Below are 72,089 nucleotides of genomic sequence, written 5' to 3'. Positions count from 1 at the left end.
GGGGGAGTTGGTGGGTGAGGTTGGAGGGGGGAGTTGGTGGGCGAGGTTGGAGGGGGAGTTGGTGGGTGAGGTTGGAGGGGGAGTTGGTGGGTGAGGTTGTAGGGGGGGAGTTGGTGGGCGAGGTTGGAGGGGGGAGTTGGTGGGCGAGGTTGGGTTTGTCTCGGCCAGCGGCACCCACGTAGCAAGAGCTCCTGAGTGCACGAGTCGATAATGACATCGTTAGTGGTGAAATGTCAGCCTCAAACGGTCATCTCAACGTGTGACCTCAATTGCACCGAGAATCACTTGTGGCCAATGAAAACGGAACGCCCGATTGCACCCGATATGAGGCGATGTCTACGAATACGGTGCTTAATGGCAAAGACGCTTATCTATAATGCACGTGGATGTGTAAAGTAATGCTTAATACATTTTATTGACCACATATGCCGTTGCCAAAGTACGCATGTGTTTAACACCAGGCTCAATTCCAAGCTCAAGTTTTTGCTTATTTTTGCTTCACGATGAACTGCCTCTCTATTGTGTATGTAAATATTAGCCCAATTTTTTTTTATTTGTCCTTCATTTACAGCACTTGTTATACATACAAATGGTGGTTTTTGTTTCGCGTTGCGCTCTTATTTTCACAGTGCGTTAAGTGTGCAGGTGAGCTCGGCCTGTGGTCACGCGTGGCTAGGTCACAACGCCGCCTACGACGACGACGATGATGATGGTGGTGGCGGCGGTGTCGTTTGTCCCTCTTTAATGCTGGGCTGTTATCAAACACCTGGAGATGCATTGCGCAATTGTCTCTCACTCGGCGAGTGGCAGTGGTTTCATTGTGGGACGACTTCCGTTGCTCAGGTTGACCGTGCACTCAGCAAACACAGCCAGGCTTGCAATGGCACTCGAGAAAATAGGGAGAGAAAAAAAAAACCCACCGGCCATTGAAAACTGCAGTTCTCCGAGATATATTGAGGGTTCGTTAGGGCCCTATTAATGCACTGAACCGGAAAGGTAGAGACTTCTTCGGGGTTCGATTCGGGCTTTCAGCCAACTGTGATTGAACCAACACCAGCTGGCACGCCAGTCCATCGAAATATCTACATCAATGTATCGTTATAATAGAATTCGACAATCCTAGGCTATATATCGCTACATCTGGAGGACTGCAGATTTCAGGATACTCTGCCCACGACGTAATCACGAGGCTATCACTGTCAATTGTCCAGTGGCGGATGGTGACTCGAATTTTTCACAGGGCAGAGCCTCAGCGGGGACGTGGGGGTCATTCGCAAGAGTAGACCAAATTGGCAAAATTAAAAAAAAAACTACCCACAAATTACTCAACTTGTTGCCTAACGAATCCACGACAATGTCGCGCTCATTGCACACACAGAGTGCTCGCCACACTTGAACGACAGTACCTTGCTGAACTTGTCAATGAGCATGAACCATCACGCCGACTCCGATCATCCTCGCAGCAGCAAATGCGCTTCTGTGGCCGTCTGGAACGTTCTTCCTTCGGATATTCGTACGCGCTTTTCACATCCAGTTTGAAAACGAATTTCTTTAGAACTGCCCTTTTGCGTGTAGTTTGTTGTCCTTCCGATGAGCACGTTTGGCTACGTACGGTGCAAAAAAAGTAAAAAAAAGACATAATACAACTACGATTAAACACAAAGCATCGCCCCCCTACTGTGAAACTGCAGCGGGCTATGTCGTAATACAGCAGCGTATGCCTGAGAGCCTTGCGTTGTAAGAATGACATGCACACCAAATGTGCCATACGAATATTACTATTGTTATTGTCAACCGTTAAATACAACACAACACGACAGATCTGTCTGCATGGTGGAGATATTCTGTAGAACACATCTGTAATGCTTGCCTTTCGTATACACTTGTATGATGCAACATACCTTCGTGGCACATGTATAACACAGACTGCACGCACAGCTGACCAGATCAGCCTGAGTCCTCATAACGTTTCCGAAGCTAAGCAGGTCTGAGCTTTTTTTTCAAATTGTATTGCTGTGGATTTCACACATGATAATGATTGCTTGTGTTGCAGTCGAAACGTCGTGAGAATTGTATTTTTTATATTTTTCTTTTTTATTATTTTATAATAATAATTATTTTATTTTTTTATTTCCCTTCTACGTGACTTTACCGAAAGAACCACGAATATGAATCCCTGCAGTCACGAAATCTTTAAATCAAAATTTAGGTCTGAGCTTGTTTAGCACTTGGATTGGAGACTGCATTGGAGTTTTCCCGCTCAATATCAGTGGCGAATATCGGAACTGGTTCTGGGCCTCCCCTAGATCGACTGGGCCTGAGATGAGTAGCTGGTGTGGTGTGTAAACATCAGCACGGCTCGCTGTGGCCGGGAATTGTTGCGGTTGGTAGCGCAGTGCAGCTGATCACTACATTACCGGTACACACACATAAACACACAAAGGTAAAGATCCCCCGTATAGTATTAACAGACGTTTGGGGCAAGTGTTGTTAGCGAACACCTTATGAAGGTCAACACAAGATAGGATGGGTGGCCAGTACCACGTCCGCCCTCCTCTGTCTCCTGGTGCTAATTTTAGGCTGAGTCGACGTAGGGGAGGCCCAGTACAGATATTCGCCACATCTTGTCGCACGTGAACACAAACACGCGCAGGCACATCCAAGCATTAACACATGAACACACACACACAGGCACATCCAAGCATTAACACATGAACACACACACACAGGCACATCCAAGCATTAACACATGAACACACACACACAGGCACATCCAAGCATTAACACATGAACACACACACAGGCACATCCAAGCATTAACACATGAACACACACACAGGCACATCCAAGCATTAACACATGAACACACATACACACACAGGCACATCCAAGCATTAATACATGAACACACACACACAGGCACATCCAAGCATTAACACATGAACACACACACAGGCACATCCAAGCATTAACACATGAACACACATACACACACAGGCACATCCAAGCATTAACACATGAACACACACACACAGGCACATCCAAGCATTAACACATGAACACACACATACACGCACAGGCACATCCAAGCATTAACACATGAACACACACACAGGCACATCCAAGCATTAACACATGAACACAAACACAGGCACATCCAAGCATTAACACATGAACACACACGCACAGGCACATCCAAGCATTAACACATGAACACACACACAGGCACATCCAAGCATTAACACATGAACGCACATGCACATCCAAGCATAAACACATGAACACACACATACACGCACAGGCACATCCAAGCATAAACACATGAACACACACACAGGCACATCCAAGCATTAACACATGAACGCACATGCACATCCAAGCATAAACACATGAACACACACATACACGCACAGGCACATCCAAGCATAAACACATGAACGCAAATACGCACAGGCACATTCAAGCATAAGCACATGAACACACATACACACACAGGCACATCCAAGCATAAACACATGAACACACATACACACACAGGCACATCCAAGCATAAACACATGAACACACATACACACACAGGCACATCCAAGCATAAACACATGAACACACATACACACACAGGCACATCCAAGCATTAACACGCGCATATAAACACAGGGATATACAACACAGGCACACTCCCGGAGGTGCACGCAAAAGACAAATGTTCCCCACCCAGCTGACGCAGATTGTTGGGGCAAGTGCTGTTAGCGACCTCCAATAAAGACCGGCACGGCAACACGAGGGGAGTCACGTGGCCTGCACCAGCTGAACGTCCGACCGCCTTTGTCTCACCCCAAGTGCCGTTGTTTACTCACCGCAGCAGGTGCACGGGCACACAGAGACAAAGATACCCCCCTCCCCCTATAACCTTATCACACGTGTGGGGCAAGCGCTGTTAGCGAGCACACACACACGCACACACGCAGTTGCAGGCGCATCACGCACAGACACGCAAGCTTGTAACGCAAGCGCTTCTAGGAGGAAGAGATCTAAAAAAAAAACGCCAATCGCTTGCGGCGAGCAAATTTTTGCTTTTCTCTTCCCACAAGTAGGCGGGCTCTGAGCTTCGGTGAAACTGGTGTCTAAGCTGCTGCCCCCAGCCTACAGGTGAGTTGACGAGATCCCCCGTAGCGACGAGCGGTCATCACGATTGCCACCTGCGTGAGCGTGCGTGCGCGTGCGTGCGTGCGCGTGCGAGCACCGTGTCTGGGATTCATCTCGTGAAACTCGGAGGAGAAGGAGGAGGAGGGAGAGGCAATGTCTCTCGCGGCATCGTCGTTTTACGAGCTGCAGGTAAAACTGTCGGCGTGTAGAGATGCGCATGTTGCACGGGTCCGTGTTGCTGCAACGAAAAACTCGCGACACGGGGCCGTGTCACGAATGGGATGTTTCGCGTTTAGAGTATTTCAAGGCTGCATAGGGTTTATCTGCCGCGTACTCGTCTAATTTTTCGAGTTTATTTCCCCCCCGTATCCCCAGCGTTTGGCATTGTTGCTGCAGTGGCATTGTTGCTGCATTGGCATTGTTGATGCATTGGCATTGTTGCTGCATTGGCATTGTTGCTGCATTGGCATTGTTGCTGCATTGGCAGCATACATTACTACATTACATTATACACTACTACGTTATAGACTACTATACTATACACTACACTATACACTACTACACTATACACTACTACATTATATACTGCTACACGACACACTACTACACTACACTATACACTACACTCCACACTACAGACTACACACTACTACATTATTTAACATTACTACGTTACACTATACACTACTACGCTATACACTCTACATTATATACTACACTATACACTACTACATTGTATACTACACTATACACTACTACATTACATACTACACTATATACTACTACACTATACACTACACTATACACTACTACACAGACTCGAGCTTTGCGCCACGGTGGCGAGATGTTAACTACCTCGCCTGGTGTACAGAAGATCGTGGGTTCGATCCCGACCCTGACGCCTGCTGTATATTTGGAGTTTGCGTGTCTCTCTCTCTCTCCCCGGTGGTCGCGTGGATTTTTCTCCAGGTCCTCCGGTTTTTTCCTCCACATTCACAATCAACGTCACGTGTTTAGATGATTTGGCTGCTAGAAACGTCCACGTGATACGGCCACTTCGTTGAGCTATCATTTGTGGCTGAGGTCCCCTTCTGTAAAAGAGTAGTTTAGTTTTTGAATATGCGGAAAGTTTAAGCTGGTATTTTCATTCACCATTCTATTTTCACGAATCTGGGGCCTCTTTAGCTACACGGGGACCTGTGCATTAACTTTTTTTCCCGTCTTGGCGGCATAAATTTTGCCCATGCCGATGGCACCACCTCCAAAGCGAGCGGTGGTTGTGTCCGGGGAGCAGCTGGCTGCGTGTGGGGGGCAAGGGAGAATGCTGTGCCATCGCTCGACAAATATTGAGGAGCCAAGCGGAAATTAACTTGCTGCGGTATCATTGTTTCGACCTCATTCTCTCCCATGCGCCTTTCATTGCATTATGTTTATGGTCGGGTGATGCTAAAGTGTTTGTTTAAACAACTCTCTGCCGAGTCTGAAACAAGCCGTGCAAAGCCAGATGCTTTGTTTTCTCATTTGGTACGAGGGTGCCGCGGTGGTGAAATGTTAACTACCTCGCCTGGTATACAGGATGGTCGCGGGTTCGATCCTGACGCCTATATTTTTCTCCGGGTCCTCCGATTTTTCCTTCCACGTTTAGAATCAACGAGCGCTTGGGGTGGTTTTGGCTGCTGTACATTTCCACATTGATAAGACAACTTCGTTGATAGCCAGGTCGTTTCTCAGGAACAATAAGTATAACCCGTAAAAACAAAGTTTTTCACTTTAAATCCTTTATATGCGTGGCGGCTAGAGTCCTCTCGTCCTCTGGCTTGAGATGGCTGCCACCTATGGGTCAGATGATTGCCTGCCACCATTAAGCAATTGGTAATTAAATATAATATTTTTGTCCTAAAAAGTGTAAAATTTTTGATTTTTTTTTCACGAACATTAATTGTCACGCACAACGAGTCTGTGTGGAAAATGTCAGCTCGATTGGATCACGGGAAGTGGGTTAAAAAACGACCGAAAGATGTGCACGGTCCTAAGCAAGCAAGCGAACTTAATATAAAGTATTTAAAAATAGCTTCATGGGCTTCACCTTGTTAAATAAAAAAAAATAAAAAAATACAAAATCTTGACTTAAAGCTTTTGTGACTGCAGGAATTCATATTCTTCGGGTCTTTCGGTAAAGTCACGTAGATAGGTTCAAAGAAAATAACAAAAAATAACAAAAAAAACTACGACGTTTCGATCGCAACACAAGCAATCGTCATCAGAAAAAAAGAGTGGATGACGATCGCTTGTGTCGCGATCGAAACGTCGTAGTTTTTTGTTATGTTTTGTTATTTTCTTTGAACCTATCGATGTGACTTTACCGAAAGACCCAAGAACATAAGTAACAACATCATTTAGTTTTAAAGTTTATGGAAGTTCCAGACGCGCGTGCCAATTCCTTTGGGGCGTTCCTGAAAACACAACGACGCACACGTGGAGTCCTGGCAAATTCCCCGATCCCCCTTCACCTTTCCTGCCTTTCCACTTCAACCCTCTCGACCAATCACCCCCCCTTCCTTACTCAAGTGACCCCCCACCCCCCCCCCCCCAATATTTTATGAGGTTGCGGTGATGTAATCTGTGAGTTTCGATTTAAAGCTTTCGTGACTGCAGGGATTCATCTTCTTGGTTCTTTCGGTAAAGTCATCACGTAGAAGGGAAATAATAAAATAATAAAATAAAACATTATAAAATAATTCTCACGACGTTTCGGCCACAACGCAAGCAGCCGTCTTCAGGTGGAGAACAGGTCTGTCGAGAAGGCAGATATTATGTTTTATTTTTTATTATTTTATTATTTTCCTTCTACGTGACTTTACCGAAAGAACCAAGAAGATGAATCTGTGAGTTGTGAACATGGTCCGCGGGGTTCGTTTATTTATCCCCCACCCAGTGGTGTGCGTTGCCAGCTGCCACACTGGCGCGCGTCCCCGGCTACACTAATGATGGTAATTGATGTAATCGGCACGTGTACCTAGCAATCAACCCATTTACGCGAAGGAGAGATTCAAGCAATTAACCATGCAATTTAACACGTAGGCTTTCGCGACCAATATCGTTCATGATAGAGGGTTTTAGGTTAGATCGCGTAAAAATATAAATGCGTCGTTAAAACCCGCCACCATTCGACACAGCCGACTAGTAAGGGTTGTCACGTGAACAGAACGTGGCCAATTCGTCACTAGTGGTGGCGGGTTTTAACACAACAATTATATATTCACGCAATCTAACCCCCCCAAAAAAATCTCTATTAGGGATAACCATTAAATGTCCATTTGTATGATGAGCGGTGAATGACGTAGATGTAATTCGGGAAAGTATTTCGGAATATGCCTACACGAGGAGCTCTGATGTCCGATTATAATTACACTCACATTTTTTTTTTGTTCCTGGGTAGTAAGTGTTATTTCCTAATTGATTATGCTTACAAAGTATAAAAAATGGCTATTCCCCACAAATTTTTCTTTCGTGACCAGGACAGTGATGTTTTGCAATGTACCTATTTTCGATGAGAAAACAGGTGAATGTGTGTCTTTTTGTTCACATAAAGTCAGAAGAAAAAAACAACATATGAATCAAAATTAACATGTATTTATACTAAAGCAATACAAACATGACTAACAAATATTTAGAAGTGAGTAGTTTCTCGATATTTACAATTATACTGTGAATCCCTTTCACGAATCATCCCCCAAATTTAGTCTCCCATCATGTTCTCGTTATACTGTCCTTGGTAGCGACGTTCAAATTCCAGTATATCCTGGTGGAAGCGCTCGCCTTGCTCCTCCGAGTACGCTCCCATGTTCTCCTTCAATTTATCAAGATGAGCATCAAAGATCTGGACTTTGAGGGAGATCCTACATCCCATTGTGCCATAGTTCTTCACCAGAGTCTCAACCACGTAGTTTTCGACCTTGTGATTGCCTAGGAAGCCACGAACCACTGCGACAAAGCTGTTCCAAGCCACTTTCTCCTTACTAGTGAGCTTCTTGGGGAATTCATTGCATTCCAGGATCCTCTTTATCTGTGGTCCGACGTTTTTTACCTTTGCCTCAGACAGCTTAGGGAAGAAGACGCAAGCACTTCAGTTGTGTGAATGGGGGAGATTAGGGAGAGAGGGATTAGATAGGGAGATTAGCATGAATGAGCTTCCTTTGCCGCATAAGAGTATCAATGCCCGTATATGCGCACAACAGCAGTGTTCATGAGAGTTTAGCACCATGAGAGTGCAATCCAAAGGACATGTTAATTTTTAACAATATGTTGTTTTTTTCTGACTTTATGTGAACAAAAAGACAAAATTAACCCGTAAAAACAAAGGTTTTCACTATAAATCCTTTATATGCGTGGCGGCGAGAGTCCTCTCGTCCTCTGGCTTGAGATGGCTGCCACCTATGGGTCAGATGATTGCCTGCCACCGCTATCCTGGTCACAAAAGCAAAGTTTGTGGGGAATAGCCATTTTCTATACTTTGCAGACATAAGCAATTACGAAATAACACTTACTGTACTCTTAGGTTTTTTCGGTAAAGTCACGTAGGTAAAAATAAATAATACAAGTACAAATAAAAGTAATAATTATATAAATACAATTAGTTATATTATTATTACGATTATTTTTACTTTAATTATTTATTTTTCCCTACGTGACTTTACCGAAAAAATCTAAGAGTATGAATCCGTGCAGTCACGAAAGCTTCAAATCTAGAAATAACACTTACTACCCAGTAACAAAAAATGTGTTACATAGCGCGCCAAATATCGGATCGAAAATTGATTGAGGCGACCGATCGTCCGAGTTATATTTTGTACAAGTCCGATCACTGAATGAATCAACATGAGGCTTTCCGAGTTTGGCCGAGTTTTGAGCGTGCATTCTCTGAAACTGTTGAACAATCTCTTTAAATTCACCACGTCGATCACTTGAACGTGCAAGTGGAGTGTTTCCTGTGCGCTTTTAACAAACGCGCCGGCAAACCTCACGCTAATGCCTTGGACCCGTTGCTTGCAATAACAACTATTTTTTTTATCAGTAGCTAATTAACTTAGTGCTGTAATTCGCCATTATAGTATGCGGACCTAGATGCTATCGGGTTTAGGCGTCCATTAGTGCGCATCTGTGAGAGCTCTCGCACTCGCCCTAAGTGAACGGTAATGCCATCCCAGAGGTCTCTGTCGGCATGCAGATTCACCTGGTGTGGACTTCCTCTAAACGCACTCAGCATTGAACAATAACACGATGTAACACAATTTTTGTTCCTTGTAGTAAGTGTTATTTCGTAATTGCGTGTACCTAAAAAGTATAGAAAATTACTATTAATACCCACAAACTGTGCTTTTGTGACCAGAAACGTGATATTTACACATTTACCTATTTTCGATGAGAAAACGGGCGAATTTTTGTCTTTTCGTTCACATGAAGTCAGAAAAAACAACATATGAATCAAACTTAACATGTATTTATACTGAAGTAACACAAATATTACTATAACAGATTTGGAAGTGAGTAGTTTTTTGAGATTTACGATTATACTGTAAATCACTTTCACGAATCAGCCCCCAAATGAAGTCTCCCATCATGTTCTCGTTATACTGTCGTTGGTAGCGGCGTTCAAAGTCCAGTATATCCTGGTGGAAGCGCTCGCCTTGCTCCTCCGAGTACGTTCCCATGTTCCCCTTTAATAGATCAAGATGAGCATCAAGGATATGGACTTTGAGGGACATCCTACAGGCCATTGTGCCATAGTTTTTTTACCAGAGTCTCAACCAGCTCCACATAGTTTTCGACCTTGTGATTGCCCAGGAAGTCACGATCCACTGCGACAAAGCTGTCCCAAGCCGCTTTCTCCTTACTCGTGAGCTTCTTGGGGAATTCATTGCACTCCAAGATCTTCTTTATCTGTGGTCTGACGAAGACACCGGCTTTGACCTTTGCCTCAAACAGCTTAAAGAAGAAGTCTCGAAGGTACTTGAAGGCTGCCGACTCCTTATTTACAACTCTGACAAATTGTTTCATAAGGCCCAATTTGATGTGCAGTGGTGGCATCAGCACCTTCCGGGGGTCCACCAGTGGCTCCCACTTGACGTTGTTTCTCCCCACAGAGAACTCGGTCCGCTGTGGCCTGTCCCGCCTGTGGTAGTGCGCCTTGGTGTCTAAATTTTTTGTAGCATAAAGACACGTTAGTTTTGATTCATGTTGCTTTTTTCTAACTTTATGTGAACGAAAAAACACAAATTCGCCAGTTTTCTCATTGAAAATAGGTACATTTGAAAATATCACTGTCCTGGTCACAAAAGCAAAGTTTGTGGGGAATGATAGACATTTTCTGTACTTTTGAGGTATAAGCAATCAGTAAATAACACTTACTACCCAAGAAAAAAATAAAAATGTGTTACACTGTAATATTCCATTTGGTGCGAGGCGTGTGAAAGGCAGGCAACAACAGCCGCATGCGGTGCTGGTAGCTGCACCTGTAACAATCTTTACCAGGGTCACGAATCGATTTAAGCGTCGCGTTTCGCACTTCTGTATATTCGGTTTAAAAAAAAGTTTTGCTGGCTGGCTGGCTGCCTGGCAGGGCCGGACGGACACATCCAGAGGACGTGAGGGCCGCTAGTTATTTCTAACAACAAAAACTGATCACGTTCGTCAATATCAATGTAGCTTCGAAATTGAATATATATAATAGGTGACATGTCGTTCAATGGCCTTTCTTCATAGCACGCAAATAATGTATTGAGGAATGTTTCGAGTGTTTTTTTTCGTGAATCGTGATTGCGCACTTCTGCCAGCGCAGCAACATCACCAAATACTCACGGTGAGAGTTTAAATACGATTGGTTTTGTTGATGATTTTCGTATTTTATAGCTGACAAAGAGTGGAATAATTCTACAGCCCAAAGAATGAATCGAGAAAATATAATTGTAATGTGTCCAACTGAAAACACATCGTAGAAAGAAACCGTCACACACGACACAATTTGGATTCACAGAGAATCTAAAAACTGCCGCCTTTCAGGGCGCTGTATAAACATGTCCCGTATACGAGACGGCAGGGGAATTATTATACATATGACATTTTATTATATATATTCCTGGCAGCGATTTCAGCCGCATCACCTCTACATTACAAAAGGCTCTGTCCCATTTACACGCACCTTTACATCATCCGCACCTAGTTCACACAACAAAGGCTCATTCCTAACAGCGTGCTTCAGCCGCACCGAACCTCACAAAAATAATATTCAGGGTCTACCTTGGCTCCTCCCACCCTCAACCAATATATATACAAGGACTGTTTTCTTGGAATTTCTCTCACTTGATACAGCTATCGTGCTGTGACGGTTCCACCTGAAGACGGAAGCTTGTGTTGCCTCCGAAACGTCGTGATTTTTATTTTATTTTGATTTTACTTTTATTAATTTTAATTTTTCACCTACGTGACTTTACCGGAAAAAACCTAAGAATATGAATTCTTGCAGTCACGAAAGCTTCAAATCTAGAAAAATGACACGGACATAGGCAGAACACAAGAAGGTTTTGAGCCCGGACTCGAATGTGTCCAGAAGGGCTGGCAACATGGTCGGCTGCGTGGACGGGATTCCAGCTTTCAGGAGGCAGGAGCAGTGTTTGGAGCGAACCCTCCACTGTGCAGAGGCTGGGGGGCGGGGGGGGCTGTCTTTCTGGAGCGGAGAGCATGGGAAGGGCGGAGTGGATGCATTAGAGAGAGAGAGAGAGAGCTACATCAAGAGAAGTAATCTCTCTGTGTGCCGTTTGTTTCTTCGTTTCATTGCAAACGTCAGCCCCTGAACAGCCGGATGACGAAACACCCTCCGCGCGACGAGGAACAGAAGTCGGCCGCATGCCTGGAGTGTGACTACCACCCTGGTGCGACCGACGAGACCGCGAACCCGGCCATGCAGCGGTGAGACGACGCATCATCACGCCTCTTGCCTTACAAAGACAAAGGTCCCCCGTATAGCCTCAGCAGACTGTTGGGGCAAGTGGCGTTCCCGAGTAGCGCCTATGAAGGCCGGCACGGCACACCAAGAGGGTGGGTGGCCAGCACCAAGCCCGGCTTGCCTTCGTCACCCGAGTGGCGGTGTTTAGATGCCCAAGGGAGGCCCAGGACGCGTTCACATAATCGTCCCTGGCATTGGCAGTGAGCGGGACTCAAGCTCGGTCATACAAATCCACGCTTACACAAATAGCAGCCACACAGTCTGGCGGGGGATGTCCCCTAAACGAGCACTAATTACAGCCGGCACGGCGCACAGCAGGGCGGTGTAGTCAATACAATGCCCATCTGCGGATATGCATTTAAGGCCGAGGTGACCTATGAGAGACCCAGGACAAAATTGTTCGTACATCGCTTGCTACTGACGGTGTGCATTGCTGGGAATTGCATCCTAGGTCACGGGTGTTGGTGCTCAGCGGGGTAAAGTCTGTTACCCACGATCGCATGCGTACACACCGACTTAATCATACGCAAGGCTCGCAGTAGGTAAACGTGTTTGGGGTAATACGCTGCCAATATGTGCGCGACGCATAACACGCACATACACTCATAATCAGCTTTCCAATTCGCAGCACAAAGCTCGTGGCAACTAATTTGTTAACCTGGCACGGACCTCCCCTAGGTTGGCTCCGCCTGGAATTAGTGCGTATTCCTCAGTTTCTAGATACTGGTGTGGAGTTTGATAGTTCCCCTGGGATTTCTGGATCAGATTTTAAAATCAATTGGCAATTGAGTTGTATTTACCACTGGCTTTCAACGGGTTCCCGTTCCTACGTGAACCCAACGCATGACGACCATCGCCCTCGCTGTAGCTGAAACATGTCACGTGCTCGACGAGAAGAGGGACATCGTCCCCCCCCCCCACCACTTCGTCGTCACGAGAAACATAAATGCGCGCGACTCAAAAGAACAACGGCCCATTCGTAATCATAACTTCGTGGTCATGGTCAGTCCACTGCTTGGACGAAAGCCTGACCGAACCGTCGCCACGATTCTGCAATGTACTTAATCCACCCAGCACCTGCACACGAACTGATTTCACCGCTCCATCTCTCCCTTTGTCGACGTCCTCCCAGATGCGTTTACAGTCGTGGACGACGCGAATTGACATCGTCGTCATTCTCACAATTAAATATAACAAAGGCTCAGTCATTTGTTATGCAGTCTAGTCTTAGTCTTAAGCCTCACCTTACCATATTAATAAAAAGTGTGCCGTTCCTGGCCCTTCCCCCCTCAACCATTATATATACGGGGTGGTATTTCTTGTGATCTCTCATTTACTTGATACAGCTGTCGTGGCTGTGACGGTTCCACCTGAAGACGGAGGCTTGTGTTGCTTCCGAAACGTCGTGATTTTTTATTTTGTTTTATTTTACTTTTATTAATTACATTTTTTTACCTACGTGACTTTATCGAAAAAACCTAAGAATATAAATAAAGACAGCCCCCACCCCCCGCCTGCAGCGAGTGCTGTGCACACAGTAACACGACTAACGTTTTCTGCGCACATATCCGATGCCTTGGCTTAAGGCTTTCGTGGATGTTGCCCGCTGCCAAAGAGCACACATAACCAATGACAATCACTTAATAACAAAGGCAAAATATGTATTGTGGGCGGGGGGGCGGAAAGATTATTGGAAGCCGCAGGCTGGCCTTGATATATTTGCCCATTCCCTTTAACGAGCGTTAAATCCCACTAGTGTCACGCGTTTAACACCACGGCACGGACCGATTCGAGCGCTCCACGTTCTTCACCGCCACCGCGACCCCCTCTTTGACCCGCGTCGCTCCGTCACTCGCAGCTGGGAGCGCGCGTCCAAGAGAGCGCTGCGCGCTTCGAAGGGAACCGGCGACTTTGGCGGCTCGCAGTCTCCCGGCCAGGACAGCCCTCGCATGCTGCTCAAGCTGTGGTCGCGCCTGGGCAGGGGCAACTCGGACTCGGTGGACGAGGAGAGCGCCATCGACGGCCCCGTCTGCTACATGTCCCAGAGTCCAGCCAAGCTCTTCAAGGTGCTGATTGCGTGATCAGTGCGATGTACGCGGCCCTCATTCATCTCCCCCCCCCCCCCCGGCCGACGCTCCTTCGCGTGTGTCGCTCGGATAGATATAAAACTACTCAACTTGTTGTGTATGTTGGACTTGTATGGCAACGTACGTAGGCAAAGCGTGCTCGTCGGAGGTGACATTATTAATGCCACCCGATCTCACCCACAAGCTGAAAAAATGATCGTATTGTCATACTTAGGAAAGCCTGAGCATGAAATTGTTGCATCTCCAGCACGAATGAAACACAAGGAGACGGTTTCCTTGCGAGATGTTAACTACCTCGCCTGGTATGCAGGAGGTCGTTGGTTCGATCTCGACCCCGACGCCTGTATATTTGGACTTTGCGTGTTCTCCCCGTGGTCGCATGGATTATTATTTTTCCCGGAGACCGACGTTTTTTTCCCCCTTCCACGTTCATAAACGCGCGTTTAGAGTATTTGGCCGCTAACTATTTCCACACCGTGAGCCACTTATCGTTGAGCTATCGTTTCTGATAAAGAGCTCGATAGCTCAGTGGGCCTTACCGGGTTAAATCAAATAAAAGTTGAAACAAAAGCAGCACCCTGATTATCACTCACAAGAGTGGGTTAATTTAACACATACTGCAATTCCTTACAACAGGTGAGTCACATGCTAAGTGGCTGATTACTGATCTATTACAGAATTGCATAGACCCCACCTACAGCTCCGCCTCTGATGGGGTTCAACAATGATGACGTCATCCTGCACTATTTAAGACCGAAACGTCGTACTACTCAAATTGTAATGTTGTGGATTCACTCTTCAACACACCGGTGGGCTAAAGTAGTGAACTATTTGTCTTTTGTCAACGTGACACATTTTTTAACTGATTGGCCGTGTCGGGTGGTGGAGGGTTGCGACACATTTATAAATAACGCGATCGAACCCAAAAAAATACTTGTATTATGAAGAGTGGGTTAGCGTGCGTTGTGTTCCTATTAAGACAACAGGAAATGTTCTCCCCCATTAGCCGGAGGTCGCTATTGACTGTCCATCCACACCCCCCTATCCGTGGCTTGGATGTTTGCACGCACTGTGTTTGGCTTTTAGATATCTGTGGAGAGAGACCACCTGTCAAAGTAACACGACCCTTCGATGCATTTGAAAATAATGAAATCGGCTCTAAAAAGGACACATTGCTATATAATGCCGTCACACACAGACACTTTTGCATTTAATCCACCGTTTTGAAAACTTGTCACACGGCCGACGGACAGCATTTGGTGATAATAAAAAAAACTAATCCGGACGACCGCAGCATGCCGTTGAGATTTCGCTGCATCACGAAACACAGCGCCGTTTCGCCAGACAAGGTGAGTTTATTTATGGAGAAGACATTTGTTCGCAAGTGAGACTATCTTGTGCACCACAAAATAGATGTGTTATCTCTGCCGTGGTTTAATGCGCTTGCTTTGCAATGCTTATTCACGAATGCAGAGATTTCATTTGAGCTTTTTATCACCTGTTTTTCGTTTTGATATCTAGATTGATGTCTTGGAGGAAAAGGGTGTGTTGCTCTTTCTGTTTAAAGTTATGCGCGAATTCACTCACGGCAATTAAAACACCTTTGATTAAAAACAGGATATCATTGTAAAAAAATAAAAATAGATTAAATATTGTTCGGTCGAATTATTGTGAATCTTAGCTCATTGATCATCATACCATTCCTATCGCATGCTGATCAATGCATCAACTGTTACCATGATGATGGCAGTGGCCGTGACGGTGAAGATATTTCGGTAGCAAAGCTTCTCTTTATTTGCTGAAGAAAATGCTGATTGGCTACTTCAGATGGTGCCGATGCTGATGCTACTGCCTCTTCCTGATGCTGATGATGGTTCTACTGTTGCTGTAGATAATGGTAATTCTGTTTAATTCAAGCTCTGCTATCAGCGCCATACATAGGCGTTTGTCGGTCTTATATGCAGGGTTTAAAAGTGATTTGAAAACGGGTTTTGTGTTTTCACGGGAAAATATGCAACACACAACGTCATTCTCGTCCGTTTTAAATGTGCCATCTGTAATTCGTACCATCTGTAAGTTAAACCATCTGTAATATGTACCATATGCAAGTCATACCATGTATCAGTGATACTATCTCGTTTTTCTTTGCCGAAACGCCTTGCCCATACATCCCCCACCACACCCACACGATAATTACTGCATTCGCCTATGGGAGCATGCATGCATGTACTTACGTGTGCATGTGCGTGGACATGCATGTGTACGTGTTTGTGTGTGACCTTCCACACGTGTGTGTGACAGTATGCGTATGTGCTCAAGTGTGCATGTACATGCGTGCGCAGGTGGGTGTGACCAAGAGTGCATACGTGCATATGAATGAACACATGCACCTGTGTGCAAGCAGGCATGTACATGGTGTACACATACGTGCATTGTGCGTGTGGGGGAGCGGTGGCATGATGGTTAGCGCGCTGCGCTACAAACCCGGCCATCCGAGTTCGCTTCCACCACCAGTGGCGATTTTTTTAACCCGTCCTGGGCCTCCCCTTAGTCGACTCAGCCTCAAATGAGTACCTGGTGCGGTGTGTAAACATCGCCACTGGGGAGACAAAGGTGGTGGGGCGTGGTTCTGGCTACCTGCCCACCCCCTCGTGTGCCGTTTTGGCTTGCATAGGTGCTGCTCGCTAACAGCACTTGCCCCAACAGTCTCATAAGTATATATGGGCGATCTTTGTCTTTTGCAATTGTGAAAGCGGTTGTGCAGTGTTTGGCGCGTTGAGCGACATACCTGGACGACCCGGGTTCGATCCCCGCTCACGGCCACCGCCAGTGACGATTATTCGAACCGGTCTTGGGCCTCCCCTAGGTCGACTCGGCCTCAAACGAGTGACTGGTGCGGTGTGTAAACCTCGCCACTTGACAAAGGCAGTCGGACGTGGTGCTGGCCACCCACCACCTCGTGTGGTGCCGCGCCAGGCCTTCATGCGGTGCTACTCCCTAACAGACACTCGCCCCAACACCGAGGGGCGGGCTGGCTGGCTGGCTGGGTGTGGAGTGGTCTGTGTCTGTGGCTTTTGCAGTTGGTGGAGCACAACGACGTCAAGGGGCTGCAGGAGTTGCTGAGCGCCCAGCCGGACGTGATGAGCCGCCGCGATCACAAAGGACGCACGGCTCTGCACCGGGCAGCCGCGCACGGCTACGGAGACGTGATCGAGTTCATCGTCAAGCGAGAGGGCATCGAAGGCATTTGCGCCGCTGCGCCAAAAACACTCGCGAAAAATCGTACAAATAACACTGGTCAACACACTTTTTCTGGCATAAGGTATTCCAACGGGTTTAAGGTAATTTTTGAGGGTGCTGATTCCAAATCTAGCATCAGTTTTTGTCTATCACATCAGGTTTTTGAGATATCAAATATTGCATTTTCAATAAAAACTGCAGAAGAAAAATATTAAATAAATGTGGATATCTACATAAAATGATATTATAAACACACTATCCTAAAAATACAGCACCATATTTTAACACTAAAGCAGTCACTGACTCGCAACAACTTGCAATCATAAGTGACAGAGTTAATTTCGGGTAAAATCAATGAAAATGGGGTATGCCGATAGCATAAAAATGAGATGTGATAGATCAAATCTGAGATCAGATTTGGAATCAGCACCCTGAAATTAGTCTAAAACAGCTGCAAAAGTCCAGGCCATAAAAAAATGTTTTTTTTTTGTTGACCAGTGTAATTCGTCATTGATGATGATTTCGATTCGTATAACACGCGCCAGAGGACGCGCCAGGATCCGCTCGATCTTGTCGAGCGGTGTTCTTCGTTGCAAGGCCCGCGGGTCACTAGCGGCCCTTGGTAGCTCCCCGAAAAATAACACAAATCGGAAAACGCCCCCCATTGTGCTGTCAAACCCACCCCCCCCCCTTCTTAAATCGAGTGAAGAACAGAACACTGTCGTAGAGAGAGAAATTAAGGATGACTCACAGGTGCGAGGAGGAAGGACAAACAAGCAGGCAGCCAGCGGCGGCGATGAGCCGGCGCTACCAAACAGTTGTCCACGCTCTGCAGTCCTCTATGTACAAAGATGGAATCGGAAAATTATTGAGTGTTTACGTGTAGGAGGAACCCGGAGCGAGGGGGAAACACTGCATCCAATACTGACGAAACATGTTTGCTGTGCCGCCTTCATCTGGCAAACTAGGGAATGACTCTTGATTAAAAACTTTCGTGACTGCAAGAAATCATATTCTTTCGATTTAAAGCTTTCGTGACTGCGGGGATTCATCTTCTTGGTTTTTTCGGTAAAGTCACGTAGAAGGGAGATAATAAAATAATAAAAAAATAAAACATAATAAAATAATACAATTCTCACGACGTTTCGGCCACAACGCAAGCAGCCGTCCTCAGGTGAAGAACAGGTCTGTCGGAAAGACATATTCTTTGTTTCTTTCGGTAACGTCACATAGATAGAAAAATAATTAAATTAAATACAAATAAACTCACGACGTTTCGATCGCAACACAAGCGGTCGTCGTTTTTGGTTTTAATTATTATTATTAAAAAAAGAAATAATTATTTTTTTTATTTTTTTTCTACGTGATTTTACCGAAAGAACCAAAGAATAGGGAATGAATCCTCGACACTGACGGGAAGGGAGTTCTCGCAACATTCATGCGACTATCCACCACCCCTCACCTCTGCAGTGCTTGATTACAGCCCACGTGCTTAATCACCACTGCCCAACACAGGTCCACATTACTCACACCCCAATCTCCTCCCCCAAAGCCCTAAGGTGACTAAGATTCCAAGAACACAGGATGAGATGTTACTATCCTTTGTGCAAGCACTCATGAACAGTGAGCCTGGTGAAATTTAGGGAGCGCAGCGTCAGTAGTGAACCTTTGGTTCCTAGGGTGTTTCGGCCTTTCATACTATATACCCTCCCCAAAGGCGGCCAGCGACAGGGTGATCAATCCTACGCTTGTGTCCCATGCCCAATTAGTCATAGGAGTTGCCTTGTTGTTGATAGCCAACATCCCATGGGACTATGCATGGCAGGGGCATCCTCCTCCCTGAGTCAAGCATTGTTGACTGCATACCTCCTGGCCCTCTCACTTTGGGGCCCAGCTGGGGTCTTTCCTCTTCATCCAGAGCCACTTACTGCTGCCTTCTGCCGCCAACGATACAGACCAAAAGTACACAGAGACGGTCCACATATTCACACCTCTTATAAGCTAAGATATTTGTTTTCTTCACATGTTTTATTCGTTTTATGTGTTGCCTCCGAAACGTCGTGATTTTTGTTTTTATTTTATTTTACTTTCTACGTGACTTTACCGAAAAAACCTAAGAAGAAGGTTTATTCATTTTGTCAGCGCAACGTGGCGCCGACGAATCCCTGCGCACATTCGAGCACAGAGCGAACCACCGTGGTCTGAGCCCCTTCAGTGCAGGAGGAAGAGCAAAGCTACACGATCTCTCTCTCTCTCGCGACCTCCTAACGCCCTCACATGGCCCGAGATTGAAAACCCATGTCCTTGATATCTGATGCTTGTGTTAAATTCGTTGTTCTTCCCCCCCCCCGCACCATCCGATTAGCACGGTTGGCTACGTACGGTGCGAAAGAAGTTCAACATACATACGCGGCTGCAGTGCCGGATTGAGTTAGTGCGGGGGCTGTAGCATATGTTATAATGGGCCCGTAAATAAATAAATCGCACATATTTTAACTCGCGCTTTTTTACTCGCATAGTAAAGTAATTGTATTTTTTCTATTGCTATACAGCCAGAAAATAAGACAAATCGCTAACCTTAAACACACTGTAGTTTATAAAAGTTGAAGGCAGTATAGTACTTTAGTAATAGAGCAAGTGCAGAATCACTGAACAGGAATTGATAGCTTGAAAGCATTTAGCGCGGGTCTCTCAAAAGTGCCGGGCCCGTAGCATATGTAGCTACTTTTGCTACTCGGATAATTCTCAACTGCGTGGCTGGCAGACATCGACATAATGCCATGCGCAACGACTATAATTGGCATCCACAACGCAGCCTGCGCCCTCTGTGAAAGGAGCGACCCCACTGGGCTGAGGCCACCAGCCCCATCTCGTGTGTAACGAGACGGGGCTGTCCCTGTGCATATCCTCCCACCCTCCACGTGCAGTGCTGAACGTCACGGACGATGAGGGAGACACGCCGCTCCACGTGGCGGCCGGCAGCGGGCAAGCCGACGCGGTGCGACAGCTGCTCGTCCTTGGGGCGAACCCCAACGTCCTGAACCTCGCGCAGAAGGCCCCACTGCACGTGGCGTCCGAGCTGGACCTGAGCGAGACCATAGAGGTGTGAGGCTTCTTCGTGCGACACAGCAGTAGCAGCAGGTATATTCTTAGGTTTTTTCGGTAAAGTCACGTAGGTAAAAAATTAAAATTAATAAAATAAAAATCACGACGTTTCGGAGGCAACACAAGCTTCCGTCTTCAGGTGGAACCGTCACAGCCCGACAGCTGTATCAAGTAAATGAGGGATTACAGGAGATACCACTCCGTATATATAATGGTTAGAGAGGGGGGCAGGGCCAGGAACGGCACACTTTTTATTAATATGGTAAGGTGAGGCTTAAGACTAAGAATAGACTGCATAACAAATGCAGTCTATTAATATTACTATTATTTTTACTTTTATTATTTATTTTTACCTACGTGACTTTACCGAAAAAACCTAAGAGTATGAATCCTTGCAGTCACGAAAGCTTCAAATCTAGAAGTAGCAGCAGGTGTAGGTGCCACGTTGGGGAGATGTTAACTACCTTCGCCTGATATACAGGAGGTCGTGGGTTCGATCACGAGCCAGGTGCCTGTAGAGTCGGAGTTTGCATGTTCTCCCCGTGGTCGCGTGGATTTGTCTCCGGGTCCTCCGATTTTTCCCTCCACATTTAGAAACATGCGTTTCATTATTTTGTTGCTATACATTTCCACGTGATACGCTACTTCATTGAGCTCTAATTTTGTTGGCCAGGTAAGGCCCACTAAGCTGCATAGCTTAGTGGGCCTTACCTGTTAACTAAGAACGAAAATGTTCTATTTTTGGTTAAACTGCAGAGCACAAAATCTGGACTAAAAAAAAATTCCACAAATTGCCATCAACTAGGTTCAGAGAATAACCGAGTGAAATCCGCAGTGTACTACGTCTGAACTAAAATCCCACAGATTGCCATCGCGTAGCCTGCGACCGTGACAACCTGAACACCTTCTTGGTTCTTTCGGTAAAGTCACGTAGAATGGAAATAATAAAATAATAAAAATCAAATATAATAAAATAATTCTCACGACGTTTCGGCCACAACGCAAGCAGCCGTCCGCGTTGTGGCCGAAACGTCGTGAGAATTATTTTATGTTTCATTTTTATTATTTTATTATTTCCATTCTACGTGACTTTACCGAAAGAACCAAGAAGATGAATCCCTGCAGTCACGAAAGCTTTAAATCGAAATTTAACCTGAACACCGTCGCGCCGTGGAGGGATGTGACAAGCGGGACTGTAAGCATGTCTCCCACCCCCTTGTGCCGGCAGGCCCTGATGTCGCAGGCGCGCACGGACGTTGACATCGAGGGCGTGCACGGGATGACTCCCGTCATGGTGGCCTGCTCCTTCGACCACCCCAGGAGCATCGCCGTGCTGGTGCGTGCGTTGGCGACGCGGACGGCCGGATTAGCGCGGCCAGTTGCGTTAAGGGTGCTAAAGAAGCTGTGTATGTGTGTGTATGTGTGGGGAGCGGTAGTGTAGCGGTTAGCGCGCTGCGCTATTAACCTGGCGACCCGGGTTCAATTCCCGCTCACGGCCAACACCAGTGACGATTATCTGAACCGGTCCCGGGCCCTCCCCTAGGTCTACTCAGCCTCAAATGAGTACCTGGTGCGATATGTAAACATCGCCACTAGGGAGACAAAGGCGGCCGGGCGTGGTGTTGGCCACCCACCCCCTCGTGTGCCGTGCCGGCCTTCATAGGTTCTCGCTAACAGCACTTGCCCCTACAGTCTGTTAAGGCTATATGGGGGAATCTTTGATCTTTGTGTGTATCACAGCGGTGGTGCGGGTAGCGCGCTACGCTACGAACCCGGCGACCCGAGTTCGATTCCCGCTCACGGCCAACACTAAGTGACGATTATCTGAACCGGTCCTGGGCCTCCCCTAGGTTGACCAAAGGGCACCGCGGTGGGCGGGATGTTAACTACCTCACCTGGTGTACAGGTGGTCTTGGGTTGGATGCCGACCCTGACGCCTGCTGTATATTTCGAGTTTGCATGATTTATATGAAGACAAGTCCAGATATTGTGGCCAAGGTTTAGCAAATAGTTATATTTATTTACATAGCATAGCAAATTTTTTTTATAGCAATATATTGGTTGGGGGACATTTTAATATCGGGGGGGGGATGTGTCCCCCCCAATATATATTATATATATTATAATTACGGCTTTGCTGTAAACCCCCCCTCCCCGCCTCCCATCAACCCTCTCACTAGATGGACCACGGCGCCCGCATGTGCAAGAAGAGTCAGCTCGGGTTCTTCCCGCTCCACATCGCGGCCATGGCCGGCTCCACAAAGTCCTTCCAGTTCATGCTCCGCAAGGGTTAGTAGCAGCACGCGTTCACAAAAACACACACACACAGAGACAAGGGGCCGTCCATTAAAGACGTCACGCACCTTTATGACGATGTGTGACGAGGAGGGGGGGGGGGTGAGAAATGTGACGTCACGTCAAAATGCGCAGCTTTAAATAAATATAGACAACACGTTCTACTTAATTAAATATACTTTTTAATACGTGTTTTCTACTACAACATCAGAGTGCAGCGCCACATTAAATACGCACTACAATGACAATAGTTTAAAGCTTTTTGAAGCATTTTTGTGGGGGGGGGGGGGGGGGGCAGAGCTTTGTGACGTCATATTTGAGGGGGAGTCTGACTTTTTGTGACCCCGTGTGACGAAGGGGGGGGGCGGTCAAATATCGTCCAAAATCTCGAGGGTGTAGTGGTTATTGGCGCTGCGCTCAGAACCCGGCAGTGGCAAATTTTTGACCCGATCCCGGGCTCTCCCCTGGGTCACCTCAGCCTTAAATGAGTACCTGGTGCGAAGTGTAAAAAAACAGCACTGGGGAGACAAAGGTGGCCGAGAGTGGTATTGGACGCACACCCCGCTCTTGTGCCCTGCCAGCTTTCATAGGTGCTTCTCGCTAATAGCACTTGCCCTAAAATAATTGTAAAGACTATACGGGGGATCTTTGTCTTCGTGTGTCGCATTTGTTTGCGCACTACCCTATGAGCCTGGCGACCCGAGGTCACACCAGGCGTGCACTTCTCCACACACCCTGCGACAGAGAAATGCGCATCACGTGACAGTCGGAGCATACATTTCTGCAAATTAATTTGAAAAAAAAGCTAACAAATGATTCGTATTTTTTGTGTAATCCATTGTTTACCGGGATGAGACCATCGACTCTGAAGCCATCGACTCTGAAACCAAAGGGCACTGCGGTGGGCGAGATGTTAACTACCTCACCTGGTGTGCAGGTGGTCTTGGGTTGGATGGCGACCCTGACGCCTGCTGTATATTTCGAGTTGGCATGTCTCTCAGCACGTGGTCGCGTGGATTTTTTTTCCTGGTCCTCCGGTTTTTCCCTCCACATCTAGAAGCATGCGTTTAAAGTAATTTGTCAGCTTTACATTTCCACGTGATGAGCCACTTTGTAGAGCTATCAATTATGCAAGGTCGCTTATGAAACAGAGTAACATAGCTCAGTGGGCCTTACCTGCTCAAATACAATTTTAAAAAATAGTTAACTCCCCACACTTCAAACATGGATGTTTAGCCCATGTCTGAGTGACACCGGCTCATCGCTCTAGCCGCCGAAACGATGACGACCCGACCACCTGTAAACTGTGCTGATTTAATTGAGCTCGGAAGGAACGTGAGTCAAGTTCAACTCCCGATCGGGATTTGAACCACGACCTTCACCACCACGGCCTCGGGTTCCCTTATCCTCGCGTTGATGCGCCTACAACCACGACCCCTGGTTGTGAAATGTAAAGTTCTCTTGATCGCTCATCGGATTCCTCCCGTCAAAGTAAACATTCTGATTCCGAGTGTGCCACCCACGTGTGTACGCAACCCGCCCCAGCGGAGGAGAAGGGCTACACGAAAGAGACCATCCTGAACTACGCGGACAAGAGCCGGAACAGCACCCTCCACATAGCGGTGCACGCCGGCCACCTGGGCATTATCCGCATCTGCCTGCAGTCGGGCGCCCGTATCGACGCCAAGCAGGTGCCACTCGCATGGACAATCGTGCCTCGGTTAACGTCGTTTGTACACGCTTTGATTTAACTCACTCTGTCTGTTGTTGTTATTGTTGTATCCTCAAATATTGTAACTCGATTTTAACCCACTTCCCAATGTGGTGTCGACTGCAAACTTGGTATAATTATGTCTTACTGATGACAATACTATATTCTATTAAAAAAAAGTATTTTTAAACATTAATTTGTACACGTTATGTTTCGGCTTGGGTCTAATTGTCCACGTTCAACTGACGTTGGCTGTAAATAACCACGGCCCCTTACGCTGTGGCAAGCTTCGGTGCCACTTCCTGGAGTCGTGGAGTTCTGCCATTACGAGTAGGGTACATTTCATTAAAGCGTGTTTTTAAAAAGTATTTTTAAATTTTACTTTTTTAATTTGTTCCGCGAAAACTGCCGTTATCCGGAATGACCGTTCTTCGAATTCACTTATAAGTAAAAAAATATTTTTTAATGAAAATCACTGAGTCTGCGAGAGAGCTGTTTCCCCTACTGCCGAAACGGGAAACGAAACGTAAACAAAACGAATCTTTAACGCTCATAAATGGGCGTCGCTGATTGGCTGATGGAACGGCTCGGCCCCACTTAACGAGCGCTGGGATTGGCCGAAATTGACGCCGCGTGCAAAACGTGAACGTCGCGTTAATCAAAATGTTAACGTTGGTCGAAACCATGGGGTCCTATAGGGGGCGAAACTCTAACCTGTTAACCGATGTCACTGTTAACCGAGAGACTACTGTGTGTATGCATTTTGAATTTCTTTCGCACCGTACTGGGCCAACCGTGCTAACGTGAGCAAAAGTACGCCCCGTTTTTGCTGCAACCGTTGCAATCGTGGTGTTTTTTTATGTTAAAGTTGTCGTCACCGACGGGCATGCGACTTGTCATCATCAGCACAAGCAACTGACCATCATAATCATTATTAATGTCAGGATCAGGAGCACATCATCCCGATCGTCATTATCATTATCAGCATCAGCAGCATATGCTCATTATCAGCAACAACTCCCCATCACCACCACTATCACCATTATAATCACCATCTCCAATTATTATCATCAAACAAAACACAATGTCCCCCCATATAGCCTTAACAGACTGAGCAAGTGCTGTTAGCGAGCACCTATGAAGGACGGCACGGTACACAAGGGGGTGGGAGGCCAACACCACACCGGGCCGCCTTTGTCTCCCCAGTCACGATATTTCCACACCGCACCAGCTACTCATTTGATCCTGAGTCGACCTAGGGGAGGTCGTGAGCGGAGTTCTAGCACAGCGTGCTAACGACTGCACTACCGCTCCCGGCAAGCCTAACATGTCACCTTGTGTGCAGTGCTGGCCTTGATAAGTGCTCGGCAAAAAAAGGTTGGATGATTGCTGAGCCGAATCTTTCATGTATCCTGGGATATGGATCACGATTGAAGTTGTCTGTCAATGGGCCAATCACGGTCGCCGCAGTGGCGAGATGTTCACTACCTCGCCTGATCTACAGGACGTCGTGGGTTCGATTCCAACCCTGATACGTGCTGTATATTTGGAGTTTGAATGTTCTGTTCTCCCCATGGTCGCGTTGATTTTTCTCTGTTCCTCCGGTTTCCCCCCTCCCCGCTCACATTTAGAAGCATGCGTTTAGAGTATTTGGCTGCTATACATCTCCACATGATAAGCCACTTCGTTGAGCTATCATTTGTGAGATAGCCAGGTCGCTTCTGAAAAAGAGCGACGTGGCTAAGTGGCCCTAACTTGGTAAACAAACAAAAAAGTTACGTTTTATAGTTTTAGCCATTTATCGCATCGGTCCTCACCATTGCCGGATTAATCTAGTGCGGGCCTGTAGCATCTGTTATAAAGGGACCCTAAATAAAAAAAAAACATAAATATGAAAACCCAATTTTTTTACTTGCACAGTAAAGTAATTGTATTTTTGCATTCGCTATAAAGCCCAGACAATACGACAAATCTCTAACCTTAAACACTCCAGTCGTTCATAAAAGTTGAAGGCAATATAGTACTATAGTAATAGAGCGAGTGCAGAATCACTGAACCGAAATTTATAGTCCTTTAAAAGTGCGTGGCTCGTAGCATATGTAGTAGCTACTTGTGCTACTAGGACAATCCGGCACTGGTCCTCACAGAACTCCGCCTCAACTGCCCGGTCCACGGACGGAGAGAAGGTTTCGGCAGGCCTGCACGTGCTCGTCCAGCAGTGGCCACTCCAATGCTGGACGAAGGCCTTCGACGTGGGCAGAGCCGGCCCAGCCACTAAGCGACCCTTGCAATTGCAAAGGGCCCCGTAGCCAGCAGAGGGCCCCCTAGAGTCACTGCTAGCTAGTGGGTGAAAAAAATCATACATCAAAGGGGCCTCCAATCAAATTTTGCTTAGGGCCCCCAAAGGTCTAGGGCCGGTTCTGGACGTGGGTCTCAGAAAATGGCAAACGAAGCAAGGCGCCCGCCGATGAGCTGGTTACCCAGCAGTGCCCAGGGGGCGGTGGGTGGGAAGAGCTTCGAGTGACGACGCTCAGGCTTGTGACAGGCGGCCATGCAGTCGCGCTGAGTAGCGATTCTGTGCGGAGAGGGGGGGGGTTAGTGTACTAGAGGGCAATTTACTTGATTAAGCTTCGTCGGAGTATTCACGCAGTGTTTGTGTTACTGTAGCGATGTTCTTCTTGGTTCTTTCGGTGAAGTCACGTAGAAGGGAAGTAATAAAATAATAAAATTAAAACATAATAAAATATTAATTATATTATTTTATTATATTTTATTTTATTATATCATTTTATTATGTTTTATTTTTATTATTGTATTACTTCCCTTCTACGTGACTTTACCGAAAGAACCAAGAAGATGAATCCCTGCAGTCACGAAAGCTTTAAATCGAAATTTGTAGCGATGTTATTTTTGGTGTGAGGGTTTGGTTATGTCACTATTACGTATTGTACAGAGCCGCGGTCGTCTCTGCTCGACCGTATGCAGTGTACACACGGTGGCCGCGTGGCAGTGACACGTGCAATGGAGGCTACGTGTCACTCGACACGTGTTTGCAGTTCGCCAATGACAGCGGTCGCTTGAACGAAACAGAAGCACTTTTCGTCAATTTAACACAAAGGCTTTCGCAACCAATATTGCTGTCCCAATTTGGCACACTGCAGAACCAACAGACTCGTGTTCCAAGATAACAATGGCGGGGGGGGGGGATCTTCTAGTCCGTAGGTAATTGTGTTTCGTAGACCGTCAGTGATACATTTCAACGGTCGGTCCTGCTGCCTCATGTTTTACGCCTCCCACCGCTGTCACTCGCCTGTTTCACAGGGTACATCGTCCAGCCGGGTGGACAGACGTCGTTACCGCCGATGCGTTCGTCGTTTAGACTTTGCCATAATTCGATGGGGGCGCACCGTGTGGCCGCAGATAAGCAGATTTTATGTGAAATTATTGAGAGAGAAAAACCAAGGTAAACTTAAAAATATACGGGGAAATGTCTTCAACAATGTTAGTCTATGATTATCATATCGGACGGAGCAGCTTTAAAAGGATGCCGTTCGTTTAAATCGGTAACAAATTCACTTTTCTGACCGGACGACCGCATGGAAAGCGCCATATTACTTTACTTTCGTTTCAGCTTAAACATGTTTGGTGTAATATGCCCCAACAACGAATCAACGACTTGTTACCACTGCAAAGAAATTACAACGAGCTCCCATGTAAATATATTTATTTATTCAAGAAGCTATGTTGGTTAAATGTTTTTGTTCATCATATATACAAACAAAACACGTGTTCAGTTTATTTCTCGTCGGCCCTTTAGTTTTCGTGGGCCCTTGGCACAATGCTTACCGTGCCTATTGGATAATACGGCCATGTGGTGGTGGGGGGGGAGCGGTGGCGCAGTGGTTAGCGTGCCGCGCTACGAACCCAGCGACCCCAGTGGCGAATATTTGAACAGGTCATAGGCCTCCCCTAGGTCGACTTAGCTTTAAATAAGTACTTGCTACGGTGTGTAAACATCAGTACTAGGGAGACAAAGGCGGCCGGGCGTGGCGTTGGCCACTACCCACCCCCTCGTGTGTTGCACCGGCCTTCATAGGTGCTCGCAAACAGCACTTGGCCCAACAGCATGCTAAAGGCTATACGGGGGAGCTTTGTATTTGTCTTCTGGGTGTGTTTGTGTGCTTACGTGATTGTTTCTGCTAGGTATGAGACGCAAATGATCGCAACAGTTTAAATGCACGATCATAACAAAGGTCATCTGTCAGCGAGATATAATAATGCCTGCACTTACTGAATGGAAAATACACCGTGAAAACACAATTATGACATCCGGGCAGCTTTCGATGGCTGCTTGTTAGTAAGTTGACACTGGGAGTGGCCACTTCAGCTCTGGTCTAAAGGGGAGATAATTAAAATCGAGTCATGAACGCACTCGCTTATGACCAGGACTTAATGATTACCTGTGACGCAGATGAAGTGTTTTAACACTGTTAAAGAAAAAACAAAAGTGGGGTTCGTGAATTGGAACGTTGTTAGGAGAGTAACAATCACCGATAAAGTGTACTTTAGCAGGGCGTCTTAAGAGAAATACGAGAAGACGGCTCACATTTCACACTATGACTGCAATTATTATAAGGAATTATAGATTTGAAGCTTTCGTCACTGCAATGATTCATACTCTTGGTGGGTTTTTTCGGTAAAGTCACGTAGGAAAAACATAAAAATAAATAATAGAAATAATAGAAATAAAATAATAAATCACGACGTTTCGGAGGCAACACAAGGCATCAGGTATCACTTGATACAGTACATTTAGCTGTGACGGTCCCACCTGATGACGGAGACTTGTGTTGCCTCCGAAACGTCGTGATTTATTATTTTATTTCTATTATTATTTCTATTATTTTTATTATATATTTTTATTTTTTACCTACGTGACTTTACCGAAAAAACCTAAGAGTAGTATAAGGAACATTCATTATTACCAGCCTTGTATGCGTACGAATTGTCACGATTCTGAGTCACAATTGCATCCTACAATGTTTATTCTGCGGTTTTAATTCTAGATTTGAAGCTTTCGTGACTGCAAGGATTCATACTCTTAGGTTTTTTTAGGTAAAGTCACGTAGGTAAAAAATAAAAATAAATAATGAAGATAAATAAATAATAAAATTGCCTATAGAAATAAAATAATAAATCACGACGTTTCGGGCGCAACACAAGCGTCCGTCATCAGGTGGGACAACCACAGCAAGAAACCAATGCTGAAGTGGTTTTGTTAAGTAATGTTTCATCGAGTAAGGGTAACTGTAGCCGTCATCCTAAAGAGCGAATGACCGCTGATCTGTATGACCATGACGATTTGGTAATTGCGGCTCGCTCTGAAGCGGAGTTGTATGATTTTTGAACTTCTTTCGCACCGTAAGAAGCCAGTCGTGCTAATCGGAGTTGGAGACTGACATTGAACCTGGCGCGTGCGACTTAGTGGTGGGGTTTTAAATTTCGATTTAAAGCTTTCGTGACTGCAGGGATTCATCTTCTTGGTTCTTTCGGTAAAGTCACGTAGCAGGGAAATAATAAAATAATAAAAATAAAACATAATAAAATACAATTCTTACGACGTTTCGGCCACAACGCAAGCAGCCGTCCTCAGGTGAAGAACAGGTCTGTTGGAAAGACAGCGTCTGAATTGTATTTTATTATGTTTTGTTTTTATTATTTTATTACTTCCCTTCAGCGGTGGGGGCCTAACATTTTATAATTGTAATCCTTGCCCCCCCCCCTCTCCTCCACAACCCTCGCTCCCCCACCACCAGAATGATGAGTCCACGCCTGTGCACCTGGCGTGTGCCCAGGGGGCAATGGACATGGTCCAGTTGATGTTCTCCATGCAGGACCCGCAGAGGGAGAGCCTCAAGCTGCGCGATGCCGAGGAGCAGACGCCACTGCACAAGTAACGCCACCTCGCTTTGACGTTCTTCCCACTCCTCTTCCACCCCTCTTGTGCTGCCACCGCATTCACATCGTGACCCAGCGTCGGCCACGTGCCGGGGCTACTGACCTTGGCCGGTCGCTAGCCCTGACTTGCGGAATTCTTAGGACAGATTCTCCGCTGAAAGGAATCTCTGAGGATCCCGCATTTCGTGGATTTTTCTCCGGGTCCACTGGTTGTTTCCCTCCATATTTAGAAACACGCTGCGATACATTTCCGCGTGGTAAGCCGCTTCGTTGAACTGTCACGTGTGGCCAGATTGCTTCTGAAAAAGAGCTACATAGCTCAGTGGGCCTTGCCTGGTCAAATAAAAAATAGTTTAGTTCATATCGCCTTAACAGACTGTTGGGGCAAGTGCTGTTAGCGTTCACCTATGAAGGCCGGCACGGCACACGAGGGGGTGAGTGGCCAGCACCACGCCCAGGCGCCTTTGTCTCGCCAGTGGCGGTGTTTACACACCGCTCCAGGTACACATTTAAGGCCGAGTCGACCTAGGGGAGGCCCAGGACCAATTAAGATCAAAGTCACTGGTGTTGGCCGTGAGCGGGAGTCGAACTCGGGTGACCGGGTTCAGGGTGCAGTGCGCTAACCGCTACTCTGCTGCTCACCACAACGTGTTCTAATTCTCACACCGTGGGTGGCGATGTTTTTGCTGCAGGGCGGCCATGTTTGATCACTACGAGCTGGTGGAGTACCTGGTGCGGGAGGTGAGTTCTTGGGCCTTTCGCCCTCAACCAAAGCCACGTTCAAAGGCCCGGGCAGTCACACTTTTGTTGTTGTTGTTGTTTTCCTTTGTCTTTCGTAACCAAAGTTGACGCTGATGATGGTGTCACGTCGTGTGTGTGCGACCGTGGCTGCGGAGGCTGAGTTGCAGTCTTGTCCCACAGTGGTTGATCTTCAGTGAGGGTCCTGACTAGTTTCTATAGTAGATGTTACTATGCGTACATTGACCACAATTGAGTAATTTGCAGGTACTGGGATGTTTGGCCAGCACTAGTTACATTACAAGGAATGTAATCGCTGGCTCTATCATTGAATGGGAGTCTCTATTATGTAACTGGAGGTTCTATCATGGAACGGGAGGCTCCATCATGGAACAGGAGGGTATATGATGGAACGGGAGGGTCTATCATGGAACGGGAGGTTCCATGATGGAACAGGAGGTTGTATCATGGAACGGGAGGCTCTATCGGTAAACGAGAAGCTCCGTCGCGGAACGTAAGTCTCAGCAGGCACTCGGGTTGTCGACAGGGAGCCGAGCTGGACAGCCTGGACAGGGAGCAGCGCTCTCCGTGCCTCCTGGCGACTCTACGTGGAGCCTGGAGAACCGTCACCACGCTGCTCTCCCTGGGTGAGCGGTGGGTCCCCGGTGGCGCCCGGGCTGAGCCCATCGCGTCATCTACGCCGGGCTGATCGGAAAACCGGCAGCCAACTGCGGGACCACCGAGCATGGCCACCCCTGTCGTGTTTAAAGTCTCCTCTGTCTTGTGGCTCGCATTTTGTATATACGTATGTTGAACTTCTTTTCGCACTGTACGTAGCCAACCGTGCTGATCGGAGGTGGGGGGGAAGGACAACAATCTAAACACAAGAAGCAGTTCTATAGAAATACGTTTTCAATGTAGATAATTTAAAAGCGAATGGTTCAGACGACCCCAAAAGTGCATCTGAAATCGAGCGACAATAATACAATTTGTAAGTTATGAAGCGGCCTTAAACAATCGTTCTCAGGCCGACATTGCCCGTCTTTGTTCGATGGCCAGCCAAAAGCCTCTGCGAGGATGACCGGAGTTCGCGTGATGGTTCATGCTTCTCAGCAAGGTATCGTGGCCGATGTATGGCAAGCACTTTGTGTGTAGTCAGTGCGCCCTTGTAATGCATTTGTTCGGCAACGAGAAGACAGTGCAGCTCGGCAAGCACTTGATGGACACGGTCGGATCTTGCAGTGCCCGTCACGATGCGTGTCATACGAAGATTTTGGCACGCTTGCGGGGGGGGGGGCTCTCTTGCTGCCTGATGAAGCTGGTTGTAATTACTGGCGAAACGTCGTACTCAGATTGTAAATGTTGTGGATTTGCTCTCCAACACACCGGTGTGCTGTACTAGTGACGAATTGGCATGTTTTGTTTTACGCGAGGAACCTTAGTAATTGGCTATGTCGGGTGGTGGCGGGTTTTAACGAAACATTAATATATTTACACCATCTAACCCCAAAAAAATAATTTGTTATGGATGATATTGGTCGCGAAATCCTACGTGTTAAAGGGGGCCTGTCCTGGCCCACCCCCCCCCCCTCAACCAGCATATATATACAGGGTAGTATCTCTTGGAATCTCTCATTTACTTGATACAGCAAGCGTGCTGTGACGGTTCCACCTGAAGACGGAAGCTTGTGTTTTTTTTACTTTTATTAATTTTTATTTGTATTTTTTACCTACGTGACTTTACCGAAAAAACCTAAGAATATGAATCGTTGCAGTCACGAAAGCTTCAAATCTAGAATAAGAATGTGTTAAACTGCCTCCAAGTGTTTAAAATCAAAGGCTCCGCCGCGTTAATCACGACCGGCGAACGCGCGTGCCGTCGCCCTGCGTGTGGCATTGACGCAGGAGCCAACATGAGCATCCAGGACATCAAGGGGCGAAACTTCCTGCACCTGGCGGTCTCGCAAGGCGGGTGGCTGGGAAACTTTGGGAAGGACATCTTTCAGGTGAGGCGCTTGGGCTTACCGTGCGACGTTTTTTATTTTGCTCGGTTTCAAGAAGCGCGCAGGGATGGGCAGCGAGCGGTCAACGTCTGCTGCGACGTTCCATCGCTCCGAGTTCTGCTGTTATACACAGTGGAGCAATCGGCGTCACGTCGGGAGAAGAAAACGTCGTGTGGAACTCTCGTAGCAAGTGGTGGCAATAGGTGGTGTCTCCGATTAAAACTCCTTAATCAGTTTAACACGTAGGCTTTCGCGACCAATATTATTCATAATCAACGTTTTTGGGTTTAGATTGCGTTATTTATAAATGTGTCGTAACCCTCCACCACCCGACACGGCCAATCAGTAAAAAAGTGTCATGTTGACAAAAGACAAATAGTTCACTGCTTTAGCCCACCTGTGTGTTGAAGCGTGAAACCACAACATTTACAATTTGAGTACGACGTTTCGCTGGTAATTGCATCCAGCATCATCGGGCAATTCGCCAGAATGGTGAGGCTCTGCTGTGTCTCCCGTTCTTATATAGAGCAGCAGCAGGGTGACGTCATCATTAACTCATTAACTCATCAGGTGCAGGTCACATTAACTCATCAGGTGCAGGTCACTTTTTCACACCCTTCATCTCCACAAGCATGATCCCCAATTGAGCAACTTGCACAATTCGGGCCGTGATGCTGGCACACAGAAGCCCGCTCGTGCCGAACTTCGGGAGAAGGTCGGGGTGGATCGATAACATCCGCTGAGAAGCAGACGTTGCCCACCTCACGGTAAATCCACCCACAGAATTAACCGGGGTGGCCCACCAGATCCGCTCCACATACAGAATCAGAATCTCTACTTGGAGATGGAGGAGGAGGGATCTGATTAGCTGTGAAGCTCTTTTATTCACAGATGTGCAGTAGGGGTATGTCAACAAGTTACATCAACAAACAATACAAGAGATGAGACAAGACTAAGAGAGACAGGTTAAGCAAGTTGATGCAATATCTATATAGATATTGCATGCAAGTACAAATTGCACGGGAATATACGTTTATGCAGATCTGTCAAGACTAAATGTAAGCTTGGGCAAGGCAGCAAAACAACAATAACAATCCAAGACCATATCAAGAAAATACAATCCCTGGATTACATTTCACTTTATAATTGCATTTTTTTATACCGTGAGTACATTTCATAGTTTCAAATCGCAGTGGCGAATGTGGCACTAACATCTTCTGTTTAAGGAGGTATTCTTTGGAGGTAAACGTATGAGGTTAAGGCAGGGCTCAACAACCCAAAATACCAGGAAGAGACATTTTTTTGTTCGAATACGGTCGACAAAACCCTCAATACTTCAAGAGCTGCTATGTAACGCGAATGCGAGTCGTTGGACCGTAGTTCAAGTTAATTTATTAGGTATAGCCCTGTGAGCCATTCGGCTCTTGAATCGGGTGCAACCGCAACAAACAAAAAACAAAAACATGAACAAAAAACATCTTAAAGTGAACATGTGACTAAGTGCAAACAGAAAATCCAAGAAAAGACAGCAAAATATTGCAGAAAAAACACCGCACACCAACGCTGTGCGCACGAAACGGCCCTTAAAGAGCCGCGCGCAGCTTCGGAGATGCAGGTTTGCCCACCCCTAATGGTTGGTGGGAAGAAACGAGGTTATTCCAAAACGTTGGCGCCGCAGTGGCGAATGCTTCATCACCAATTCCAACAAGCAGCGAAGATCTTTTTGGTTCTTTCGGTAAAGTCACGTAGAATGGAAATAATAAAAAAACATAATAAAATAATTCTCACGACGTTTCGGCCACAACGCAAGCAGCCGTCTTCAGGTGAAGAACAGGTCTGTCGAGAAGACAGACACTTCAGACTGTCTTCTCGACAGACCTGTTCTCCACCTGAGGACGGCTGCTTGCGTTGTGGCCGAAACGTCGTGAGAATTATTTTATTATGTTTTATTTTTATTATTTTATTATTTCCATTCTACGTGACTTTACCGAAAGAACCAAGAAGATGAATCCCTGCAGTCACAAAAGCTTTAAATCGAAATTTAAATCGAAATTTTAGCGGCGAAAAGTGCAACCGCTGAGTCGTGTCACCCGCGCCGGGATCTCGTGCCGTCTGGGTGTCTCCCAGAGAGAGGAGGGCTTCAATCCCTGGGCCACCGCCAAGTTTCCAATGTCAAGAGGCATCACGCCGCTGTGTACACAGGTTTGATTTCCAGGTCCTATGTAAGATGTTTGACAATATTTTAATACTATGGGATCTCTTTTACCAGTGGCAAAATATAGTAGTAGGTTTTTACCCTTTTAAACTGGTACAAAACTGACACCTTTATTCAAGGCATCATGTTTGCAATAACCTCTTTTTGTTTGCTTTTTTGACTACTTGTGTTGTGGTTATTGCAAACATGATGCCTTGAATAAAGGTGTCAGTTTTGTACCAGTTTAAAAGGGTAAAAACCTACTACAATATTTTAATAAATAAACACATCATTCATTATCACCCATTATTTCACCAACTGAAAAGTCGTGGGATACAAAAGTTGACAATTGGGGTCTCGTTTGTTCCGAACGGATGTTTTGACGCCTTCTTTAAGTTTTCAGGATTTTTTCAGTGAAAGTTTATTTGATTTGTTGCTTGGATGATGATCCCCGTTTAGCCAGCTGTGTGAACACCGCAGCAGCAGCAACCAAACAAAAACGTAAAACATTGCGGAGGACGAGTGCAGTGGGGGGTGACCTAAAGGTATAGCCACCACGGTGGTGAGATGTTAACTACCTCGCCTGGTATACAGGAGGTCGCGGTTTCGATCCCGACTCTTGACGCCTGTATATTTGGAGTTTGCAGATTCTGCCCGTGGTCACGTGAATTTTTCTCCGGGTCCTCCTGTTTTCCCCTCCATATTTATAAACATGCATTTAGAGTGTTTGGCTGCTGTAAATGTCCACGTGATAAGCCACTTCATTGAGCTATCATTTCTGGCCAGGTCGCTTCTTAAGAAAAAAAAACCTACGTAACTTCGTGGACCTTACCTGGTAAAAAAAATAAAAAAAAATAGTTTCATTTCTAGAATATTGTCACCGGGAAACTTGTGACGTCGAGTGATGCTCGGAGGGGGGGGGGGGGAAATATATCTGGTGAAAAACTTGGACCACTCGCGTGCACCCTCCCCCATCCACGCCCAGCGCGAGGACATCAAGGCTCTGCTGGAAGACAAGGACACGGAGGGCTGCACGCCGCTCCACTACGCCTCGAAGTATGGCACCATCGAGGCACTGGGCGGAGTGCTGCCCTTGCAGGCCAGCATTCACCTCAAGAGCAAGGCCAACAAGTCTCCGCTCCACTTCGCAGCCGAGTGAGCACAGCACACGCATGCGCGCGCGCTCGCACTCGCGCTCGCCAGGGACGGTGAACGCATCGCGCGCTTTCAGATGCGCTTCTGCGGCCGTCTGGAACGCTCTCGCTTCCAATAACACTTGGTCAACAAACAAAAAAACGTTTTTTTCTGGCCTGGACTTTTGTAGCTGTTTTAGACTAATTTCAGGGTGCTGATTCCAAATCTGATATCAGATTTTCTCTATCACATCTCATTTTTATGCTATCGGCATACCCCATTTTCATTTATTTTACCCGAAATTAACTCCATCACTTATGATTGCAAGTTGTTGCGAGTCAGTGACTGCTTTAGTGATAAAATATGGTGCTGTATTTTTAGGATAGTGTTTATAATATCATTTTATGTAGATATCCACATTTATTTAATATTTTTCTTCTGCAGTTTTTATTGAAAATGCAATATTTGATATCTCAAAAACCTGATGTGATGGACAAAAACTGATGCCAGATTTGGAATCAGCACCCCAAAATTACCTTAAACCCGTTGGAATACCTTTTGCCAGAAAAGGTGTGTTGACCAGTGTAATAGGTGTCCAATAGAGCTATGCACTTTTAAGTCGTCTAGATTGAAATGTTTGGAACTGCTTGTCTTTCGTTTGTTGTCCTTCCCCTGCACCTCCGATTAGTACGGTTGGCTTCGTACGGTGCAAAAGAAGTTTAACATACATACATACGGTTGCCGCAATATGGCGATGGCAGGATATGATGATCATAATGATAATTAGTGGGAAGGCGTCCAGAAACGGCGTCAACAATTGGCCAAGCCTTGTGGTTCTAGATTTGGACGTTTGGCCAACTCCATGAGTTGGAGTGTCCGTACACGTGGGACGTGTGCAAGGCGGGCATCACTCACAAGAGGTAATTGCTTGCTCATGCCGCTGGTATAAGGGATTGAACGGCTTCGACTGGGGCGAGTTCCAAAGAGCTCATCTGCGAGGAATTTTGGCCTGCTCTTTCACGCTGGCCAGACACTTTTGCAGAGGTGGGATTACCCACATAGTACTTTACCCCGCCGCAAGCGAGCTGCCGGCCGACTAACCGTGGTGTACACATTTATACTTCTGGTGGGAGCCCTGGAAATGCTTGTTTCAGCCGCCGCGATGGGGGACCGACCCGGTACGACAACCACGACACCACAGCAGGGTCCAATGCTACGATATACTGTGCTATTTCACATCCACAACTGTTGATTGGTATCGTTCGTTTTGCAAAATATCATTACAGCATGATTGCTGTTGCTCGTTTTATTTGTTTTTTTTTCTGACAAAATCTGTATTTAAAAGACGCAGACTAATTACAATTCGCGACAGACGTTTTATGTTAAGCCACGTTGGGATCTCACCGAATTTGTGTCGTGAAACCCTCCGCCTCCCGACATAGCCAATCAAATGCAGTTGTCCGCTGCGCAAGCGTTTAACAACGCGCCAGTGTTCATCTTCTTGGTTCTTTCGGTAAAGTCACGTAGAATGGAAATAATAAAATAATAAAAATAAATTTCGATTTAAAGCTTTTCGTGACTGCAGGGATTCATCTTCTTGGTTCTTTCGGTAAAGTCACGTAGAAGGGAAGTAATAAAATAATAAAAATAAAACATAATAAAACAATTCTCACGACGTTTCGGCCACAACGCAAGCAGCCGTCCTCAGGCGAAGAATGAGAACATTATCAAGCTAGGAGCTTATATAGGTGTAGCGAGGAGGAGCGCCTTAACAAAAGAATGTGCATATGAAGAGGAATTTAGCATACCAATGGACAATGCGTAGGGGGTGGGCGGAGGGGTTTCAAAGTCCCATTATGCCCATGCATTATGCAGGATCAACAGCACCACGGGGGGGCGCAAGGAACAGCGTTAATAATTAACGCTTTATTAACGCTGTTCCTTGCGCCCCCCCGTGGTGCTGTTGATCCTGCATAATGCATAGGCATAATGGGACTTTGAAACCCCTCCGCCCACCCCCTACGCATTGTCCATTGGTATGCTAAATTCCTCTTCATATGCACATTCTTTTGTTAAGGCGCTCCTCCTCGCTACACCTATATAAGCTCCTAGCTTGATAATGTTCTCATTCTTCGCCTGAGGACGGCTGCTTGCGTTGTGGCCGAAACGTCGTGAGAATTGTTTTATTATGTTTTATTTTTATTATTTTATTACTTCCCTTCTACGTGACTTTACCGAAAGAACCAAGAAAATAAAAATAAAGCATAATAAATTAATTCTCACAACGTTTCGGCCACAACGCAAGCAGCCGTCCTCTGTCTACTCGACAGACCTGCTCTCCACCTGAGGACGGCTGCTTGCGTTGTGGCCGAAACATCGTGATAATTATTTTATTATGTTTCATTTGTATTATTTTATTATTTCCATTCTATGTGACTTTACCGAAAGAACCAAGAAGATGAATCCCTGCAGTCACGAAAGCTTTAAATCGAAATTTAACGCGCCAGTGGTTTTAGCTCGCCGATGAGCTGAGTAGAATATGAATCATAGCCACGTGTACAAATGTTTTTTATTAGTCTACATTCAGGCTTTGCCAAAGTTTACTGGAATCATTGACTGTATCGTAGTTGTATGATGTCATCATGAGGCATGAACTAATACATTTATATATTCCATCAAGGTCCTTAAGATTTCTGATCTCCAACTGCTCAGCACTCCCAAGTCGAGGTTGCGCTCTTTTGGTGATCGTTAGCGTGGCACCCAAGCTATGAAACGCCTTGCCACTTGAAATCAGGGTAATCTGAGTCGGTAGATATATTCAAGTCTGCTTTGAAAACCCATCTCTTTAAAGTGGCCTTCCCTCTTTAGTTTGGTCGCTTGCCCTGGTTCCGTTTTTGTTTCCTGCTTTCAACGCATCGCGCACTGGGATCCAATGAGCATGAGAAATTTGAATTATTATTACTACGAAAATCACTCGTTTATTTGTTCGCGTAACTTGTCGGCGCGTGCGTCGTGAGCATTGTCCGTCGCAGACTGACGTGGGCAGCGTTGTGCCGAGCGAACCGCAGGTACGGGCGGCTCAACTCGTGCGCGCAGCTCCTGCAGACGGCACGCGGCTCCAAGCTGATGAACGAGGGCGACGGAGACGGCCTCACGGCCCTCCACCTCGCCGCCTCCAACGGCCACACGCGCGTCGTGCAGCTGCTGCTCAGCAAGGGAGCGCTGCTGCTGCGGTGAGCGGAGGACGGCTGCGGTGCAGAGGTCGCAACGGGTTTTGATTCCTTACCCGTACCCGTACCCGGCCGCACCAGGGTAGCAAACGGGTACCCGTACCCGGCCGGGTACGGGTACCCGTACGCTACCCGTACCCGTACCCTGCCCAAAATGAGTGACAAACGGTTACTCACCGGTGACTCACGGCCTACCCGTACCCGTACCCGGCCGCACCAGGGCCGGGTATCGGGTAGGGTACGGGTATCGGGTACCCGGTTGCGACCTCTGCTGCGGTGGCCGCCCAGGGAGGGGCCGACGCGTCGACATCCCAGGGCGCCACGCTCCCACGTCAGCTGTTGACTGCCCCCACGTCAGCTGTTGACTGCCCCCCCCCCCCCCCCGGGGCTTACGAAGCTCGCCTTCGAGATGCGGAGCGTCTCTGTCTGCACTCGTCGGGTGCTCGAGGGGCGATATTCCTGACCTGGCGCCAATTGTGGAGTCCTCAGTTTGCAAAGGCCCCTTTATACTCTTCGACACACAGATTGTTTTTGCTTTAAGCTTTTGAACATCTGTTGTTAATGTGTGGTTTTTCCTGCCAAAGCAATGGTGTCTCATACGGCCGGTATGTGAAGGTCTTATAACATGCTCTGATTCAGGAAAAGGTTCCCCACCCCTGCTATCATTAATTAAATTTGTGCATGAGCTATATCTGTTCAAGGCAATATAAATCGTGGTGGCGATGATGATATAGTGGTGGTGATACTGCTGCTGATACAATTCATATCGGATTTTTATAGCATCTAAGTAAAGACGCTGTCGAAAACCCCGACCGATGGCGATGGTGGTGGCGTTGATTGCTAAGCGAACTTTCGCCACTTCACGTGGCTTCAGAATGCACCTAGCCTGGCACAAGCGCTGTCCGTGGAAATTGTGATGCAGTGTTTTGGGTGCCACGTGCACGTGTGCGTGCATGTGCAACAGTTAGCGCCCTGCACTACGAATCCGACGACCCGAGTTCGATTCCCGCTCACGGCCACCACAAGTGACGATTATCTGAACCGGTCCTGGGCCTCCCCTAGGTCGACTCAGCCTCAAATGAATACCTGGTGTGATGTGTAAACATCACCACTGGGGAGACAAAGGCGACCGAGGCGTGATGCCGGCCAAACCCACCCCTTCGTATGCCGTGCGGGCCTTCATAGGTACTTGCTAACAGCATTTGCCCTAACAGTCTGTTAAGGCTATATGGGGGATCTTTGTCTTTGTGTAGAGACCACCAGGGCCGCACCAGCCTGCACTGGGCAGCTGTGGGTGGCTACACGCAGACCATCAAGCTTCTGCTCGAGACGCATCACAACCTGCTCAACAAGACACAGGAAGGAGGGGTGAGCGAGACTAATGCGTGAAATCGTTCATTTTGTAACTATTTATATTTGACCAGTTAAGGCCCACTGAGCTATATGGCTCTTTTTCAGAAGCGACCTGGCCACAAATGATAGCTCAACGAAGTGGCTTACCGTGTGGACATTCTAAATGTGCGTTGATTTTAAATGTGGAGGGAAAAACCGGAGGACACCCGAGATAAATCCACACGACCACAGGGAGAACATATACAGTACATATACAGAGGTCAGGGTCGGGATCGAACCTACGACCTCCTGCATACCAGAGTAGGGAGTTAACATCTCACCACCGCGGCACCCCTACATATATTGAACTTAGTTCGAACCTTACATAGCCAACCGTGCTAATCGGAGGTGCGGGGTAATGAACAACAAACGAAACACAACAAACAGTTCTAAAGAAATTACTTTCCAATCTAACAGCACTTGCCCCAACGGTATGTTAAGGCTATACGGGTGGTCTTTATCTTTGTGTGTGTGTGTTCGCCCCCCGCCAGCACACGGCGCTGCACCTCTGCGGGCGCGAGGGCCACGCGGCGACTGCGCGTCTGCTGCTGGACGAGGGAGCGGAGTTGACGCTGAACGCGGAGGGCTTCTCCTGCCTCAACGAGGCCATCCTCAACGGCCACGCCGACGTGGTGCTCAGCATGGTCACGCACCACAGGTACGAGGGCTCGTGAGAGAGCGGGGGAGGGGGGGGGGTGGTGGCGCTGCGGTTAGCGTGCCGCCCTACGAACTCGGAGAAACCCGTGGCAACAGCGCGGTAAAAAAAATGATGAATCTAAATTGATTGGTCGTGGTTGATAATGACGGATCTCACGAGTTCCCATGCTAGGTTTGCAGGTAATGATGGGGCATCAATAAGCTAATAAAGCGTTAATAATGTATGACAAGTGCTTGCTAACAGCACATGTCCCATGGTGGGTTGTTGGGACGTACACTTGAAAAGTGAGAAAATTAAAATCGACATTAATGTGGTCCCTGAAGTATTTGTATTGCCCTTGTACCGATTCACATGAGTGAAAATTCTAATTAAGATGATTTACAGAACTGGCTACTGAGGACTAAGGTTCAACTCCTTGACCATGCACAACACGAGCAGCTATCGGTATCGTACCTGGTTTTTTCATCGGCTCTTTTCCACCTAAAATAAAATAAAACAAATGTTTTATTGTGATGCTGCGTTGTCAGTGGTGCCTAAGCACAAATCACTAAACATGTCAACACATTCACCAATAACGCTGCCCCAAAAATAACCAAACTAAATAAATAAATGGCCAAAGTTTAGCACCACACAGGCCCTCTCTGAGTCTTCTTTTGCGAATTAAAATGTTTCTGATGTGATCGACATTGGCGATGGAGAGACATGGGCAAGGTGATGGTGCCTGGCACGCGTGTCTTTGTCTTCCTGTAACTCTGCTGATGCCCCCCCACCGCCCCATCTGCGGCTCCCCGTATCCCACCGGCCTCAATAAAGATTCCGATTCCGTTAAGTATTTATCAAAACGGTGCCGTGAACGCGTGTTCCAGGTGCAACGAGTTGATGACGTACTTCCAGAAGGAGGACACCACGCGCTCCCCCATGTTCCAGCTCATCAACAATATGCCCGACATCTGCAAGGTGCAACCGGCTTCCCTCTCGGGCTTTACCCTCACACGCAACCCGTCCCCCAAACCACACCAGCTGCGTCGCTGTCATCCTTGCATCGTCAGCAGAGAGAATGACTCTCTACCCCCTACGTCAGGCATGTCGAAAGTCCGGCCCGCGGGCCAATCACGGCCCGCGGGCAGATTTCATACGGCCCGCAGCTTCGGTCTTATAATGTGTTATTTATGGCTCGCTAGCTGTCAGAATAAATACATCATAAAACTCATGGGAATTTAAGGCATTCTATACAGTTTGTTCAATGTTATCTGACCGAATGAAAGGCAGAATTGGGTTTTTAGAGTTGTTCACGTCTGTCTGAGTGACTTATATTTGGTTACATTGTAATTTGAAAAATAAAGGTCATTGTGACAATGAAATTTTTTTATAACAGTGTGTGTATTTTCACGTAACTTTTGTGGTTAAAAAAATGTCAGAAGGAACTATTGGCCCCCGGGCATCTTCACTTTATCAAATGTGGCCCTCTTTGCAAAAAGTTTGGACACCCCTGCCCTACGTTGACTTATCTGAAGAAGCCATAAACCGAGTAGAGCAATGCCCCGATTCGCGTAGTTTCGCGAATGTCGTCGCTTTATTTTCAACACACCGCTACCAGATTTACGTAGCCTCAACCCCCACGCTCGCGTCGCTGACAGCATCGTCGCCGTCCGTCCTGTCTCGTTATACGTCGCCGCTCAGCCTTCGCCTCCACGTAGCCCTCGTGTGCGAACCACTTTGCGTCGTTCACGAAGAAACGTCATGTGCTGTCGAGTACAATATATTATTTGTTTAGAGTATTTTGTTTGCATTCCGACCGCAGGCATTGTGGTCAATGCAAACATGACACCTTATAGATAAGGTGTCAGTTTTGCTGCCAGATAAAAGGGTCAAAAAAACAATTATCATATTTTGGTGTTATTTCTTTTTTACAGTGGTAAATATCTCAACTGCTTCTTGGCCCTCCCCTAGGTCAACTCAGCCTTAGATGAGTACCTAGAGCTGTGTGTGAACATCAGGACTGGGGAGACAAAGGCGGCTGTGCATGGTTCAGACCCATACCACCCCATCATACGTTGTGCCAGCCTTCATATGTACTCGCTAACAGCACTTAACCCAACAGCCCGTGTAGGCTATTGGGGGGATCTTTGTCTTTTTTGTGTCCACATACGATGTTATCTGGATGTTTACTGATGTGTGTGTGCGTTATGAGCACGTGTGTTTACGTGTGAACATGTGCGTCTGTGTGTACACGCGGACACACACAGGTTGTGTTGGACAGATGCAGAGAAGAGTCGAGCGTTGACAGGAACAGCAAGGAATACTGGGTAACGATGTTGCACTCCCCTACACGTGCGTGAATGTGCGCATGTGTGTATGTGTGTCACTGTGTGTGTGTGTCACTGTGTGTGTGTGTGTGTGCATGGTGCGGAGCGGTAGTGTAGCGGTTAGCGCGCTGCGCTACAAACCTGAAGACCCGAGTTCAATTCCCGCTCATGGCCAACACCAGTGACGATTGTCTGAACCGGTCCTGGGCCTCCTCTAGGTCGACTCAACCCAAAATGAGTACCTGGTCTGCTGTGTGAACATCGCCACTGGGGAGACAAAGGCGGCCGGGCGTGGTGTTGGCCACCCACCCCCTCGTGTGCCGTGCCGGCCTTAATAGGTGCTCGCTAACAGCACTTGCCCCAACAGTCTATTAAAGCTATACGGGGGATCTTTGTCTTTGTACTGTGCGTGTGTGCATGTGGTAGCAGTAGTGTAGCAGTTGGCACGCTGCGCTACGAACCTCACGAGCCGAGTTCGATTCCTGCTCACGGCCAACAGTAGTGACGATTATCTGAAACCGGTCCTGAGCCTCCCCTAGGTCGACTCAGTCTCAAATGACAACTTGGTGTGCGGTGTGTAAGACAGAAAGTTGTCCAGGTGTGGTGCTGGCTCCCGTGCCAGCCTTCATAGGTGCCCACGAACAGCACTTGCCCAAGCAGTTTGTTCAAGGCTATGGTGCAGCCCTGCAATTGCTCGCTTAGACCACTGCGGGCAGAAGGGCCTCCGCTAGAGAGTAGATCCAGAGAGCCCCTCTGGTGGGTCCTGGGCCTACTCTTTCATGCTGGCCAGACGTCTTGGATGAGGTGGGTGGGAGTGTCCACACTTTAACCCGCGACACGCGCCCTTATCCGTTCATACTGCTGAGCGGTTGAGTCTGCCAACGTACTCTTAGGTTTTTTCGGTAAAGTCACGTAGGTAAAAAAATAAAAGTAAAATAAAAAATCAAGACGTTTCGGAGGCAACACAACGAAACGTCGTGATTTTTTATTTTACTTTTATTTTTTTACCTACGTGACTTTACCGAAAAAACCTAAGAGTATGAATCCTTGCAGTCACGAAAGCTTCATATCTATAATCTGCCAACATACATCTTTCCTCGTGGCGCAATGAACTTCGCTCTTATTAAAGAAAAATAAGATAACGGATGACATGAAGACAGAGGCTGGTGCCTTCCACTGTGCATTAACGCGATCGTGCGAACCTCTCTTTCGTTGCAGCAAACCTACAACTTCCATTTGCTGCAGTGCCCAATTAACAAACGCGACACCCTTAAAGCGGAAAATGGGAATAACCTGTACGAGCCGCTCTTTTCCATGAATGTAAGTTGTGTTTGTTTCTCGGTCACGTGCCGTTCGTTGTTTGCTGTTATTTTTCGGTTGCGGCGGAGTCATCTAGCGACGTGAATTAATAATAATAATTTCGACTTAATAATAACTGTTATAATGCAGTTTGATATCGCGTCGTTCGTGGCGATTGCATCTCGCGACGCTATAACGCACCGCAAGCGTGCAGTGCTCGCTTGCTCGGAGGAGTGGCGATGACAGCCAACAGTTGGCCAAGCTCTGCGGTCCTCTACATATTAGGATGGGCGGTGGTGGCTATGCACGCCTGGGTTGGTGGATGTTGTGAAACTCCCTCCTCGTGTGACTCGAGGTGCCATACTCTGGCCCACCAGGAGAAGGCACTACGGCATGTTGACTAATCTCGTGCCTCCAGTTAGCGTGGTTGGCTATGTACGGCGCGAAAGAAGTTTGACACAAACACATATAATTGCATGGGGATAGAGCGTTACCCCCTCGCGCAATGCGTGGGTTTCCTCTGGGTGCTCCGGATTTTCTCCTGCTTGTATAAACACTCGTCATTAATTGGCTGGAAACATCTTAAAATAAAAACCCAATGAAGGACCCTCCTGAAAAAGAGTCGTACGACACAGCATGGCGCTCCAGAATAAATATTTAGAGAGCGGACGTTCTATAGCCCCCCCGCGTGTCTCCACTGCGACACCACTGTCCCACGTGCCGTGGCTGTATAATTACCATGCCCGTGTTGTCGCCGCAGGCCATGGTGAGATTCAATCGCGTCAACCTCCTCACTCACCCCGTCTGCGAGCAATTCCTCAAGATGAAATGGTGCGAACACCCAAACGATTTCCTTTCTGTCTCTCTCTCCGCCTCTCTCGCTCTCTCTCTCTCTCTCTGCCTGTCGCCCCTGGGAAGAGCGGGCTCACACCGCATTTACGCCTGGGGTGACGTGTGAACGGTTACGTCTTGTGAGTCACGAATTAAAACAAAAAAGTATTCGCACCACGAGAGAGAAACCTAACGGCACGTTGAGGTCCTTGGAACTGGGACGTCTACAGCCTCAGAGGACCGCAATTGGCTTTTTTTTTATCCTTTATATTAAGTTCACTTGCTTGCTTGCTTTCGCGCTTACGACCGTGCAAATCTTTCGGTCGTTTTTTTAACCCACTTCCCGTGATCCAATCGAGCTGACATCTTGCACACAGACTCGTTGTGCGTGACAATTTATTTTCAAAAATTTTCCACTTTTTAGGAAAAAATAAAAATTCATATTTAATTTAAAATACCAATGTGATAAAAATGAAACTCTTACTCAAGAAAAACAGAAATGAATAATAAAATAAAACCGATGCCACGCATATAAAGGATTTATGCTGCCTGCCCCCTGGTAAATATTTCGTGATGGTTGTAGACCCAAGACTGCCACCAAGCCAACGTATTGAAGTCACGAGTTGCCTCCACTTTACGATAAAGCTCGCATTGATCACGTGGCACATATTGCGGCCGTCATGAAATAATTCATCGAAGGCTTGCCGACTAAGAGACCATGTCACTGAGCTTCATCGTGATCTCCCTTCCGTCCGTGCTCATGTAAGTTGCGTGGGACGGCTTGCACGTGTGCGCGTGTCTGCGGAGTAAGTGGTGCGCGGTGGTGGGCGTATCGCAGTCCGAACATGATCACCCGAATTAGTCCCGCATTCGATGATGAGTCACTCTTAGGTTTTTTTCGGTAAAGTCACGTCGAAAAAAATAAATAATTAATTAGAACCTTTTTCTAATAGAAATAAAATTATAATTCATTATTTTTTTTTACCTACGTGACTTTACCGAAAAAACCTAAGAGTATGAATCCTTGCAGTCACGAAAGCTTCAAATCTAGAATCGATAATGAGTGTCCGTGGCCAACATCCGTGGCAAGTGGCAGTGTAGCGGCTAATATGCCGTGCTACGACCCGAGTTCGATTCCCGCTCACTGCCGCCAACGCCTGTGGCGATTATCTGAAGCGGTCCTGGGTCTTCCCCTAGGTTGACTCGGCCTAAAACGAGCACCTGGTGCGGTGTGTAGTTAAACGTCGGCGCTGGAGAGACAAAGGCGGCCGGGCGTGGCGTTGGCCACCCCCACAACCCCCTTTCGTGCGCCACAGTGCCGGCCTTCATAGGTGCTACAGAGCCGTCCATAAATGACGTCACGCGATTTTGGACGATTTTTGACCCCACCCCCCTCGTCACACGACGTCACAAAAAGTCAGACCCCCCCTCAAATATGACGTCACAAAGCTCTGCCCCCCCCCCCCCAAACATATTTCCATTTTAAAAATAAAAAATGCTTCAAATCGCTTTAAACTATTGTCATTGTAGTGCGTATTTAATGTGGCGCTGCACTCTGATGTTGTAGGAGAAAACATTTATTAAGAAGTCTATTTAATTAAGTAGAACGTGTTGTCTATATTTATTGAAAGTTGCGCATTTTGATGTGACGTCACATTTCTCAAACCCGCCCCCCTCGTCACACATCGTCACAAATGTCTGACCCCCCCCCCAGGTGTGTGACGTCATATATGGACGGCCCCTAACATGCATTACATGAATGGATCGTAATTGGTTTATTTAGGATTGCAATTAACAAAAGAACCGCTCAACACGTTCGCCAGTAACACCGTGTGTGGCTTTGCAAGGAATAATACGGCAATGTCTCTTCTTCATAGCACGTCAAAGCAAAGACGGCAGAGAGAGAGACAGAGAGGATGAAAAAACAGAGTTTGAAACTGCACGCAACGCCATGGGGCCGGATAAGAATTTTAATAAATCCTATTGACCATCTTTTTTTTTCTATAAAATTGGCATTTTAAAACTTATCTAACAGGAGCGAGTGGGTTAAAACAACCCCCCCCCCCCCCCTTCATTGTCCGTTCATTATCCGTTCTCCGGAAAGCGACCGGGACTCAAAGTTCATGGACGGCCCCTACGACCCCTACTCTTTAATATCACTCTCCTAAACGGGGGGGTGTGTGTCTCTGTCTTTGCTGCGCAGGCTCTCGTACGGCATGAAGATCTACTCGCTGAACCTGTTGGTGTACATGCTGGGCCTCGTGCCGCTCACCTACCTCGTGGCCTCCTCCACAGCCGACATGCACCACGGCCACGACCAGGACAATGGCACCATCGGACACGGCAACACGAGCGGCGTCGATTACAACATGGTCTTCACTTCACTCGCTCACTCAATCATTCAATCCTTCGGGGTTCTGTCTGAGGCGCAGTTCGTTTCTCCGTGTCGCCCTGCCGTCCGTCCGCGGACTTTATCCCGTCCCTCATCCTTGCTGAGCACCGTCTAGCATCACCGTTTTCTTTCCATCCTCTCTCTTGGTCAGTCCCCAAGGAAGCCATCGGCCGCCCCCCCCACCGCCTTCAGCAAGCGTGCATATTTTCTCGTGATCACACACACAGAGAGAGACGCCAAGAGGCGAATCCTGTTAAGAAATAAAAACAAAAAATTTGACTCACCGCGTCTCGCAGTTCGTGAGTTCTCATTGGCGAGGAGCTGTCACAGGCGGAGCCAGTGAAGGGCGCGCAATCCGATTGGAGGGTGGAGAGCCAATCAGAATCATTTATCCTGGAGGAATCTGAGGAGCTGTAAAGCTCTTTTTCACAGATGTCCAGGAGGGGCGGGACAGAACGGGACAACGACAAATCGGAATGGCCATCCAGATAAAAGTAAAAGCCTGGGAACAAAAACCAAATGTAAATGTATGAGGACATTTCGATTTAAAGCTTTCGTGACTGCAGGGATTCATCTTCTCGGTTCTTTCGGTGAAGTCACGTAGAAGGGAAATAATAAAATAATAAAAATTAAACATAATAAAATACAATTCTCACGACGGCTGCTTGCGTTGTGGCCGAAACGTCGTGAGAATTGTATTTTATTGTGTTTAATTTTAATTATTTTACTATTTCCCTTCTACGTGACTTTACCGAAAGAACCAAATGCAAATGTACGAGGACAGTTTTCCCCTGAACGTGAAGCAAAAACTTGATGCGAGCCCTTGCCTGCTTTTGTATGTGTGGTGCGTGTGTAGGCACGCGTGGATGTATCAGCGTTAATGCAGAAGCTCACCGCTGTGTCTCGAATCCAGGTCGTGTTGATTCAGATGGGAGGCACTCATGTTGATTCTTGTGTTTCCCCATTGTCTCCCATTGCATTTCAGTGTCTCAGTGTGTCTCTGCAGCGTCTCCCTGTGTGTGTTTGTCTCCCCAGTGTCTCCCCGTGTGTGTTTGTCTCCCCAGTGTCTCTGTGTGTGTCAGTGTCTCAGTGTGTCTCCCCAGTGTCTCCCTGTGTGTGTCAGTGTCTCAGTGTGTCTCTGCAGTGTCTCCCTGTGTGTATCAGTGTCTCAGTTTGTCTCCCCAGTGTTTCTCTGTGTGTATCAGTGTCTCAGTGTGTCTCCCCAGTGTCTCCCTGTGCATTTCAAGTGTCTTTGAGCTTCGTGTCTCCGCAGTGTCCACGTTTCTGTGTCTCTCCGCCGTCACCCCGTGTGTGTGTGTGTGCGTTGTTCTGTCTCACCTTCTGTACCTCCGTCCCTTCTGGCCCCACTCCAGCCATTCAAGACGTTTCAGAGAAACAAGATGAACCTGACCGCCATGACCATGGTGCTGTGCACATCCGTGCTGGGCATGATCAAGGAGATCGTACAAATTGTGCAGCTGGTGAGACTTCCGTGCCATAAAAGATTAACCCCGCAGACCCCCCCCCCCATCGCAATGTGTATGTTGTAGCGAGCGATGATGTAGTGGTTAGCGCTACGCTGCGCTGTGGACCCGGCGACCCGATTGCCGCTCACGGCCAACACCCAGTGGCGATTATCTGAACCGTTCCTGGGCCTCCCCTAGGTCGACTCGGCCTCAAATGAATTCCTGCTGTGATGTGTGAACATCGCCACTAGGGAGACAAAGGCGGCCGGGCGTGGTGTTGGCCACCCACCCCTTCGTGTGCCATGCCAGCCTTCGCAGGTGCTCGATTACGGGCTATAGCAGGTGATTTTTTTACGTTGAATTTCTTTTGCACCGTACCTAGCCAACTGTGCTAATTGGAGGTACGGGGGAAGAATAACAAACTGAGCACAAAAAGCAGTTCCAAATAAATTAATATTAAATCTAGATTTAAATGTGAAAAGCTCCAGTGGCTTCGTAATATCGGATGGAAGAGCGTTCCAGACGGCATTAGAAGCGCATCTGAAAGCGCGCGGTGCGGTGACCGCCGTCTTTGATCGATGGCTGTAGCCAGAAGCCGCTGCTGCGAGGATGAGCGGAGATCGCGTGATGGTTGACGATGCTTGACGAGATCGGCAAAGGTTCATTTGCTGCGGGCACTTTGTCTATCGCGAGTGCGACCTAGACGCCGCACGACCCCAGCAAACACGCCAACGTTGGGCCGACATTGGACCGGCGTAGACCCAACGTGCCGTGCTTACTGGAGAAGGCGGGGGGGGTTAGGGGCCAGCCATAAATGACGTCACGCACCTGGGGGGGGGGGGGGGGGTCAGATATTTGTGACGATGTGTGACGAGGGGGGAGGGGGTGTGAGAAATGTGACGTCACATCAAAATGCGCAACTGTAAATAAATATGGAATTGTTATAACAACACTAATTGTTATAACAACACTAATTGTTATAACAACACTCCTACAACATCAGAGTGCAGCGCCACATTAAATACGCACTACAATGACAATAGTTTAAAGCGATATCAAGCATGTTTTATTTTCAAAATGGAAATATGGTTTTGGGGGGAGGGGGGGGGCAAAGCTTTGTGACGTCATATTTGAGGGGGGGGGAGTCTGACTTTTGGTGATGCCGTGTGACGAGGGGGGGGGGGGTGTGTCAAAAATCGTCCAAAATCGCTTGACGTCATTTATGGACGGCCCCCTTAGCTCTCGCTTGCAGCTATTCAATGCAGGAGAACCTCACCGAGCCGTCTCCCAACCCCCACTCTCCCTCTGCTCCCCGTATTTTCTCTGGGACGCGATCGCCGTGTCGCAGGCGGGCAAGTACTTTGTGGAGCTCACGAACCTGCTGGAGTGGGTGCTGTACAGCTCCTGCGTCGTGTTCGTCGTGCCCATGATGACGGGCTACGCCGAGGCGTGGACCTGGTCGGCTGGGGCCGTGGCCGTGTTCCTCGCCTGGGTCAACTTCCTCCTCTACTTCCGACGGTAGCCAGCGCATCACACCACCACCACCTCCATCACCTCCACCACCTCCTCTGCCCATGCCACCCCCACCTTCGCCCGCACGCCGCCGTGTGTTTGTATCAAGGCCGTAGCTATGGAGTCAACATTGGGGGGGGCCATATCTTCCAGGGGGTCTGAGGGTGCCCCCCCCAGAAAAAAATCAAAGTTTGAAAACTAATTTCCTGCCTAAGATATGAAAAATTCACTTTTTATTTATTTATACAATAATGTCTAATAGTGTATTGTATTACATTGCTTTTTTTAGTTTTTCTTGTTTCATTGTATATAATGGCAGAGATTAGGGATTAATAAAGTACAACCTAAACAGAAATCTACTTTATAGCAAGAAATTGGGGGGGGGTCATTTTGAACGTATTTAAATATTGGGGGGGGGATGTGTGCCCCCAAATATATTATAATTACGGCCTTTGTTTGTATTGTTTGGGGCGTCCATAAATGACGTCACGCACCTTGGGGGGGTTGGGGTCAGACATTTGTGACGATGTGTGACGAGGTGGGGGGGCGTTTGGGAAATGTGACGTCACATCAAAATCCGCAACTTTAAATAAATATAGACAGCACGTTCTACTTAATACTGGTAGGAACCACCTGGTTCCACCAGCCCACAGGGGATTATTGTGTCCGTCCGTCGTGCATCCAAAAATGGGAGGGGTGAGGCTGAGTGGAGAGGGGAGGGTGGGGAGGGGCTAGGTGGGGAGGGTGGGGAGGGGCTGGGTGGGGAGGGGAGGGTGGGGAAGGAGGGGCTGGGTGGGGAGGGGAGGGTGGGGCTGGATGGGGAGGGTGGGGCTGGGTGAGGGGTGGGAGGGGTGGGGCTGGGTGGGGAGGGGCTGGTCACCCCGTGGTGCCCTTAGAAAACTCAACGTTTAACCTACTCACGCCGGCTTGTGCCCGTCCTCACAGTTGGGCATATTTGCGGAATACACCACGCCGCCGTTGACCCTGGCCATTGACCGAGCAACCCAACGTTCCTACCAGCTCCCTCCGCAGGAATGTTGTTTAAATTAACTTTTTTTATAAATGTTTGACTCCTACAACATCAGAGTGCAGCGCCACATTAAATACGCACTTTTTTTGCCGCCCTAGTTGAATCCCCAAAAGTCGGCGGTGCGTTTTGTAATCCAGAAGGTGGCCGTGCACTGGCGAGCGCATGCGCACGAGACCAGATTTGCAGAACGTTTACTCACACCGGGCACAAGTTTGGCGTGCGTCCAACTACCCAGAGCGTCTTCCGATCCACCGCAGGCTTTCGGTCTGACGTTTTAACCCCCCCCCCTGCCCTAACGAGCCCTCGCCTCTCGGCCTCCCAGCCCCCCGGCCAGCCCCGTGAACCGGCGGCCCCGGCGCGTAAACCGCCGACGCTCGTGCCGTTGTTGTCGCGTCCGCAGGTTTGAGTTCGCCGGCATCTACGTGGTGATGCTGCTGGAGATCCTGCGCACGCTCTGCCACATCGTCACCATCTTCTTCTTCCTGCTGCTCGCCTTCGGCCTCTCCTTCTACGTGCTCATGAGTCGCCAGGCGAGGGCAGCCCACGGCACCGCACGGCCGCACGTGCTCGCGCGCCGTCTCGCACCCTCGCACGCTCGCAAAGACAAAGATCCCCGTTCCCCCCCCCCACCACTCGTATAGCTCTTAAGCCTTTCCCGTTCCAATGACGTATATTTACACAACAGAACGTACGTGTACGTCATCGGAGCAGAGCCCCGAGAAAAAATATGAAGTAACTTTATCGGAACCGAGGCTCCCACGAGGCCATGCGGAATGGCGTGTGGCACAATTTGGCGCCGGCTATCGAACAGCTCGGTACAATGTCTTTTAAAACAACGACGCTGGATGACCAACACCATGCTCGGCTGCATTTGTCTCCTCAATGCTGATATTTCCACACGGAACCAGGTACTAATTTATGGCTGAGTCTGCCTAGGGGAAGCTCAGCACTGGTTCAGATAATCGTCACTGGTGTTGGCCGTGAGTGGGAATTGAAGTCAGGTCACTGAGTTCTAAGCGCAACATACTGACCACTAACCACTCCCCACACTATCACACACACACTCAAACACAAACACAAAGACAAATACAAAGATGCCCCCATGTAACCTCAACAGACTTTTGGGGCAAGTCCTGGTAGCGAGTAGCAGCAGCGTCTATGAAGGCCGGAACAGCACGCGAGAGGGTGGGTTGCCAGCACCAACAACAACAACAACCGCCATTCGCCGCTAAGTGGCAGTGACGTCGCCACGGCGATTGTGCCAGGCTATGTGCTCTTTAAAACCACGTGAAGTGTCGAAGGCTCACTGACAGGAGGTCACGGGACAGACCCAAGTGCCATGGGTTGAATGACTGAGAAGATGGCCCATGCACCACTTGCGCCCCCTACTATGCCAACTTGCTGTGTTTTAGCCGGCCAGTGCACCACTCGTTGTTGTGAGCGTCGCTCCTCTGCCCTCCGTTGTCGTTGGAAGGCGACTGCCTCCAAGATTGCCCAGTAGCGTCCTTCACTCTCTCACACGCCCACACACTCTCACGAAAGACTTCGTGTCTATGTATGCGTGCGCATGCACATAGGTGGCGTTCAACACAGTGTCCGTGTCCCTGATGCAAGCGTTCGTCATGATGCTGGGAGAGATGCAGTACACGGACAACTTCCTGACGCCGTTCATCAATCAGGAGCTGCCCTTCCCCGAGCTCACCTGTGTGATGCTAGTCGTCTTTCTCATTCTCATGCCCATCCTGCTCATGAACCTCATGGTGAGAGCCGGCCCTTTGTCAAATGTTGCAGCCGTGCCGCTCGTGAGAGTTGTATGGCCACGTGTTATCCCGCGTGCTGGTCAGCGTGCGTTTGGCTAAGATGGGGGGGTAGCATAGGAGCGCGCTGGAACAGGATTTGTCTGGCACTGCCCTCGGCTGCGTACAAGCAGCCTGTGGCAAATTGGTGCAAGGTATTCTAGATTTGAAGCTTTCGTGACTGCAAGGATTCATATTCTTAGGTTTTTTCGGTAAAGTCACGTAGGTAAGAAATTAAAATTAATAAAAGTAAAATAAAATAAAAATCACGACGTTTCGGATGGGCCATTCCTGGCCCTTCCCACCCCCCCTCAACCATTATATATACGGAGTGGTATCTCCTGTAATCTCTCATTTACTTGATACAGCTGTCGGGCTGTGACGGTTCCACCTGAAGACGGAAGCTTGTGTTGCCTCCGAAACGTCGTGATTTTTATTTTATTTTACTTTTATTAATTTAAATGTTTACCTACGTGACTTTACCGAAAAAACCTAAGAATATGGTGCAAGGTACTCGCCCATCTGAGCACGATGCAGGCTCAACCCTGCTTAGTTCCTGATATCTGACCGACATTTGGTCACAGGTCAATAGGGGTCCGACTGTGTTAAAATTATATTGATTAAGAAAGAATGATTGAATGTGCATTGTAGTATATTGGGTTTTTTTTGCAGACCAGTGGCTCTGCAAGCCAAAGCGTTGGCAACCTTCGCCTGCCTTCCGGTCAAACGCACTTTTGTTTTTTTTTGCCGTGGCCAGATTGGTCTGGCGGTCGGTGACATAGCGGAGGTTCAGCGTAACGCGTGCCTGAAGAGGATTGCCATGCAGGTGAGGACACACGCACGCACACACACACACACACACGCACACACACACACGCACACACACACACACACACACGCACACACGCACACACGCACGCACGCACACACGCACACACACGTGCACACACACACGCACGCACACACACACACGCACGCACACACACACACACACGCACACACACACACACGCACACACGCACGCACACACACACGCACGCACACACATACACGCACGCACACACACACACGCACGCACACACACACGCACACACACACACGCACACACACACACACACGCACGCACGCACACAGGGGCTGTATCTAAGCGTCACACCGAGGTCCAAATAAGATCCTGGGAGGCGGTGACGCGGCCCAGCGGTAGTGCGCGCATCGCCTGTTAGAGGCTCGCGGTTCGAATCCGACAGCTGCCCCGGTTAATACTGCGGTCGTGTATTCATCATAAAATATGCGTTGACGAAATTTAACACAGTCTTTCGCGATCGATACTAGCTCGGTTGGCTTATGTACGGTGCGAAAGTAGTTATACATTAAATTTCGATTTAAAGCTTTCGTGACAGCAGGGATTCAGCTTCTCGGTTCTTTCGGTAAAGTCACGTAGAAGGAAAATAATAAAAGAATAAAAATAAAACATAATAAAATAATTCTCACATGGTACTTAGAATTATTTTATTATGTAAAATTTTTGTTATTTAATTATTTCCCTTCTACGTGACTTTACCGAAAGAACCAAGAAGATAGTTCTACATTATGATTCGTGATTTATTTTTTGAGTCAAGTTTGCGTCAGAAGCAAAATGTGTGCCGTGAAACCCTCCTCCAACCGACACGGCCAATTCTTTAACTTGCCACGTGAACCAACGAGGTCAATTTACGATTGCTGCAGCAGCACCACTGGTGTGATGTTGGAGAGCAATCTACTCTGTCGGGTGGTGAAGGGTTTACGACACGCATTTTACAATTTCTTTTACCGTTTTGATTTTACCAAGTAAGGCCCATTGAGCTGTGTATCTCTATTTCAGAAGCGGCCTAGTCGCAAATGATAGCTCAACGAAGTTGCTTATCATGTGGAAATTTCTAGCAACCAAATACTCGAAACGTGCTCGTGTTGATTTGTCTCTGGGTTCTCCGGTTTTCTCTCCCCATTTAGAAACATGCGTTTCGGTGTATTTGGCTGCTATAAATCTCCATGTGATCATAAGCCACTTCATTGGGCTATCAGTTGTGGCCAGGTCGCTTCTGAAAAATAGCCTTATATCTCAGTGGGCCTCACCTGGTAAAATATAAAGTTAAGTGTCGTACTTGATCACTGCGCATGGAAAACTCTGAACCGACTTTCGCACCCGAGTCGGCAGGGCCAGATCCAACCTGCCCCAAATGTCAAAAAGCAGACAGCTGCTGCTGCTGCGACTGAGAGGCCGACCATGCGACACCTCTTGCTCTGCCCACTGCTGAGACAGCACTCGGCCACCGGAAGAACATTTTACTTTGGTGGTCACACGAGCAGAGGATAAGATTGCCCCCCACGTCATTCGTCGCGTTGATCATCCCTCGGACAAAAATTCGATGCGCGTAGCGCGTGCCTGAGAGTCGATTTTCGTCGACGAGGCTGCGGGTCGTTTGACCCCCCCACTCCCCCCCCCCCCCCTCCCCGTGCTTGACCTCCTCGCTGGGTAGGTGGAGCTGCACACGGAGCTTGAGAAGAAGCTGCCGTCGTGGCTGCTGCAGTGCGTGGACCAGGTGTCCATCACCGTCTACCCCAACAAGTGTCGCAGATCCATGCTGGTTGTACGTACGCACACGCACGAACGCACGCGCATGTACACGCATAAAGGTCCCCCCCTGCCCCCCGCCATGTAACCTTAACAGACTGTAGGGGCAAGCGCTGCTAGCGAGCAGCTATGAAGGCCGGAATGTCACACGAGGGGGGGTGTGTGGCCAGCAACCACGCACGGCCGCTTTCGTCTCCCTAGCGGCAATGTTTTTGAACATCACACCAATTGAGGCTGAGTCGACCTATGGGAGGCCCAGGAACAGTTAGAATCATCGTCACTGGTGTTGGCCGCGAGCGGCAATCGAACTCGTGTCACCGGTGCGCTCGCTTGCGTGGGAGCATGCCGACAAAGGCGCATTTGCCAATCGCACTTTGTGGCATGAGCAGGTAACATTTGTAGGAGGCAACGTTTTGGGCAGTGGCTCTTCTGCACAGCACGAGACTTTCGAGGCTAGAGAGATGGAATGGATTATAAGAGTTGGAGAATGCACTTTACACCGTTTTTTAATTGGCATATGAATAGTCACAGTGTGGTGGCTGTTGAGTAACACGCGTTTCAATAATCAAAGAGTATTACCCCTAAATGAACTCGATGATAGTAAAAGTTAAAATTATAAAATCTTGCTTGCGCATTGCATTATGGGAAGAGTTGTCTTTGTGAGGCCATTGCACCGCCGTGCATCCCGCTTCTCGACCAGTCTCTGCCTTTCATCTTTCTTGACTGGCAAGAGGCTCGTGAATGTCGGTGTCTCACTCAAAGGTACACGCAGGAGTTTTCAGGTCCAACCGTGGTCCGTCCGGTGGTCACTGAACTGCGTGGGTTTCCGGTTGCCGAACGAATACATTATGAGGTCGCACTTGTTGCTGAACTCTTCAAGGAGCATAAAACTTCACGCGATCTCCGGTCATCCTCGCGGCAGCGGCTTCTGGCTGGCCATCTGACAAAGACGGTGGTCACCGCATCGCGCGCTTTCACATGCGCTTCTGCGGCCGTCTGGAACGCTCGCTTTTCCTTCCGATATTAGGGAGCCGCTGGAGCTATGCACTTTTAAATCATCTAGATTTAAAACTAATTTCGTTCGAACACATTTTTGCGTTTAGTTTGTTGTCCTTCCTTCGCACCTCCTATTAGCACGGTCGGCTAGGTATGGTGTCCATAGAAGTTCAACATACAGTAAATGCAACATTCTCTTGCATCAGTGTTTCTGATGGCTCTGAGCCATAGGCCAGTGGGGTTTGACGCTTGACCTTGCTGCTCTAAATTTCGATTTAAAGCTTTCGTGACTGCAGGGATTCATCTTCTTGGTTCTTTCGGTAAAGTCACGAGAAGGGAAGTAATAAAATAATAAAAATAAAACATTCTTCACCTGAGGACGGCTGCTTGCGTTGTGGCCGAAACGTCGTGAGAATTATTTTATTATGTTTCATTTTTATTATTTTATTACTTCCCTTCTACGTGACTTTACCGAAAGAACCAAGAAGACTTGCTGCTCTAGCTGCAGCTGCACATGCCACGCTCGGGTTGAGACTCACGCCGCCCGTGCCTTCCCACAGAGTATCTTCTCGTTTGGCAACCGCAACATGGACTCGCCAGGGAATGAGAACGTCCCCTACCAGCAGCTGGAGATGGAGATGCAGAAGCAGAAGTACAGGTGTGTGGCATGTTGAGTCGTACACCTGAGAGTGTAGACCCGAGGGCTCCGTAGGTGAGAGGGACACGTGGGAGCATTGTACAGGTGAGAATTACTTAGGTAAGGATTTTGCAGGTGTGAGACGCACGTGGAGGCATTCTACAAGTGAGAATTGCGTAGGTAAGGGTTATACAGGTGTGAGATACGTGTGGAAACGGTGTACAGGTGAGAGTTTTTGAGTTAAAGGTTATACAGGTGTGAGATATTTTTACCTACGCGACTTTACCGAAAAAACCTAAGAGTATGAATCCTTGTAGTCACGAAAGCTTCAAATCTAGAACACATAGAAGGATTGTAGAGGTGAGTTTTACTTGGGTAAGAATGATACAGGTGTGAGTTGCACACGGGAGCATGTGCATTATTTCTGCTGTCATATGTGTTCAATCCCCATTACTGGGACGCATTCCTCATGTAAATAAATGCACGAGCAAGATTAATAGATGTTTTATCCGCGTGCACACAAATAGACGCATGTGCTTGACCATTTGTCTCCACGTGAGAGCCCATGGACACGGAAGCCTCTCGCAAGAGAGACCGGCGTGGAATTTACGCGCGACACGGAAATGTGTTGGTTGTGAAAACAAAAAAACAGAGCAATGCGACGCCAACATCAACACAAAAACAATGAAACCAGCAAGAATAAACGTTAAAGAGTTTCACAAAAATCACTTGCAAAGAACCAGTACCAGTGGTTCAGCGTCGCTCATTTGACACCATCCCCACGAGCCACCAAAACCACGGACAGCAATGGATCGATGACGTTATGGGCCGTCCATAAATGACGTCACACACCGGGGGGGAGGGGGGGGTCAGACATTTGTGACGATGTGTGACGATGGGGAGGATTTTCTTTATGTGACGTCACATCAAAATGCGCAAGTTTAAATGAATATAGCCAACACGTTCTACTTAAATAAATAGACTTTTTAATAAATTCTAGATTTGAAGCTTTCGTGACTGCAAGGATTCATACTCTTAGGTTTTTTTCGGTAAAGTCACGTAGGTAAAAGCAAAACAATGAAATCAAATTAAAAAAAATTTAAATACATTCTTTATTTTAATTTCTTATTTTTCTTTTTTAAATGAATGTTTTCTCCTACAACATCAGAGTGCAGCGCCACATTAAATACGCACTACAATGACAATAGTAGTATTGCGATTTGAAGCATGTTTAATTTTTTTGGAGGGGGAAGGGGGGCGGAGCTTTGTGACGTCATATTTGAGGTGGAGGTGTCTGACTTTTTATAACGCCGTGTGACGAAGGTGGGTGGGGGGGATGGCTCAAAAATCGCCCAAAATCGCGTGACGTCATTCATGGAGAGCCCCTTAACGCCTCGCGGCGTCCTGTGCGTCGGCCTCGTCCCCAGGCTCAAGGACATCTCGCTGGCCCTGCAGCGGCAGCACGAGCTGCTCAAGCTCGTCGTGCAGAAGATGGAGATCGTGTCGGAGGCGGAGCGCGACGAGGGGGACGACGTCCCCTCCTACTCGCTGGCCAAGCGACGCCTGCTCAGCACGCGCCGTAGCCGCTGGGACTCGGTCATCGCCGCCATCAAGAAGTAGCTGCCCCCCCCCCCCTTTTCCACACCCCTCGCCCCCACCCCTCTATGAAAAAAAAAATTCGTTGTACCGGCGTGATGGCCCCTATGTGAATGGGCGATAGACTCTTAGCCCCCCCCCTCCCGCCACAAATGGGATCGATCGCGTCGTGTTTGTATGCCTCCTCCGTGGATGTCTTTGCCCGGCTTGTGTGTGGTTTTTTTTTGTCGCCCCAGCGGCAGATGTGTCCGTAATGTACTGCATGTATGTCTGTATGTATTTTTAACTTCTTTCGCACCGTACATAGGCGACCGCATTAATCGGAGGTGCGGAGGAAGGGTCAGGAAACTAAACACGAAAAGCAGTTCTAGAGAAATGAGTTTTCAATCAAGATTTCAAAGCGCTTAGCTCCACAATCCAGCTCGCAGAAGATCGACAAGTTACGCGTATGGTGTAGTAAAGTGGAGGGGTGCTTTCGCCTATTCCAGGACATCTGGCCTTTTGGATGAGTAGGCAAAAACACCTCTCTCTAGAGCGCCTTCTAGCAGAAGGCCCTTCCGCCAGCAGTGGCATGAGCGAGCGCTTACAGGGCTGCGCCCTGCCCTCGCCACCTCTCGACCCCACCAACTATATTTACGCGATCTCACCAAAAAAATCCTCTTCTGTGGAAGATATTGGTCGCGAAATTCTACGCGTTAAAAATTGACGGAAATGTTGGCTTGACGATTGCGCAACGAACACTTCACATCGGTGTGCGCGATGTCTCGTGTGGGACGGGGGAAGTCGTTGGAAGCACCTCGGCGGCGTGGCCGAGCGGTCGTGCGGACCTTTAGCCGCTCGTCGCCGAGGTTCTCCGTTCGAGCCCTGCGGGCCACCCTGGTTAATATTTGCCAGTACCATAATATAATAATCGCGTTTTTCCCCTTTTTTCTGGCAAAAACTGAAACCTTTTTACAAGGAATTACGTGTGCATTGACCACAATACTTGTGGTCAAAATTCAAAGAAAGCTGTCTCTGGTGTGAACCAATCAGTTTCAAGGACAATGCATATATTATTAGAGTGTGTTTTTTGTTTACATTTTGACCACAAGTACTGTGGTTAATGCAGACATGATTCCTTGTAAAAAGGTTTCAGTTTTGTTGCCAGAAAAAAGGGGAAAACCCCGATTATTATATTTTGGTACTGGCAAAGGAGGTCTTATTATGAACCCAACTATGTCGTTCCGTTCACGCGATCGAGTTATATACAATATGTATCCGCGTTATATTAAAAAAACGTTCCCTAATACATTCATCGCGTTGTATCCAATTCGCGTTATGAAAACTGCACGCATTGTAGCGGAACGTACTCTACTAAATTATTACCACCATGATCGATAATATGTGCCATTGTTACGTGTGTTGCTGCGAGCGTTTCGAAAGGGAATTCCTCCGGCTCGTGTCATGACGCCAACGGCGCCCATCGTGATGTAATTGGGGACGATGAGCACGGAGAGCCAACAGCGCAGGTAGGCGAGCTTATCGTCCTAATGAACCCATCACATCAGGCGTTTCTTTTTTCAATTAAATCCTAGAAAAGCCATGTATTTATTTATATGAATTATATAAATATAAATGAATACCTGGCTTTCCTCGGATTTATTTATATAAATAAGGAAAGCCATTGAAACTCCCGTACGAGGATTAAGAGCGATGTCACCTATAGAATTGTATTCATTGATGGAGGGGAGGAGAATGCACATTTCTCACAAAAACATTCCTGCGGAGGGAGCTGGTAGGAACGTTGGGTTGCTCGGTCAATGGCCAGGGTCAACGGCCAGGGCGTGGTGTATTCCGCAAATATGGCCGACTGTGAGGGCGGGCACAAGCCGGCGTGAGTAGGTTAAACGTTGAGTTTTATAAGGGCACCACGGGGTGACCAGCCCCTCCACACCCAGCCCCACCCCTCCCCACCCAGCCCCTCCCCACCCTCCCCTCTCCACCCAGCCCGACCCCTCCCATTTTTGGATGCACGACGGACGGACGGACACAATAATCCCCTGTGGGCTGGTGGAACCAGGTGGTTCCTACCAGTAAAATATCCTTTTATCAATCCCTTAAAAACACGTTACCTTTATAACAGTGGCTGTCAACCTTCACTGCGGCCTTGCACCCCTTTGGTTCTCAATGGTTAAAAAATATATATCATGTTAATAAGTACGCAGGCTTGATGAAACGATGTAGTTGTACTTACGTGTCCGTGCTTAATGTGTGTGTTTCGATGACTTACCTCCCCGAAACTCAATCTGGCCCATGTCTCGCACCCCCAGAGAGGGCTCCTCGTACCCCCTAGCGGGGTGCGTGCACACCGGGTTCAGAGCGGCTCCCTCCACTGCTTGAGAGCTCCCTCGGTAAACCAAAAAGCCTCTAGCGCGCTCTCTACTGGAGACCCTCCCACAGACAGCTGTGCCCACATAGCAAGGCACGTTCAACAGCTGTGCGCACATAGCAAGAAGGCATGCCTCAAAGTGCCGTACGTATTTTGTTGAACTTCTCTCGCGCAAACGTCCGTAGCCAACCGTGCTAATAGGAGGTTTCTCGCTGTTTTTGTGTGCCTAAGTCTATAAAGAGTGTACGTCACATGGGTCTAACTTAATGTTGAATATTCAAATGCATCATTAGGCCTCCTTTGCCAGTACCAAAATATAATAATAGGGTTTTTCCCCTTTTTTCAGTTTTGTTGCCAGAAAAAAGAGGAAAAACCTTATTATTATTATTATATTTTGGTACTGGCAAAGAAGGTCTAATGATGTAGATGCTCACCCCGAACCCTCATTACTTTGATGGTGCATTGTCTTTGAGCTGTACGCCTTTTGGCGTCCTGTGGTTGAGCACCAATTGGGTCGAGGCTCAAAAGAAAGCCGTCCCTTGGTGTGGACCAATCAGTTTCAAGGACAATGCATATATTATCATAGTGTGCTTTTTGTTTGCATTTGACTGCAAGTATTGTGGTTAATGCAGACATGAATCCTCGTAAAAAGGTTTCAGTTTTGTTGCCAGAAAAAGGGGAAAACCCCTATTATTATCATTATTATTATTCAAATGCATGTTAACCGTTGTTCGATCAGGGTATTACTCCTCAGCGAGGCTTCAATAGTCCACCAACAATTGCCGATGAGACGATATTGTACATGTGATGGACGTTTAACGATTCTCAATTATGCAATTTGCGGACGTAAGTGACCGTGAGTTTAACACGTCGGATTTCGTGACCAAAATCATCCATAATACATCTGGCTGTCGCCTGATGAAGCTAGTTGTAAATACTGGCGAAACGTCGTACTCAGATTGTAAAAGTTGTGGCTTGGCTCTCCAACACACCGGTTAGTGCTGTACTAGTGACGAATTGGCCACGTTCTGTTTACGTGACAACCCTTACTATTTGACTGTGTCGGGTGGTGGCAGGTTTTAACGACACATTTATATATTTCTATCTAACCCCAAAAAAATATCTTACGTGAGCGACCGTGGCTCGCTCGGAAGCCAGGCGAACAGGGGGAAAAAGAGACCCCTTAAAGTGTCTCTTGCAAGTGGGTGCAGACTGAACGTTGCTGTGAACGTGCAGTGGGATGACGGCGGTGGCGATGAGTGGACGTCAATAACGGAAGGCCGCGGGTGATGATGGGGTGTTGGTTGTTGTTGCGAGATCCGACGATGCGGTCGGTGTGGCCGTCGACGGATAAGGTGGAGTGGAGAAGTGAGAACTTGATGTGTGGTGGGTTGGAGAAGTGAACAGCGGAGGCGCAGTGGATGAGCATGCTAGAAGGCGGGCGTTGGATGCGGTGAGACGCTGTCTTGGTGCCGAAATAAATGTGATGCGTGCAGCATCCCATTTGGTTAATAAACAATCGGCAAGCACACTGTAGAGAGGTTACCTCCACGAATGCGGCGTGAAAGCAGCCCCAATGCCTAAACGAGCATTCAACGGCACTCTATCTTCAGTTGCCAGTTCTGAGCCAGCGGTGGAAACTCCACGTTCCTATGGCAGGGGCCATCCGAATAGGGTCGCCACTTTTGACCTCCGGCCAATTGGTACGGCCTCATCGGATGGTGCTCATTTTATCCACCACGAAGAGATGATGGGGCTGGGCAGCCCTTGAAAGCCTCAATGCGCCACCGACTAACCAATACATCTGGTCATTTTGCTCACACACACACAATATATAGCTGTTGAATTTCACTGCGTGTTGTATATTATTGTTTAGACACGAAGTGAAGTATTAAACAATGTACGCATCACGTGTGCGCCGCGCGTGTGTGTTGTTTTGAAAGTCATTGCTTAAATTTCGATTTAAAGCTTTCGTGACTGCAGGGATTCATCTTCTTGGTTCTTTCGGTAAAGTCACGTAGAAGGGAAGTAATGAAATAATAAAAATGAAACATAATAAAATATATTTATTTATTTTATTATGTTTTATTATAATAAAAATGAAACATAATAAAATATATTTATTTTTTTATTATGTTTTTTATTTATTATTTTATTACTTCCCTTCTGCGTGACTTTACCGAAAGAACCAAGAAGAGTCACTGTTTAACCCACGTTGTGTGCATTCTATGATATCACAATGCGGTATTGGTCAAGAGCTGTGTGCCAATGTCGAGGTCTGCTGGTCACGATGAGAGGGCTTCAGGAGAGAGCTTGTGGAGATGTTCTACTCCGTTGAAGGAGCGCAGACTACAAGCGGTGTACCACGTGGTTCGTGTTGCCTAGATGACGATATCAGCTGTTTACACCATTGGAACCTCATTTGCCAGTAAAAAAAATTATAATTGTTTTTTTACACTTTTATCTGGCAACAAAACTGACACCTTTTTTTTACAAGGGGTCATGTTTGCATAGACCATAATACCTGCAGTCATAATGCAAACAAAAAACATAACTGATAATGTATGCATTATGACCGCAGGTATTGTGGTCTATGCAAAAATTACTCCTTGTAAAAAATGTGTCAGTTTTGTTGCCAGATAAAAGGGTAAAAAAAACAATTATTATATCAGCTGTGTTTAAGGTCATAAGAAAGCACGTAACAGGCCGGGCCAGATTTTGACATCGCTGGGGCCCTGAAGCAATGTGAGGCTTAGAGGGCAATTATGCCAATTTATTTGAATTGTACCTGTGACGCTGTGGATTGCAAATTGCACGATGAACCCCAGAATCTTGAGTTTGATTCCGGTCCATGGCTAGCATCAGTGGAGAGTGATAGCATCTGTGATCTCAGGTCCCCCGCCTTCAACAAAACCGGACTGACCAGCGTGGCAGAGGCCCACGACTGGCAGAGGCCCACGACTGGTACAGCAGGAACGCTGAGAATCAAAGGCAAATGTTCAAAATTGTGTTGTGCGACGTTTGGCTGGAGATCGAGGAATGCGTGGTCACCACATCTACGCCTCGATATAAGGAACAAAAGAGGTGGACTTCTCCACAAATCTGGCTGTCGCCTGATGAAGCTGGTTGTAATTAGTGGCGAAACGTCGTACTCAGATTGTAAATGTGGTGGCTTGGCTCTCCAACACACCGGTGTTGCTGTACTAGTGACGAATTGGCACGCTCTGTTTACATGACAACCCTTACTAGTTGGCTGTGTCGGGTGGTGGCGAGTTTTAACAACAAATATATTACACAATCTAACCTAAAACACCTCTATTACGGTAACTCTCCTGTACTTATTTATCCTGTAACTTCCTATGGAGTTCTCACAACCCAGCCACTCCATTTCCTGTCCAGGCTTAACTGTTCCCAACTTAAATTTCGATTTAAAGCTTTCGTGACTGCAGGGATTCATCTTCTTGGTTCTTTCGGTAAAGTCACGTAGAAGGGAAATAATAAAATAATAAAAATAAAACATAATAAAATAATTCTCACGACGTTTCGGCCACAACGCAAGCAGTCGTCCTCAGGTGAAGAACAGGTCTGTCGGAAAGACAGACGCTGTCTCAACTTCTATTCACCCCTTTGTATATCAACTCTCCTACTCCCTACACTGCCCCAACTGACAGCCACGTGGCTGCCCTTCAACTGCCCTAACTGACAGCCACGCGGCTGCCCGTCAACTGCCCCAACTGACAGCCACGCGGCTGCCCGTCAACTGCCCCAACTGACAGCCACGCGGCTGCCCGTCAACTGCCCCAACTGACAGTCTCGTGGCTGCCCGTCAACTGCCCCAACTGACAACCACGTAGCTGCCCGTCAACTGCCCCAATGACAGCCTCGCGGCTGCCCGTCAACTGCCCCAACTGACAGCCACGCGGCTGCCCGTCAACTGCCCCAACTGACAGCCACGCGGCTGCCCGTCAACTGTCCTAATTGACAGTCTCGCGGCTGCCCGTCAACTGCCCCAACTGACAACCACGTAGCTGCCCGTCAACTGCCCCAATGACAGCCTCGCGGCTGCCCGTCAACTGCCCCAACTGACAGCCACGCGGCTGCCCTTCAACTGCCCCAACTGACAGCCTCGTGGCTGCCCTTCAACTGCCCCAACTGACAGCCTCGCGGCTGCCCTTCAACTGCCCCAACTGACAGCCTCGTGGCTGCCCGTCACCTGCCCCACACTCCACCTCACACACCCACGAGCTGCAGGAGCGGGGTGGCGGCTCCTTCCTCTCACACTCTCACACCAAATAAATGAAATGAAATGGAAAAAAAACACTCCGAGAGTCTCATCCCCGCATCTCGCCGCTGTGGTGCCCCCCCCCCCGCCCCCCCTCATCGTATAGCCCCTCGACTTCTCCACTGCACCAAAGACCACCAGGGGCCGCCAGTGTCCCGCGGGGGCCTTCCAATGAAGGACACTGCTCTCCTGCGTCCTTGAATCGCGGACCATTTATCGTTACCAACTTTGGTGCGTGCTGTTCTCTCCATGTGCCTCGAGATGGCATGACTCCCCAATGTTTCCCCAGCGGCGGAGGCTAACAAACGACACCACTGTACCCCTCAACACAATTGTCACATTGCTGAGCAGACCAATAAAAGCGCCAGCCTCATTTGCCACACACCCCCGCGGCTGGCTTTAATTAAATAAGGCCACACATGACAACAGTGGCAGTCACTCAAAAGGCTGCGTTGTGCGGTTCATATGTAGGCTGGGTAGATGCACGGGCAATGTGCACCATGTGACTTGGGCAAGACAAGCTGCTCCAGTTATATGTATTGTTTACAGACAAGAGTGGGAATTATATCGTTACGCTTCATCCATTAGTGTAACATAAGAGTGTTTACGGCGTCGTACACGAGAAGGGGCACCTTTATGTTGTTGTGAGACACACGTGTTGCCACCATGCCCCTTCGAATGCACATCGATGGCCGTGGTGTACGTGTGTGGGTGTGTGTCGAACTTCTTTCGTAACCAATCGTGCGAATCGGAACGTGTCGGGAACGGACAACAAACGAAACCCTTTAAGCCGTTCTAAAGAAGTGAGGTTTCAATCTCGATGCAAAAGTGCACAACTCCGGTGGCTTTCGAATCTAAGGGAAGGAAGATCGTTCCAGACAGCCGCAGGAGCGCATCTTGAAATCGTCTTTGTTCGACGGCCATCCGAACAGCCGCTTGCGAGGATGAGCGGAGTTGGCGTGATGGTTCATCCTCCTTGACGAGATCATCGAGGACGTAATGAATGGGAATTTTTTTTTTAAACAAACGAGAGAAGGAATGGGTGCCTGGACGGAAGTCACCAAGAAGTGACTGAGAGAGGGCCACGGCTCAAGATGAGCAGCAGCAGCAGAAGGAGGAGCACCCCGTGCAGGAAGATGGGGAAGGGATGACCAGGCAAAGATTGAGGAGGAGGGGGCAGGACGAGAGGGAGAAGGAGCGTCGGGCGTGTGGTGAGGAGAGGAATTCAGATGGGGGGGTGGGCACACAAACGTGACGTGACTTCTAGGCGGAGGCTTTCACGACCGATGTTATTGATTCGTAATTCGTAACTTTTTGCGCGAGGTCATGTAGTTACAATGCCAACGTTCGGCTATAACCCCTCCGCCACTCGCCAAAGCCAATCTAATCAAAGTTGTCACGTAAAAAGCCACGATCAATTGGCATACTTACACACTGATTATATTATGCACCATAAGGCATGTAATATACGTGAGGCTTGAGCTGGTTTAGAGATAGAAATAGCACATTAACTTATGTAAAAAAACAGCATTGCTCTCCTGAGCTCGTGTAAGCTGTATTACTTTTCCCGTTTCTGCCACCCATTTTTACTGCAATTGTACTATCGACGTCTAGGCGTGTAATGAAATAATGTTAAATTTGGAAATCCTGGGCACCAAACCCACGTCCCCACCCCCGCAAACAAAAACCCACACATTGGGCCTCGGCATCCCACTGCATCCCGATCCTAACCGAAATCTCCTTTTGGTCAAAGCTGACTTTTAATTCCAATCGTTCAAAAAATATACAAAGGTGTAATAACAAATAACGATGTAAATTATCAAACGGTCGACTCAGCCTCAAATTAGTGCGATGCGTAAACATCGCCACTGGGGAGACAAAGGCGGTCGGGGCGAGGTGCTGGCCACCCACCCCCTCGTGCGCCGTGTCGGCCTTCATAGGTGCCACTCGCTAACAGCACTTGCCCCAGCAGTCAATTAAAGGTTATACGGGGCATCTTTGTCAAACACTGCCCTCAAAGATCCCCCGTATGGCCTGTAACAGACTAGAGGAGCAAATGCTGTTAGCGAGCACCTATGAAGGCCGGAACGGTACACGAGTGGGTCGGTGGCCAGCACCACGCCCGACCGCCTTTGTCTCCCCAGTGGGCGATGTTTACACACCGATCCAGGTACTCATTTGAGGCTGAGTCGACCTAGGGGAGGCCCAGGACCGGTTCAGATAATTGTCACTGGTGTTGGCCGTGAGCGGGATTCGAACTCGGGTCGCCGGGTTCATAGCGCAGCGCACTAACCGCTACACTACCGCTCCCCACCCACACACCCACCCACACACCCACCCACACACCCACCCACACACCCACCCACACACCCACCCACACACCCACACACCCACCCACACACCCACCCACACACCCACCCACCCACCCACACACCCACCCACACACCCACCCACACACCCACACACCCACCCACACATCCACCCACACACCCACCCACACACCGTGTTGTGACACGCGCAGCTGTGCATCATTCATTGCACGGGACAATGCAACGCCAACTAACGACGCTCCATCGCAACCTGGCGTCAAGGGCAGGAGAGTGGAGGAAAAATCAGGGGCGCTCTGTCAACAAGGCGACCTGTATTCCACAGGAGAAAAGCCACTACCCCTGCCTGCGGCCAATAGCCGGTCAGCTCTAATGCGCGAACAATGCGTCTCCAATTCCACGTACTGCTGCTACTGCTGTTGTTGTTTTTGTTGCCAGTCCCGTGACGATAATCAGTTCCGCTGCTGAACAGAAGCGATGAGCAAATGTTTGTACTATTTCTGTTTTTAATATTTCGTAGAAAAGCATTGACAGCACGGGCAGAAAACAAAATTAAAGGTCTCTTCATATTTGGCAGAACTCTCACACAAACGGTGGTGTGCTCAAAACCGCTGTCGCACCAAACAGCAGTTGTGTTCATCTTCTTGGTTCTTTCGGTAAAGTCACGTAGAAGGGAAGTAATATTTTTTTATTATTGTATTACTTCCCTTCTACGTGACTTTACCGAAAGAACCAAGAAGATGAATCTCTGCAGTCACGAAAGCTTTAAATCGAGCAGTTGTGTTGTTTTAACTGACCATCTGGAGCAGTGGTTCTTATAACCTGGGGTGCACGCACTCCCTGGGGGTGCGAGATGCCTTTTCTGCTTGTGCGAGACATGGCCAGATTCATTTAGAAAACACAAATTAAGCTCGGGCACGTAGGGGCAACTTGCTTTTTTTTTCATCAAACCCTATGTTTTTATTGACGTTGTACTTTTTTTTTCTATTTTATCGAGAATCAAACGGGTGCAAGGCTGCAGCAAAGGTGAAGAACCACCCGATCTAGAATGTAATCCCCTTGATCAAATGTTTACTCACGATCGCCACAAAGTTGCGCCTCGATGCTTACCCTCAGACCACAGCGGAGCATCTTCTTGGTTCTTTCGGTAAAGTCACGTAGAAGGGAAGTAATACAATAATAAAAATAAAACATAATAAAATAATATAATAATATAATGATAATTATTTTATTATGTTTTATTTTTATTATTTTATTACTCCCCTTCTACGTGACTTTACCGAAAGAACCAAGAAGATGAATCCCTGCAGTCACGAAAGCTTTAAATGGAAATTTAACAGCGAAGCATGTGACGCTTCTCATAGCGGCAACATCAAAGCCCGCTTTATATTTTTTTTTTAAACGCACTCAAAACCAGCACTGCAATCGCATTTTTAGCTCGGGAATTTTAAAACCGTGTCACCGCGACCTCGTGTGAGCGCGCCACTCGTTTTTTGCGTAAGGAGTTGGGGCATGGTGTACGGTGATTTTTCTGCAATATTTTGCTGTCTTTTTTTGGATTTTCTGTTTGCACTTAGTCACATATTCACTTTAAGATGTTTTTGTTCATGTTTTTGTTTTTTGTTTGTTGCGGTTGCACCCGATTCAAGAGCCGAATGGCTCACAGGGATATACCTAATAAATGAACTTGAACTTGAACCAACGACGACGATGAGATGAAGAGGCGATTGCGAGAGTTGCCCACGGTGCCTTTGCAGAGCTGGCGTGGAATAACGAAAAGTAACGGCGAAATGCGCATTGAATACAATCGATTTTATTAAGCAAAAACAATTGAAACGCATTGTCTCGTTTGCGTGTTCTATGGACGCACGTCAACACGCTTGCCAAGTCCCACACATGGGTCCAGGAAGACTTGTTCTGCAACACGATGTGCTTGCTAGAGAGATGCGAATCAGGTCGCAGGCTGTCACGTGTCCACGCCAGAACCGTCAGTAGGCCCTGGGCACTCCACAGCACGTCGAGGTGGTGGCTGCGAAACGTCGCCGCAATCGAAAAATCACGGACATCGTTCTTTTGCGAATTGGCTCTAAAGGGGGCGGGGGGGGGGGCATATGCGCTCACCGTTACCGTGTCACCCAGCGGCGTCAGAGGTCACCTTACTGCCAAATCGGCTGCTGTTAAAACTCGGCGTTTCACTATCGAAGCCGAATGTCGACATTTCACCGCGCGAAACTTGTCGGGCAAAACACATTCCTGCGGAGGGAGCTGGTAGGAACGTTGGGTTGCTCGGTCAATGGCCAGGGTCAACGGCGGCGTGGTGTATTCCGCAAATATGCCCGACTGTGAGGGCGGGCACAAGCCGGCGTGAGTAGGTTAAACGTTGAGTTTTATAATGGCACCACGGGGTGACCAGCCCCTCCCTACCCAGACCCACCCCCCCCACCCAGCCCCTCCCCACCCTCCTCTCCCCACCCAGCCCCACCCTCCCCACCCAGCCCCTCCCTCCCCACCCAGCCCCTCCCTGCACGACGGACACAATAATCCCCTGTGGGCTGGTGTAACCAGGAGATTCCTACCAGTAATATATATATTTAAAGTGGTTGCAGCGCGAGGTTTGATGGAACGTAGCACCCCACCCCCCACCCCACTCCCCCGTATTATTTTTGCAGAGTTGACTTTCACGCGGTGACATTTGTCAGCGCTAAGCGCGGATAAAACAAGAGAGAAGAGAGGAGGAGACTTGCCGT

General features: G+C 47.9%; 1 protein-coding gene across 1 annotated transcript; it reads left to right on the top strand.

The window, feature by feature from the left end:
* The first annotated feature begins 20,250 nt into the window (after nucleotides 1-20,250).
* TRPA1 (transient receptor potential cation channel subfamily A member 1) lies at nucleotides 20,251-60,416 on the top strand. The gene is given in 26 exon segments (XM_078866207.1): nucleotides 20,251-20,340; nucleotides 20,342-20,578; nucleotides 21,809-21,916; nucleotides 22,761-22,869; nucleotides 24,421-24,566; nucleotides 30,403-30,539; nucleotides 31,237-31,285; nucleotides 31,830-31,929; nucleotides 33,188-33,288; nucleotides 36,465-36,634; nucleotides 39,682-39,846; nucleotides 41,097-41,211; nucleotides 41,727-41,893; nucleotides 42,760-42,850; nucleotides 44,140-44,199; nucleotides 45,418-45,519; nucleotides 46,259-46,329; nucleotides 48,533-48,701; nucleotides 50,095-50,202; nucleotides 51,536-51,705; nucleotides 53,130-53,259; nucleotides 54,307-54,489; nucleotides 55,283-55,351; nucleotides 57,042-57,152; nucleotides 58,693-58,790; nucleotides 60,197-60,416. Coding segments are annotated over 26 exon segments (3,249 nt in total). The 3' UTR covers nucleotides 60,390-60,416.
* The last annotated feature ends 11,673 nt before the right edge of the window (nucleotides 60,417-72,089 follow it).

Source organism: Lampetra fluviatilis, chromosome 22 (genome assembly GCF_964198595.1).
Source record: "Lampetra fluviatilis chromosome 22, kcLamFluv1.1, whole genome shotgun sequence".
NCBI lineage: Eukaryota > Metazoa > Chordata > Hyperoartia > Petromyzontiformes > Petromyzontidae > Lampetra > Lampetra fluviatilis.
Note: the sequence above shows the minus strand (reverse complement) of the source record. Positions and strands in the feature narration are given on the sequence as shown.